The following is a 60,948-nucleotide window of genomic DNA, read 5'->3' on the forward strand; positions in this document are numbered from 1 at the left end:
GTATTATTTTGAGCGCAAAGCTATAATGATGATTAAAATGTTTGTTTTCATGAATTCTTTTCAATAAATCATATTTACACTGACTTTTGATTTAGCGGCCTCACCTGTTCCTCGGTAGTAAGTTTTCGTTTGGTTAATTAACATAAGTGTACATCTGGTTTTTTTCCGGTCATTTTATCCTTTCCGGTTTTTTGTGTATATATTTACTGGCCGGGATCCGGGACGCCCGGACTGGCCGGGATCCGGGACGCCCGGACTGGCCGGGATCGTACAAGATATAGAGGTAAAACTAATAAACTATATTTGTGTTGATTATTGTCGTAATGAAAGGACATTAAACGTTAAGTTTTTTTATTGTATGTAATGAACGTTAAATTAATTAAACTTATGATATAAATATATTTAGAGCCATTTATTAATAAACTTAAAATGGGGTAATCCCAATACTTATTATTATATGCCTAATTAATTGGAAAAATTAAAGACTATATTCTTGAATTGGTCAAATCCCGGGATCCCTTTATATTTTAATGTGATCCCAGCTTTTCTGAAAACTATATTCTTGAACTGGCCAATTCCTGGGATCTCTTTATATTTCAATACGATCCCGGCTTTTCTGAAAACTATATTCTTGAACTGGTCAATTCCCGGTATCCCTATATGTTTTAATAGGATCCCGGCTTATCTGAAAAACATCTTTGACTGGTCAATTTCCGGGATCCCTATATTTTTAATAGGATCCCGACTTTTCTGGCTGAATTGATTAACAACTTGTGTTTACTTTAGAACTTGTGTCTGTCACTCATTCCAATACTAAATAACATATTACAACTTAACTTCGTAAAAAGAGACATCTTTATGAATTCTACCTATCTAACATTTATTTGGTCAAGGTCAACAGGCCATACAGTAAATGTGCATAGGCATAGGGACTTCATTCTATTTGTTTACATGTATCTTCATATATACTCATATTCCTCTTTGTTAAACTGAGAGAACTGGCTTCCATAACTTTATGTCACTTTTATTTTGATGTTCGCTGAAGTCTCTTCAGCTAACAGAACTGTCATTTTTACATTTAAACGCACCCCTGGAAAAAAATTACGAAGCGAGTCGCTACTAACTTTTTTAAAAGCTAACCTTGTTAACAGTCTACGGTGTATGATCATTGAATATGAGTCTCAATCTATTTTTAGACTGGGAAAATCCAATTCAGCCAGTGAATATGATACTACACCCAGTAAATATGATTTTATAAAAAGTTCTGTTGACTACTGTTTGGACCAATGAGATTGCAGCTATATTAAGATCATATAATAATTAAGAAATAATATATCCCAAACAGTGATTTTATCGCTCAATAACATCACTGTTTGGAGTTCGGATGCGACGAATTATATCACGAGGGCGCACAGACGCTTGTGGTTTGGAGCTCAAAACGCCTTTAAAATCCAAATAAAATGCATATTTGTCAATCCCAGGACATGTACTGATCATATATATCAAAAAATCTTAATATATGCCGTTTTGAAAAAAAATCATATTTCAACAACTATAATAATACACAAGATAAAAATGTTCGCTTGAAAAAATCCGCACCCCTACCGTCATAATCACCATGTATTTTAATCCATTTCCAATATTTTCACATAATCCTTTGGTCCATCGACACAGAAGATATAATTCTTCACGATGATGGTCAATTTTAAACTTCAGCGGTAATATAAACAACGCAACAGCCGAAATAAACATCAATATTATCGCCGTTTTTTTCAACGACAAAATCTTTCGATAAATTCAATGGACCAGACGGCTATGAACGAAGCTATCCGATTATGTGGTTCCCAAACTTAAAAGCGCTGCGCATTTTGCACACGGCAAAGCTGGGGCCACATAATCGGATAGCTTCGTTCATAGCCGTCTGGTCCATTGAATTTATCGAAAGATTTTGTCGTTGAAAAAAAACGGCGATAATATTGATGTTTATTTCGGCTGTTGTGTTGTTTATATTACCGCTGAAGTTTAAAATTGACCATCATCGTGAAGAATTATATCTTCTGTGTCGATGGACCAAAGGATTATGTGAAAATATTGGAAATGGATTAAAATACATGGTGATTATGACGGTAGGGGTGCGGATTTTTTCCGGCGAACATTTTTATCTTGTGTATTATTATAGTTGTTGAAATATGATTTTTTTTCAAAACGGCATATATTAAGATTTTTTGATATATATGATCAGTACATGTCCTGGGATTGACAAATATGCATTTTATTTGGATTTTAAAGGCGTTTTGAGCTCCAAACCACAAGCGTCTGTGCGAGGGCGTAGCCCGAGTGATATAATGATGCGCATCCGAACGACAAACAGTGAAGTTATCAAGCGATAAAATCACCGATTTGGATATATTATTTCGATTCTAACACGATATCAACAAATAAATGCTGCTGTACCTGATATTAAGCAAAATTGCGCTTGATTTGCTTCCGTACTTATTTTCAGCCCGTCACATTTTTAGTGGTTACGTCACGTGTATAATGATTACGTCACATATCTAAATATAGAACGTCAAACAGTGACTTTATAGCATAATTACACACACTTTCGGTTCTTCTATGTTCAATAGGGAAAAATACGGGGATTTAGCTCAATACAGGATTGGAGCAGTACCTCTAGACGCTTGCAGAAATCATGATCACAAAATAGACAAATATCGTTTTTTTCGCCGATTTTTACATTTTTCCTTGATAATCGTACTTGATTCGGTGTGAAAAGATGAATTAGACCTGTTAAAGTTCATTCCGTTGGGTAAAAAGACAAGATTTTAGCATTTTATCATTCAAGCGCCTTGTCCGGTATATACCGGAATACGGTATTTAGTGTGGTGCTCCAATTCTTTTTTTAGTCACAGCCAAAATACGGGTCGTGTTAGAATATGCTATAAAGTCACTGTTTGACGTTCTATATTTAGATATGTGACGTAATCATTATACACATGCCGTAACAACTAAAAATTTGACGCGCTGAAAATAAGTACGGAAACGAATCAGGCGCGATTTCGCTTAATATCAGGTACAGCAGCATTTATTTGTTGATTTCGTGTTAGAATCGGTGATTTTATCGCTTGATAACATCACTGTTTGGAGTTCGGATGCGACGAATTACTACGCCGTCGTGATATAATGATGCGCATCCGAACTCCAAACAGTGATGTTATTGAGCGATAAAATCACTGTTTGGGATATATTATTTCTTAAATAAAACGTTTCATCTTAGATTTTCAATAGCAATTTTGAAGAGAGACATAATCAATATAAGTTCTTTGTATCTTGTTCTTTTTCTTGTCAGTATTGTTCATAAATCCACACTTTTTCCTCGGTTTTGAAAAGTGAGGTATTTTTTTCAGATATTCAAACATAAGTTTATTATAATAAGCATTATCATTAAATAGATCTAGATGTAAATGCTAAGCGATCAATATTTATAATGATAAACAACTACAAATAATTGAAAATAAATAATAAAAAATTAAACTGACCTGCATCTTGTCGGGTTTTGTTTGTTTGATTGTTTGTTTGTTTTGTCGCCTCGAGTTTTTCCTCTACTCCAGTAAATTTTGCTCCCACTTCTTTCGTGGCTTCACTTCAATAACATCTGTTCGCACTTGTTTCATTTACTCGTCCAATATATCAACAACGGCTTTATAGTCCTCCACCTTTTTACTTCTTCTTGCTGCCGTTTCTCTTCCTCCATATCTAAAGGGCAAACTTTGAAATCGGCAATTGCTTGCTGGATGTCCAGAGCTGGAGAACTTCGGCGAACAAGTATCTGAAAGGAATCCGATTGTACTAAGTAGCGTAGCAATTGTTTATTTATTTATTTATTTATCTATTCATTTTTTATTTATTTATTTATTTATTTTCAAAACCAGACAGTAAGTTTCTGTATTTGGTTTATTTTATAATGTGAGAAAGTTACTATACGAATACTCAGAGATCATTCAATAATAAGTATAAGGATAAAATAAAACAAATTAACGCATTGTTCATGTTTACTACCCTGGCATTGGCTGATTTACTTTATTATCATTTTTTCAGGTGCATCATCTTTATATTAATCACTTTCGATTCTGCTTCCTTGAACCAACAAGTACTGGTGTCATATAAAGACGCATTGTCGTGTCCTGATTAGGGCTTGAACCCATGATTCCTGGGTTGAGAGGCAAACACATTTACCACTAGGGCACCGCTCCCTTCATTTACTTTAAAGAAGGTATTGAACGAAGGTAGATTCAGTACCTAATTCATTGGACGATGCGATGTAGTTTGTTATTTTAAATGGTTATAACTCAGGACTGTAAAATTATACATAAGCAAATTTCATGTCATTACAAAGTCCCATTATTCTCACGAAATGCATGATTTTAAATCAGTTATCACGCAAAATCGTTTCTAAGCAAAAGAAAATGTAAACATATACTTTATTTGAAATATCGTCTTGGATAACTGTCGTTTCGATTGACAGTACATAACCCTCTTGGAAATATGAATTGAAGGGACTTACAGACAAATAAACAATGTGTTTTAAACCATTGTGCTTACCCGCTCAATGTCATTCCACCAAGTTTAAAAAATCATTAGGTTGTATTCCAGTTGTTAAAGGTAGATGACATATCTGAAATTATAATTAACATAACAAGTGTAATAGCGTATATCGTCTCTGTATTCGTATGTCTGATGAAGATATTCAAGTAAATGTTTGATTAGAAACATGTTTGACATTTTTAGTTCAATGCAAGTCATGGAAACGAGACCTATTAGTAAAATGATTGAGTTCCCTTACGTTTGACCTGAAAGTACGCCAGATAGTAATTCAATGAGCATAACACTAAAAATCATGCAAATGAATGTTGACGCACTTCCTAAATGCACTTCTTCTCGATTAAATAATATTATAATATGTGGTTATTAAGGCAATGCACTTTGTCCACATGAGATTCAATAAAAAGATTCTTGCTAATACCTTTAAAACATAACACTTGTATTCCAGAAATTATATGTCATTCTTCTGTCACATTGAAAGTTTTTGAAATAGTAATAACTTTTTTACGGCATACTTCATTTTGATATGCTTTTAACCGACATTTATCTGCCCCAACTGTTAAATCGGTTGAAATCGGTTTTGTGTTCCAATCAAATTTCTTATTCAATCCAAAACACTTCAAGCATCTTAGAAGACATATAAAACATACTCATAGTAACTGATTCCTCAATCTTCTTTTATTTTATTTTATTTTATTTTATTTTAGACAAAGACGTTATATGTACAGTCACTTAAATTTAAATCATGTTTTATCTTTATTTATGTAGGTCTTATCCTTCCAATGATGCAAATAATTGTATCTATAGATTAAGATTTTATAGGTTAAGAATCTATTGCTGTTCAGTCTAATTTTTGGTTTTTAAGGAAGATAATATGACTAGGGTTTTCACTGTAAAGAAATTATACCAAAAGTATTTTAGAACAAATATAGCAATAGTTTCTTATTTTAGCAATATGAATATACATATGGAATGAGAAGAGAGGTAACTCTGTAGGTTATATTGGGAATTCTTGCAGAGTTGCCTTCCATTAGCTTATTTTTATAGTCTCTTGTAATTCTGATTGGAATGGCCGTACATATATAACTGTTGTTTTGTGTTTTTTTTGTTTTGTTTTGGGTTTTACGTCACATCGACACAGTATAGGTCATATCGCGACGTTCCAGCTTTACTGATGGAGGAAGACCTCAGGTGCCCTTCCGTGCATTATTTCAGGGACGAACGGGCACCTGAGTAGAACCACCGACGTTCCGTAAGTTAGCTGGATAGCTTCCTCACATGAAAGAATCCAAAGTCCCTGTCGGGACTCGAACCCACAGCGGTGAGGGGCAAGTGGTTTGAAGTCAACGACCTTAACCACTTGGCCACGGACGCCCCCTGTTGTTTTGTAAATATATGTAATTGAATTGTTTTATCGTGCTATGTATTGATGAATATATGTTATGTATGGATGAATATATATATATACACCAAAAAACACCAAAAGTTCATATTTCACTCGTGGCCGCAGTCGGTGAAATATATTCCGATCTTTTCTGATCTATTTCGATTCATACATAAAGGGAACAAACGTATACCTTATGAAACATTTTCATAAAATTTATCAAGTTTATAAATGACAAAATTATGTTGCTTACAGAATCTTATAGTTGATTAACACAGTTCTAATGCATATTTATTGTCCATGCGGCATACACTCTGAAAGACATATACGAAAATATATCTTTTTAAAAGCGCCAGCTACATTATAGCAAAGGATATTTGAAAAAAAAAGAACATTATTAACGCCTTTAACACGGCAAAATCCATTTTAAAATACTTCACATAATATTTATTCAACCTAATTAATAACCATATTAAAATACCAGAAATTATCACAAATGTAATTGATTTAGTCGACGTCAAGGTATAAAAAGCATTGCTTATTGGATAAATGGTCACACATCGGGTCTTCTCGGAAGTGTGATATTACAATTTTCCTATCATCAACAAAACAACGCTGTAGAAGCAAAAGCACCAAAGATGTGGTTTATTGCTAAACGTCATTTTTTGATCGTGTTTCTTTTACTTTTAAACCCGCTTTGTTTCTTTCAAACCAAACTTGATGTTCATTATTGTGGTTTTGAACAAAGTTGTAAGCAAACTAATTTAGACGATAAATTAAAAAACAACTCCTGTTGTTTGCCGTGTGAATGCATGGACGTTTGCAAAGAAAAGGACACGTGTTGTCATGACAAAGAGGGGAGAGATGATACACGGAATGTCATTCGTCAAGAATGCATCCTTGCTTTATATTTACCAGGTGATACTTGGATTGATCGTGACTTTGGTGTTCTTTCATACTTTGTCAGGACCCGATGTCCGGTCACGTTTAAAGATAACTATATAAAAGATAAATGCGAAAATCGGAAACCTAAATCGTTGCAAGAACTTGTGTTTGTATCTTCGAAAGATGGAAAGGTGATATATAAAAATGAGTTTTGTGCACTTTGTCATCAAGAAAGCGATGTTGTAAGCTGGAAAATAATTGGTTTTAAAGTCAATAAATGCCTGAAGCTTGTTTCACAGGAGTATTTAAATGTTGATTCAGTTACAGAGTTCATCCTGAATAATTGTGCAGTTTCCTTTAAACGACCAAGTAATGTGGACCTACCAAATGTACTTTGTTTTAATGAAGAAGTTATCAGCAAATGTAATGAAACAGGGAAATGGGACGTTCATGACAGTAAAATAGAACGACTATGCTTAAATCCATCAGGTAAGCAAATCGACATTAATTGTTATTATGACGTATTGAGTATTTCAATTTCAAACACTATTTCAGTAAGCTAAATCAAATTTGTTTAGACTCACGAACTTGCTTGTCAAAATTGGTTTTTGCTCATTACTCATTTTTAGGGCTTAAAAATGCAAAATCTATAGTATTAGAACGCATGAATTTGCTAGTTAGCCTTGAATAATAAACAAATCATTATTACCGCTGTCGTTTAGTTACTATTTACAATATTTTCAATTTGTGGCAACTACATGTACAATGCACTGGGTATTTTAGTCACAACTACTCTTTGAAATTTTCATATGGCAACATTCAGACCAGTGGCGAAAGAATACCTCAGATCCTCTCTTAGCACTTGGATAGTAAGAAAAAGGGAACAGAAATATTTAAAAAATAATTATTGAAAATTGTCTCTCTTTCAAATATATTCTAGTGAAGCAATATAATTACATGTATATGAATTGTTGATATTTATTTACTTTTCCATCATTGAAATGGTGTGAATTTTTGTATGCATTTAAAACATGAGATAATTCAATGTTATCTCAAGTTTAATTTACTTTCTTAAATTGATACATTTTCTTCAGAATCAGTTTATTACATCGACTATTTCGTATACAAAAACCTGTATTGCTACCTATGTAATGCGGAAGTAAACTCTAGTACTACTCAAGCATGCGAGACAATTTATACAAGAGAAACATTTGGATCTTCATTTAGTATCACCAACATGATAAGATGGACACAACAACATTCAGATGTGGACGACGTGTGCAGAACCGACGAAATTTATGATTCGTTTTTCGTAAGAAATATTAGTAGAAGATGTATAGTATATTTTATATTCAGGAAAAAGATATCAATTTTAACGTAGAAAAAACGAAAGTGTGCGTTATTATGCATTCTAACACGGCCCGCATTTTTCACTATTGAATATAAAAGAACTGAAAGTGTGTGTTATTTAAGAAATAATATATCCCAAACAGTGATTTTGTCGCTCAATAACATGTTAGAATATGCAATAAAGTCACAGTTGGCGTTCTTTATTTAGATATGTGACATATCATTATACATGTGACATATCCACAAAAAATGCGACGCACTCAAAATAAGTACGGAAACAAGTCAGGCCCAATTTATCTAAATATCAGGTATGGCAGCATTTATTTGTCAATGTCATGTTAAAATCGAAATATCATATCCAAATCGGTGATTTTATTGCTTGATAAAGTCACTGTATGTCGTTCGGATGCGCATCATTATATAACTCACGTGATGTGATATGATTCCTCGCACCCGAACTCAAAACAATGATTTTATTGAGCGACAGTTTGGGATGTATAATTTCTTAAACAAATCATGGTGCGAGTTCAAATGCGTACGAATATAATCACGAAGGTCGACAAGCCTGATAAACCGTGTGTATCCCACCGCACTGTAGGGTCCGACCCCAAAGTGCATTAAACTTCGCATTGCACTTTGGGGTCAATCGCACTTTGGGGTAAAAATCGAGAAAGTGACGCCAAAATGTGTTGATATGCATGCTACATATCAACGCACTTTGGGTTCCAGAGGTCTAAAGTTGTCATCTGAGTTCTGCTTGAATACTGAGTACTGACTTATTTCAGATCTGCGACATTGAAATATGTGAGGTGGAGTTCAAAATGGCGGTCGATACTTTGTTTGATGCTTAAGTGATAAAAGTTTCATTTATCTAACCAAATAAAATATCTAAAAATTGTGTTCATATAACAAAGTTTTCCAGTTTTCATTTACTTGATAACTTTTGGTGCCATATTGAGCCCCATTTTAAATATGATGGGGATGAAATAAAATGCAGTTCACATGTTTTTCCAAAGAACAATAAATATACTCTATTGCAATGTTCTGGTGAAATATCAAGTTTTTCAATCGGACTAAAAATAACTTAAACTTAAGGGTTTTCTTGTAAGCTGGGTAACAACCGTTCACCAGAGGATTTTTAATGGGAAATCTTACATACTTCTTTAGAAAGAGCAAACATGAATTTTATAATGTTAAAATAATGGTATCAGAGAATTGTGAGTTGCTTGTTACCTGAATAAAGTAGCGATAAATGTGAAATTATTTGTCATAAAAGTAGTCAAAAACTGTCGTATTTGACTTCCATATAAAATACTTATTCACTACAGCTGTACTTATCCTTGCCAAAAAAGCAACAGATGAAAAAGATGGTTCAGGTAATTGGCCCATGTGTATTTTTTGGATGTTATAGAAAAACATCAAAATAAAAAGCTTGAAAGAAAAACAAATAAAAGCATAATGAGCTTTTAAATCGTTATTTTTAACCCTCGGGAGGATCGATACCTCACAATCCCCTCTATACCCCAGTGAGAATTTTACATTATTCTGAATCCGCTCTTTATTTGCGACTACTTAAATTGTTTTGTTTTTTTAGTATTGCCTGTACGGACTTCTACTTAAAGCCGCATCTACACTAGTCAAGATTCTTGATATCATATTTAGCTAAATAAACGGCTCTTTCAACATAATTATTATCAGGTACATTTTTTACTAAAATGTCTTACTAAGATTCCTAGAATTTATACCTTTGTCTATGCTAAGTCTATCATATTTCTATAAAATGTGTAAATAAATGCAATAAGCTAAAACAATGGAGTTAATAAAGGTATACGTTCTTTTAAAATAAATGGAAAATTTGAAAAAAAAATATTTTGAGCTTGATAATTGATACAAATTCTTTATTTGATGAAAGTTATTTACTTACTGACCAAGATCATTTTATTCCCTATTGATTCTTGTATAATTCAGGGCAAATGTTTTGCGTCTATTTAATACCTTGAATTTTGTTTACCATTGGATTTGACTACAATATATTATTTAATACATAATGAAAATTATTTTTTTATGACCTAAAAGTGCGGTCGCTTGTCTGATGTAAAAAAAGCACATGTACCTGTTTAATGCACTTTGGGGTCGAAATTGGACCCCAAAGTGCATAACGCACTCTGGGGTCGGACCCCAAAGTGCGTTTGACCCTAAAGTGCGTTTGACCCCAAAGTGCGGTGTTACACCGTGCATTATTATACAGATACTATCTTCGTTCTAAGATGCAAATTGTCTTGAAGAAAATTGATAAAAAATATGTTGAATTACATTTAGCGTAAAAGTAATTTTCCTTACGTTGTTTGGTTTACTGACGCCATATTTGACGTTCCATGGCTTGTTAGCATTATTTTATTCGCTGTGCTTATATCGTGTAAATAATGCACTTGTTTGTCCTATCTGTTTGACAGAGGAAAAGTGTTAAACGTGTTAGACTGGCTGATTTTTTATATAAAATAATGATAAAATGTTCTGATTAAATCTGGGAAGGTAATGTCTTGCACTAGCACTTGTTTGCAATTTTCAGTTTATGATAAAAATGATAAATTTGAAAAAAAGTTTGAATAATTAAGAGCAAATTTAATGTTAAATGTACTGACGTTTTGTTTCAATCAACAGCACATAAACAAGCTTTGCATAAAATTTCACATGTTATTCAGTTGAAAATAACAAATTGGTATTTAATTTTATTTTTACAGGGCCGTTGTAAAACTTTATATTGTCCAATTCATTCTGTATCCGTCAATGGCCAGTGTATACCATTTATAGAAGCAGACCAAAGCTATCGATTGGTATTAAGATTGGTACCACAGGAAATTCTCATCAAGTCAGAATCTCTTATTAGAGCATTGAGATACCAGCTTCCAATAGTTCAACGCCAGCTTGGATTTGGAGACTGTGAATTATGTAATGGAGAACTTTACACAGAGGAAAACAACAATACATATCAGTTACAGGAAATAAATATACAACTGGTTTTAAGCGAGACAAAGAAATGCACAACTAAAAGTATTTGGTCAAAATTTACTTTTATAGAACGAAATGAAACAACTGTAATCATGACTTTAAATGAAAGGAAGACTCTCTTTAACGCTTTCTGTGTCTATAATGAGTTATTACCAAAGATAGAAATCAAGTTTACATTTGGTAAATCCTTTCTTAACAAATGCAGAACAATGAAGTTAGAACCTCTTTTGTATTGTCCTAAGGTTCGGCTGACGATGGCGGAGTACAAAAACGTTCTGGAGAATCATTCTAACACCAGGAATCTGTTGTTTAAACAAAATACGGATGGCGAAAACGGGACTGTATTTGTCTGCATACAGAGCTACATATTGGAACTTCGCTCGGCAGTTGTTCAGTCATCAGTTTCATTGTATCATACAATAGTTTTAACAATTTTACTACACCAGATAAAATAAAGAAATAACATGTCAATTTTCCCCTAAAGACATTTATAAAATGTGAGCAATGTCTATTCGCAAAATTGTTGAGTTTGTTAGGTGTGTAATGCTTAAGATAACCTCAATGTTGTAGCTATTAAGTTAAGTTACTTTAATGCTACACTTTTTTAATGTTTTCTTTAATTAGAATCCACATATCTAGAGGAAATGAATATTTGATTATCATTTTCTTTTGTATACTTTTATGTATGTATGCCCACTTTTTGTTTTGAGGGGTTCGTTATTAAATGCCATGCAACGTTCAGTCATTTTTCAAAGATGTAGCATTTTGTGAGACGTCAAAGGGCCTCTGTTATATTCAACGTAAAACAACTAATTAGTGAAAACTTAACTATTGCTAGACATAGTACCGTTACAATATATTTGGAGTCAAGAATATTTCTACTTTGTTTGTTTTGTTTTTGTTTTGTTTTTTTTACGCCTATTCAACAGTCATTCACGGCGGTCGATCCAACCAACAGGATTTCCTAAGCGACTAGCCATGAATCACTAAATTACTAATTTCCCTGAAAGTAACCGACTAACTCCACATTGGATCGAATAATCATAAAAACTTGTCAGATTTGGCAGACGCGCTTTCAGGTATATAGATCGTTTCTAACAAACAACAACAAACAAAAAACAACAAAAGAAAAAAAATTAGTTATATGCGGTCGTTGCCAATCATGTCTTTGGTATAAGGAAAATGATTATATGACATTATCTTGATTGTTTAGTACAATGACTTACATTATGTTAAACGTCTCGTTACATAGCTGTTGAACTATATGGTAACATATATTTATTACACTTTATTCATTTAGCACCATCTTGACTGTTTGAGATTCAAGTTATACTCTGCTTGACCCGTGTAGTGTGAGAGGAGTGGAGGAGACACAGAGGCTGTCAACGTACACACATATCTAGAGCGTTGATTTGGTATGGTAAACAGCTCTAGTTGGAGTGCAATGTGGAAATGACGCAGAATTTCAAAATGAATGAAAACGAGTCTTAGGCCTATTTATAAAGGATAAAAAGTGATTTACAATTCTAAAGGATCATACGGAGCCCCTAAGGTGACATTCTCGACACTTTTACCCCGGCATTTAATTTGTTTTTACGAAATATTAATTCGTAATTACGAAATATCAATTCGTTTTTACGAAATATTAATTCGTTTTTACGAAATATTATTTCGTAATTACGAAATATTAATTCGTAAAAACGAAATGTTATTTCGTAATTACGAAATGTTATTTCGTAATTACGAAATATTATTTCGTTATTACGAAATATTAATTCGTAAAAACGAAATGTTATTTCGTAATTACGAAATATTAATTCGTTTTTACGAAATCTTATTTAAGGTCATTTTGAGCTTGATAATGAACCTATTAATCTCACAAATGGGTCATTTACATGCCTTGATCAACTTTGCGATTATAAGCCGAATGGTTCTCAAGTTATTATATTTAAGTGAACAGGGTTTTTGAGTGAGAAGTCATTCTCTATCCAAAATGGTCCTTTTTCCCCATTGTCAAATACATGTTCCTATCAGCAATGTTTTAATGTTTGAGGCAATCTTTTACGACATGTATCTTTAAAACAGAAACATGCTATATTATTCCGTTCTTTTATCATATACATAAGTAAAACTAATGGGACGAGGAGGGGGTTGGTCCAGATTTCACTAATCTAATCAATTTAAAATGAATATTTCCTCACAATTTAGTATTAGAAATGTCCGTGTTTGGATTTGAAGCACAGGACCCCAATTTTAAGTAAATTTTCCTAGCGCGTGTCTATCACGGCTGCGGCTCAACGCTATTGACATGCGGAATATTTTAATTTATGTACAATAGTGTAAAGTTAAAAAAAAAATTGGGGAGAACAAAAATCACTATTTATATTGCATATACATGCCATATATTAAGTCAGGAACTTAGTTTTGAGGCCTTATTTATAAATATTACCAAAACTCTTTGAAACGCTAGAAAAAATTTAATTCGTTTTTACGAAATATTATTTCGTATTTACGAAATAACATTTCGTTTTTACGAATTAATATTTCGTAATTACGAAATAATATTTCGTAAAAACGAATTAATATTTCGTAATAACGAATTAATATTTCGTAATTACGAAATAATATTTCGTAATTACGAATTAATATTTCGTAAAAACGAATTAATATTTCGTAAAAACGAATTACTATTTCGTAATTACGAATTATTATTTCGTAAAAACGAATTAAATTCCGGGGAAAAAAGTGTGGAAAATGTCACCTTAGGGGATCCGTAGGATCACATGGTGCGAACGCTGTGCGTCTTTTAATTGCATTTCATAAGGTGTTTAATAAAACGCGTTATCAGGTGTCATTTGACTCATTTATTTTATAGACCAATTAAAACAATTCTTTTAAAAAATGAAAACAAATGTTTGTCACGTAGCGTAAAACAGTGAAATGCTCAGGTGTGTTTTTAGTTACATTATTAATTATATAATCACGTGACAAATATGGCGGACGTGTTTTTTTGAGTTCCCGGTATATCGTTGAAAAAGTTGAATTTTCGTATGTTTTTGAGAGATTTGATGAACTAATTTTATACAGCTGCAAATATTAATTATTCTGTAAGCTTTTCTGTCAGTTAACCAACTTTTGGATGTACAAGTTTGGATGTTATAGACGTTTTTCATATTTGATGATGTTTCTGTAGACGATTCCATTTTAAATGGGTGGTAAGAAAGGACATAAGAAGCGTACGAAATCTGAGTCTTCACCAAATTATTTAAGCATTCAGCCAGATAAACGATCTACGATGGCAGACCAGACATCACCAAGTCTACTCTCATCCCAGGGCACATTTTTATCTCAGATACCTCAGTACCAAGGTCCGAACTACCCTCCCCCACAACCCCAGCATTACATGAACTCTCCGGCTTTTGCTACACCCCCTCAACAAACCTCTATGAACTTCAATCAAACTATAATGGAGAAGCTCGAGGCAATAGATTTACGGTTAAGAAAACTAGATTCTATTGAAAACCAGATCACAACTATGTCGCAAAAATTAACTTTAATGGACAATAGAGTTTCCACACTTGAAAGCAAATTACACGAATCGTCACGCAAAATCAATGATATAGAGACATGCAGAAATTATGATGCGCAAATTTGTGATGAAATAAGTCAGAAACAAGCCAAAATAGATTCAAGCCTCCACGACCAACAGCGTACCAACTCCAATCTTTCGCGCGAATTTGATGAATTAAAATCCGAAAATAGCAGATTGTCCGATGAGCTTGTGGATCTTCAGTCTCGCTCAATGATAGACAATCTAATGTTCTACAACTTTAAAGAGTTGTCGTCCCCTGAAGAGCGCAAGAATGAAAAATGTTTAGAGTTAATTTATGACTTTTGTGAAAACAAATTAGGCATGCCTGATTTTCGACATAATGTAAAAATAGACCGTGCACACCGTGTAGGCAGTTTCTCCTCCACAAAGACCAGACCTATTGTCGCCAAATTTAACTTTTTTCAAGATAAACTTTCTGTTAAACAGACCGCTTATTCCAAGCAAGAGGAAACTGGCATTAAAGTGGGCGACCAATATCCTAAGATAATACAAGAACGCAGAAGGAAACTCATTCCGCATCTTGTAAGTGCAAAGGAGCAGAATAAGAACGCTGTCCTAGCTTACGATAAACTTTTTATAAATGGCCAGCGCTTCATTCCACCATCAAACTAGGATAATGCCGAGAAGCAGCAAAATATTAAAATGTTATCCTGGAACGTTCAAGGTATTATAAATAAGTTATCTGATAGTGACTTCCTGAATTTAGTTAATGAATATGACGTGCTCTTGTTTACTGAAACCTGGCATTCTAGAATAACTAATATTCAAATAGATGGATATCATCACTTTTCATGTCCTAGACCTAAATCTAATAAAAAGGCTCAACGCTCTAGTGGCGGTATTATTATCTATTACAAAGATAAGTATATAAACAAAATTGAGCTTGTTTGTTTGAATATGAAAGGCATAGTATGGATTAAATTAAAGAAAGAATATTTTGGGACCGAAAATGACCAGTATTTATGTACTTGTTACATTCCGCCAAATGAATCTAATGTGTACAAAAGTGCTTCCTCTGAATTATATCAATTTGACTTTTTCGAGCAATTAAACGCTGATATCATCAAGTATAAATATCTGGGTGACACATATTTGACAGGTGACCTGAATGCCAGGACAGGTCAAAGATTGGATTATGTTGAGAACATTAACCTCGACCGTTACATTGATATGCCGAATGACGATGGATCTATACGAGCAATACCTGCACGCTTTTCTCGTGATAACACTGTGAACGCCTTCGGAAATAAACTGTTAACCTTATGCAAAGAAAATGACCTTTTACTTTGTAACGGTCGCCTTGAACGAGGAGATTTTACTTGCTACAATGCCAGTCGGAATGTGAAAGGGGCTAGTGTTGTCGATTATTTGATAACTGACTATAGAAATTTTGCAAGTTTTTCAAATATGAATATATTGGAATTGACAGAATTTTCTGATCATTGCCCACTTGTTTTTTTCATTAGATTGTGAGCATATGATATTTTATCACACTGATTTATTAACTTATGATAAAATTGTGTGGACTGATACTGATCCAGATTTATTTCAATCTTTGTTGAACGATAAAAAATTATTATTGGATGAATTGTCGGTTAAATTAGCTTCGGATGAAATTGATATTGATATGTGTATAAATAACTTTACAGATATTGTATATGATATATCTTTTAAAATGAATGGTAAAACTTTTCACACTAAAAAGTATAAAAAAAGCAATTAAAAAAGTGCCATGGTTCGACAATAGTTGTAAACAGGCAAAAGCATCTTTCTTGAATAATAAAAGAATTTTCCATAATAATCCTTCTGAAGCAAATAGAGCTAACTTTTTGAATAGTAGGCGTGTATTTTGTAATGTAAAAAAGAAAGCAAAACGTAACTTTAATTACAAGGAAAAAGTTAAATTGTCTTCCATGAGTAAACATAGTCCAAGGAAATTTTGGAAGTATATAAATAAATTTAGAAATAAGGGTTCAACAAATGTATCTGATGTTAATATTTCTGATTTTGTAGACCATTTTAAGAATATCTCCACCAATCAGCAGCCTTATTATTCTCAGGAAGATGAGCATAATAGTAGACCCGAACAGCTGTTTATTGATAAATTAGATTGCGCATTTACTGTAGAGGAAGTCTCTAAAACAATACGTTCTATGCAGAGACACAAGAGTGCTGATTATAGTAAAATTGTAGCAGATTTTTTATTGATGCAAACACGTTTATAGCTCCATACCATGTTGTATTTTTTAACAAAATATTTGATACTGGAATTTATCCAAGTGCCTGGTCTAAAGGTATTATTGTTCCGATACACAAAAAAGGGGATATCTCTAATCCTTCCAATTATCGAGGAATCACCCTTGTCAATGTACTTGCTAAAATATTTTCACTTATTCTTCGAAATAGATTAAACATATGGTGTGAAGAGCAAAAAATGTTTAATGATTCTCAATTCGGTTTTAGAGACAATAGGTCTACAACAGATTGTGTATTTTTACTCCATTCCATTATTCAAAATATAGTCAATTGTAAATTGAAACTATATTGCGCATTCATCGACTACGAGAAAGCTTTCGATACTATTGTTAGAGGTGCGTTATGGTTAAAGCTTTTGAAACTTGGTATAAGTTGTAAAATGTTAACTATGTTACAGTCGATATATGCATCTGTTACCTCTTGTGTAAAATTGTCATCTTCGATGCCTCTCTCTGATTTTTTTCGACGTTACCCTTGGATTAAAACAAGGGGAACCACTCTCGCCAATTTTATTTATCCTTTTTGTAAATGATATATGTGACAACATTGATTATAACTCTCTTACTGACAATGATCTTAACCAGTTATCTATGTATATGTTGCTATTTGCTGATGACATAGCGCTCTTCACCACTGACCCGCACAGCTTACAAGCCCAGTTAGATGCAGTCTATAGTTATTCCATGAAATGGGGTTTGAAAAATAAATGTCAATAAATCAAAAATATGTATATTTGAAAAACGTAAACAAAGACATCATTTTCAATGGTTTATAAATGGTGAAATGCTTGAAGTTGTTGACCATTTTTTGCTATTTAGGTGTAAATTTTACATACACTGGTAATATGAAAACTGCTGCTATTACGCTGTCTGAACAAGCTTTGAAAGCATACAATTGTTTGTTAGGGTTATTTCAGTAGAGTAAATTTAGATATAAAAACTAAAATGTCACTTTTTGATTCTATGGTGCTACCAATTTTGTTATATAATGCAGAGGTTTGGGGTATTTATGATTGTAAAGAAATAGACAAAATTCATGTTAAATTTTGCAAGTATATACTTGGTGTACGTCAGCAAACACCGAATGTTGCTGTGTTTGGTGAGTTAGGAAGATTTCCTCTTTCTGTTATTTCTAAAGAAAGAACTCTTAAATTCTGGTTAAAAATTATGAAAAACCAGGACTCACCAATGTAAAACATGTTTGTAGACCAGTGTAATCGAAATGTTGATTGTAATTGGGCAAGCAGTATAAAACGCTTGTTAGACAGCTTAGGTTGTAGTGATATTTGACTTAACTTTAACTTAAATTTTAATTATATGCCAATGTTAAAGCAGCGTCTGCGAGACCAATATTTACAGAACTGGAATACTTCTATACAAAATATGCCCAAGCTTGATTATTACAGAAAATTTAAAACTTCTTTTTGTTATGAAAAATATCTTGATGTTTTAACAAATAATGTGTTAAGAAAAGATTTTGCTTGTTTCAGACTAGGCTCACATAACTTAGAAATAGAAACTGGAAGATTTTTTAACATTGATAGAAACGATCGCAAATGTAAACTATGTATATATAACTCTATTGAATCAGAATACAACTTCCTTTTATGTTGTCCAATTTATACTGTTATAAGAACCAAATATTTAGGAAACATTTCATGGCCTACTATACAAAAATTTTCGACTATATTGTCCACTAATAACAAAAAGCTTATTCTTAAATGTGCTCACTATGTTCATAATGCATTTAAGTTGAGGCAACAGTCTCTTGAAGTTGTAACTGCTTCTTAATTAGTTTCATTCTTGTACTATTCTTGTTATATATTGTATGATATAATGTTTGTAACTATTTAACTTTTGGCCATATTTGTCATGATACTCTGTTAATGGCCAAAGGTAATGTTTATTTGCCGATTTGCCAATAAAATGAAATGAAATTAAGTATGTCATATGTTGCTGTTGAGAAATGTTAATTTAATGTTCACAAAATATATGTCAACATTAAACACTTAGAAAATCGTAATTGCAATTATCTAATTTTTTTATTTTTTTTTTCATTTCCAAAAAAAAAAAAAAATAGCGAATACAATATCTAACAATATAAATGGGTTGAATGTTAGGTAATAATTATAAATTGTATTCGTAATAGCTCAAAGATTTATCTTTTACGTGTTCATAAAGACAAAACTACGTAGAAAGTAATCAATTATGACATAAATATCAAGTATCAAGAAAGCACTCAAATGTTCAATATTTTTGCACCACATATTACGCATGTTAACATGTAAATAAAGGTTAAACAGGTATTTCTATGCTCTAATGGAAAAGACAATTTGAAATTTGATGTCAATCCCTTCTGTAACAAAAAGAATAAGAGCAAAAATATGTAAAGTTTTGAAGGAAAAATTTTAAGTCCAAAGAGGAATTAATTCTTCAGTTAAAGGCTCTAGAGTATTGAACCTTGACATGCATGATGGGAGTAGGGACAAAGAACAATTACTTTAAGTATAGATTATACTGCTTAAGATAATACTTAAACAAGTCTAACGATTTTCAAATAAATACCAAGTTCAAAAATTAAACGGAGATAATTCTGGAAATACGTGAGCTTGCGTTATAAATCTTAAAATAAATGATAAATTTATTGATAACAAATACATATTTAAAGTTTGAATTAAATCTCTGAAGAAATAAATAAGTTACAGAAAAAATAAGGAAACTTTTCAGGCAAGATCATTCTCAAAATATATGCGCTGGAGTAATGAACCTTACAATTTTATTACTCTACGGATGTGAATGACCCCCCCCCCCCCCCCAACGAATAAAAAAGGAGGCTGTCTCCAATTCTCATATAATTAAGTTAATTACTTAATTTTCAAAAATGTTTCGGTTGCAAGGCAGGCAATACCCAATTCATCCGGATGAATGCTGCAATGCAAGAATTGATAGGGCAAAGTATTCTACCAATGGTCAACAAAAAAGAACTGACCTTGTTCGTGATATAACTAGTGATTTATTGAGGAAGAGGATGAAGGGAAATACCTTTTTGGTAAAACAGCGGTTCAAAGAAATTTTAACTATTTTTAGCATAACGTTAACAACTTTTCCATTATATTGGCTATAAATGTCTTTTGTTGAAATATGTGTATAACTTAAAGAAAAAAAAACATTATAATTGTTTGAAATTTATTTGGAACCAAATTAATAATATATATTTGTTGGCAATATGGTTTTACACTATTTATGCATTTATACATTTATTCGTTTTGCATTTTTATTATATTACATGTATAATGTATTCCGTATGAAGTAAATTAAGCCGGGATAAATTATCGTTTCTTTTGCCTTGCCCCGAGAGTGTAACAAAATTGATTAATCAAACTTAGTTTTTATTTGTTTGGGTCGTCAGACCAAACAAATAAGGGTAGCGAAATTTCAGACCCTGGTGTTCTTATTTGCAAATGCCGAAAGTAGTCCAAACTCCTAGAAGCGGTTACTTCCCTTCATATGTACATTAACGCCGAAAAAAATAAGGGGAGTTCACTGCGTAAAGATTGTCAATGACAGGCGCATTAATATTCGTAACGAAAAAATAGTTTACGATTTGTCGAAGATTTCTAATATTGTGTTATTCATATAGATATAATGCTATTATTCAGCTCCATGATTATTTACTTCAGTGTTAAACAATGTTAAACAACAGGTTTACAGTGAACATTTTTTTTGGAAATTAATTAACAAGTGATACAAACCCTAATTTTGAATAACATGGTATTCTTCAGGCTGTTATCTTATAACTACCCATAGTCGAGGGGTTTACACGCTCGCTTTGGAAGCGAGAGGTCTGGAGTTCAAATCCCAGTTCAGGCAACTCATGTTTTTTGTTGTTTTTTTTTTGTTTGTTTTAGTTTTTTTTTAAATTGTTTAATCCAAATAAACATTGAATTGAATATCAGTGTTGCAATAAGTCTTATAGCCAATTTACTATTGTTATAACACTGGTATATAGCATTGGTGAAACAATACAAACAAATTGGTTTATAATCTCACAACCTTCACCTTTCTGCGTTCTGAGACCCAAACAAATTCAGCGCCTTCTGTGCTTTGATTAGTTTTGTTATTACCTACACACAGTATCCATAAGCTACATCAACAGTATGCTATAAGTACGTAATGTTTTTATTAGAATTACGAACACGAAAGCGACACGCCATTTTGAACAGGGTGTGTGGGATATATTGAAATATAACAAATAACAACCAGTTGCTACATGTTATTAGATATATATGTTTATGCATGTACTGCTTCATAACAATGAAACTCACATTTGACAAGATATTGTACAAATGAATCAGTTTGATTTCAAAAATTAAAAGTTAAACACATGATTATCTTCAAATATTTGAGCATTTACGTGATTTACCGACAATCAAAATTTTTTTGAGCCCGATCGTGTGATACTACACACAAGGAAACACTTTTTAAAAAGATATGATCTAAAGCAATGGTCCAATGTGTGTTTGTTTGTTTTGGTTTTGCGGCACACGATATTAACAAACTCTTCAAAGCAAGATCTGGGGTCAAAACCACAACTCATTTAGACTACGGAATCCTATCACTGTGGCAAGTTTTTACATGGTTTATGGGTTTGTTTTTATTATGACATAATTCATTATTTATTTGCATCTGTTTGGCTAAGTATCTTGACATGTACACGAAATCCAGTTATATATCAAGTTTTTTACAAATTCTTTTGGTCGGGATTCGTTCAGTCTTTCTATGGGATAAGTGATGCATAAATATTCTGAAACAAAACAAAATTTAAAATAAAGAACTTATTTTTTTACCTTTTTCCAGTTGATGAATCACCTCAAATAATCTTTTGTTTGAGAAGCTATATAATCACAACTCAGAATATCAAATTTGTCCAAGAGACCAGTTGGCAAATTTGATTTAATTGAAAATATTTATTCATCGTTTTTTTGTATTTAGAAAGTCACAACGCTGTCTCTGATACAATTCAATTAAGAAAACATTTTTACTTCGACAAAAAAGGCAAAAAATTAAATAAAAAAAATTAAAATATATAAAAATATGTCACCATCTGTGATACGAAATAAAAATTCTCTTGTTATATTTAATGTTTTTGTTGTTCTTGTTCTTTGTGTGTGTGTTTTTTTTTTCTTTTCGTTTTTTTTTCTGTTTTTTTTTCTTTTTGTCGTTTTATTTATTTTTTTTCTATTTAATTTTTTTAATTAATATGTTACACTGCAAGACAATGATTACGGATTATTTGCAAATCTACTCAGATTTTTTTCGATTGTATTGGTTTTGAGACAAAAATAATCAGAAATCGGAATAGTTAATTGAATGTTTTTTGAGAGGCCTACTTTGGAAGGAATAGCTGCCAGCTGTAACTATTTAATCTTATGTTGAATACTAGTTGATTTATCAATTTATTTATTATTCATCTATTTATATATTTGGAGAACGCAGCCCAACTTATCATTTATAATTAAGTCATATGTCCAGAAGTTTGCAAATTGCACGGTAATAATAACCAATGAAACTGCACTAAAACAGTGTAGCAATACCACGTGACATTGACGTCATTTTCGGCATCATTTCCAAGACAAATATTGCACGATTCGGAAAAGAAAATAGCCCTAAATATTTTATTTCTGTGCCAATTTCTAGTCTACGGGGAAAAATATAAGCTTTCCACAGAATATTGGATCTTTGTCAGTTTATAAGCCGTTTTATCAAACACTTTGCATAACCTTAGAAGTTGCTTGTATTAGAGCGGGCTTCAGTTGCAAGCTATTTCGTTTTCTGGCGTAACCTGGTCTACGCCATGATTAAAGTCAGCTTTACATCAACCGGGAGTACGGAAGGCAAAACTCTACCTAAATATGTTCATATTTTTATTATGAATGACATAAATCTTAGATTATTCTTCAGTTGTCAATTCTGGCACCAGTTCCAAGTCGAAAAAAAGGACTACAGTTTAAAGCAGATTTTAAAATATGTTGCAAATGCTAGGCAACATGCCTACCGTTCTCTTTCTACAATTTAGTTTTTCATTGTTGATCTTTCACAGAGCGATTGTGAAATACTAATTTGTTCCTAAATGTAATAACACTTACTTGTATCGCAATAGTGCACGTCAAATCACGTAGATTTAGTCCTGTCGAAAAAAAAATATTTTGGTTTCGTTTTGAAGATGTTTAAAGTATCGCTCATCTTATCTTATCCTATGTAGTAAAATGTGTTTTATTCTATTTCACAATGGCGAAATTGATAAGAAACATATGTGCCCTCATGGAGAGAAAGAGTTAAATTAAAGAAAACAACTTTTGTATGCTACGGAAAAGGTTACACTTTAACGCGAGTGTTGTAAAGCTTAAGGTAATTTTTTCAGTCTATTTTTTGTAACGGAGTAACTGACAAACACTGACACTCGTGAATGTGACGAATAGGTTCTTCTGTGCTCAAAAGAGGCTTTTACTAGGTAAATATTTTTTCTGGAATTGCCGTATAATAAATTTCTATAGAGTTTAATAAACGAAATCACAATTTAAGTACTATGCACATGTATAGGTATTGAAATCATGAATCTAATTGTCACGCGCATTAGCATGACGTTCACATTTTATGCTTATTAAACTATAAGCACTTTCATCATCATTCAGATTTTTTTTCTTTCTTTTCCTTTAATTGATATGTTACACTACAAGACAATGATTACGGATTATTTGCAAATCTACTCAGATTGTTTTTGGATTGTCAAAACTAATCAGAAGTCGGAATAGTTAATTGGATGTTTTTTGTGAGGCCTTCTTTGGAAAGAATAGTTGCCAGCTGTAACTATTTAATCTTATGTTGGATACTAGTTGATTTATCAATTCATTTATTATTCATTTATTTATATATTTGGAGAATGTAGCCCAACTTATCATTTATGGTTAAGTCATATGTCCAGATGTTTGCAAATTGCACGGTTAACGATTAAAAGTGTACAAACATGACATGTTCAAACCTTACATTCCTGGCATCTAGGCTGGATACTGATTATGAATAAAACCTGGACGTGGATTATACAGATTTTGACTAAGTAAATTAATTTTAACAATATTAAAGTGACATTATGCTCTTATTTTCATAGTCAAGTTGAGCTAAATTGACTTTATATTTCAAATCATTGACTGTTTAAATGGTGTTTGACCAACAGTTGATTTTGGAAAATGTTTATTATAAAATTTAAAATCTTCCTTAAATATTAAAAGACTGCCCCACTCTTTTTATAAATGGAACGTTACAGGTAAATTCTAAATGATATTTACAGAAACTTCGTTTGAATCCGAGGCTTATTTATTGTTTATGTGAAGTAAATTATTAAATCAAAAGGAATTATGTCAAAATGAAAATTTAATTTGACTCTCTCCTGTTCACTCACTATATACCTTTAGATGGGCATAATGTCACTTTAAATATTGTTTTTAATTTGTGTTAGTAACTTATGTCTCAGAAATGAATAATTCCATCCTTGTTCAGAAGGAGCAAATTTTAGATTTTTATTGTTTAAATAATGGTTTAAGAGCATGTTTGTTGCATATTACCTGAAGTAAGTAGCGTCGAATGTGAAATTATTTGTCATAAAAGTAGCAAAATGTAAAAGTAGTATTTTGTCTTCCATGCACTAACACTATATCTGTAATAACAGAAGTAGAGTGTGATTCAGGTTATAGGCTAATGATTAACTTTTTGGAAACTATAAACAGAACAAAAATATTAAAGCGTTTAAGAAAACAAATTACTCTGAAGAGAAGTGGGCAAGTTTGTTTTATGATGTTTTCTTTTCATTTTATAACATTTTATTGGTATTTACATACACGCAATTTCAAAAAGTAGTATAATGCGGTTGCTTTCCTATGTATCTTGGTACATGATTTACAACAATGTGGATTTTGGTAGTGATTTTGGAAGTGAGACCCTAATATGAGTCTGATGCGATCCTCTTCGTCAGAGTTTATTTATACGAGCTTCTGTCAACACGAGCTTCTATCAACACGAGCTTCTGTCTTGTTCATGTTGACATCGAGAAAATGGACTAGCACTACTCGATATGGTTTCCGGTAAAGCAACTTATAAGTACATGTACTATATGTTATGTGTGCATTCAAACAAACAAAAAGTTTCTAAGAAATGCTGCTTACCAAAATGAACAAAAATTCCGCCGGAAAGCAAATCTAGATACATGTTTTTTCTACTTGCTCACAACTAAATAAAATTTCAACAAGGGAAGTAACTTGGGTGATGCTAAAAGAGATATTCTTTCTAATTTGAAACACTCTTTTGATGTTCACATAAATCATTATCGGAAGGAAAGTTTAGATAAGTTAATTACCAATTAAATATTAATATTATACATGTAATTAATGTAACTCTTGGTCTGAATGCACAAAAAGCTACTTTAGTTCTCTCCCCTGATACTATGAAAGCTTTAATTTCAGACAAAATACCATCATGTGTATTTTATTTCTTATATAAAAGTCGCAAAATAATCAGACGAGTACAAACTGCTCAAAATTGTTGTTTCTTTTCTGTTGGTCATTTATGTCACAAAAAAATGCACGACAGGACATGAAAAGGTCGTCATCTATCTACTTAACTCTTCAACGCACGTGAAACTACATGTAACCAAAACAAAAACAGAACATATACAGCAATGCTATATTCAATTCCGGATTTATTTGATTTTTGATAAAATGTCATAAAATTCAACAAGTAGTAACAATAACACATTCAAATATGTACATATAAAACAATATTATAAATATAAATTTGCATTGTTTATGAAGCATCAAGTAAGATTTGTAGGCATATATATATTCTCTAAAAGGAAAAAAAAATGTTATTTTGCAGACGACATTTCAATAACTGGATATATCGTTTGCTGATTTTCGTAGTAAAATGCATTTCCCTATTGAGAATAATAGGTTAACAATGTTCTAAAACGTAATTAAATATATATGGTTGATAAAAGAGAGGCAATACATTCTAAAATATTCTGATGACCAAGTCGTTTGCAAAAATGTCTTCTAAGGTAATCCCTTTTGAGATAATACGTTTACAATGTTCTAAAACATAGTTAATAAAACAGAGGCATTACATTCTAAAATATTCTGATGAACAAGTCGTCTGCAAAAAATGACTTCTGCTTAATTAAATAGCTATAGCAGTAGACAAATAGCTAAATAGTAATGCACAGGGACGCTTGTATTTGAATAACTAATATTGACAAAGACAAAAAAGACAAAGTATACGAAGCAATTAAGCATTAAGCAGTAGAAACAGTTTAGCAAATGTGGTCATAACTCACATGTCTAAAATGACAACAATGTCTAGAATAAATACAAAAGAATAATAAAACCAGATAAATGGAAACGAATAAAAATGTTAAAACCCAAACACAGAATAATGTTAAAACAACTACGTAACTTTCTTTTAAAACATTTAAATATATCTGGTTTATATAGAAAAATGAGATTCTTGGTGTGAATAGAATCATAGAGCATAAGACAACCATGGCATTTGTTGTAATAATGTGTAAAAACCGCGAAGACTTTCCATATTAGATTTTTTTTTTAAAAACTGAACGTACATTTGGTCAAAAAAACTTTAAAAATGTTAACACTTGAACACTTCTACACAAATTGTTTTGTCTATGTATTACTGAAAGTCGCAAATCTAGAAGAATTTTTCGTAGTCATTAATTCTTTAGAACGATGATAACATGAATGGGTAAATGAACGATTTAATGCATCATTTATCAAGTAAATGCTTACTATAAGGATATACTATTTAGTTTTTAGTATTATACATGGCCTAGGATGTAGAAAAAGGCAAAGCTATTTGTATCAACTTTCCTAAAACAAATAGTTTAACATTCAATTAAACAGTAGAGTAAAATATATCTTACTCAAAGCGCGATAAAATGACATGAAAGTCTGTTACATGCTGAACATGAATTCTAAAAGGCAGCACATTGTACAAATAAAAAACGATAAAAAAAATATTACACTTCGTATTTATAACAACTATCACTATGTAACAACAGTTATCACCCTGCATGCACGTGAGCCTCGCTTCCATCTACATATTCTAGCGTCAGAATAGTACACAGCACTTTTCTAATTGCAGCGCTGATTTCCATAAGATTCGTTTCTTTCACATGTTTCGTTAGTTCAGAATAAATTTTGTTCACGCGCTGTTTGCAGGAATGTAAACAGATGCCAAAGTGGCTTGACTACCCTGTGACGGCATATTTCCGGGTGCTAATTGCGCACGACTTTCTGAGGGAGGTAACTCTCCACCTCTTTTGCTTTTGCACCACTTGTTTAACTTTTGAAAAAGAACGACAAGATTTCCAGTGTCACCTTGAGGGCCAAACATACCCATTAATGTCACGAACATACCCATTGAAAAGAACAAAGAAAAGCCTATCGTTGAAAACATAAAAATTCCAAACTGCAAAAAGAACGATAACTGTGCAATAAACATAAAGCAAGACGCACCCAGCGTCGTGATTGCGCCAAAGAATACAGAAACTGCCATTTCGTCGAGCATATCACGTACACGTGAAAATCGGTCTTTATGAAGAGACAGTGTATATCCTTCGGCAAGATGGACGACGTAATCAACTGTGAGGCCTACCACCATGCACATATTTAGAGACTCCAATACCTGAAAAAATGGAAATTATGCCCATTTTTCTTTTGTGTTTATTATTGCCAAGGACCAAAATCACAACACCGCGAATAATGTCTGTTAAAATATCAACGTATTCAACGGTACAGTATATCCAACTTTGGCAATATGATTTTTATGTATACATAATAAATAGCGAAATTGTGAAATAAGCCGAAAGTCGCTCTTATGTTATAAGTCTAGTGATTATCAAATTATGGTTTTGAAACGATTACGTGCACAAGCCGTTTTATTGAACAATAAGTAGCAGAAAAACATTAATATAAGCAGAGTTGATAATTTGAAATTTTATATTTGAGCCGCGTCACGACAAAACCAACATAGTGCATTTGCGACCAGCATGGATCAAGACCAGCCTGCGCATCTGCGCAGTCTGATCAGGATCCATGATGTTCGCTATCAGTTTCTATACTTGTAATAGTGTTGGTAAGCGAACAGCATGGATCCTGACCAGACTGCGCTGATGCGCAGGCTGGTCTGGATCCATGCTGGTCGCAAATGCACTATGTTGGTTTTGTCGTGACGCGGCTCATTTATCTTTATTATTCAAAACCTATTATGATAGCATCATTAAATATCTACAATATGATTATCGTAACCAAAGAAACTTACACCTAGTTTCCATCCTCCAAGGGGAATAACTCCGATTACACAAACTGTACTGCAACACATGGTAAACGTTGCTAGGCAGCCAGTGATTATGTTCCTTGTTGCTATGATAAGTATAGGTAACGCTAGCGATACACCAATAATGATACCATAAACGGCGTTCTTTGCAAGCATCTGAAATATTTCAATTTGCAATAATGAGCCAGATAAGATTTTATAATTAATGATAGTTTCCCGTTACTTTCCAGAGGATTTAGCAGCGTAAATAGATAATTGTCTTTTACAAAAGGAATATCCTATTCGGACCTGAATGTCATTAATTTGATGAGGCCCAGATTTCTTAAATACAAATTACTAATTATCTTTATTGGCATTAGAACTGTTTAAGTTGGTTTAAAGATTATATGTAAAGGAAATGAACAACAAGAAGGTAATAAATTCCTGCATTTATCAAATCAACATAAGCTACAAGTTATATAAAATATTACAAACAAGAGCTGTCCATAAGACAGCGCTTGACTATTCTCAGTACTTGACAGTTAGAAATGGGCGATAACTCTGTAAAAATATAACCCAGATTTATGGGACCTGTGTCCATCATGTGAGATTTATCACAGAGAACAAATATGGTATGTTTCAACTCATTCCATTCTGCTGTTTTGGAAATACCAACTTGAACTAATAAATTTAACCAAAGTGTACGCCGACGTCGGGGTTAGTACAATAGTTTTCACTTTTATTTGAAAAGCCAAGTTTAAAAGCAACCAAAACAAGAACAAAAATGTTATAATCAACAGCCATAATAATGATAACATGTCCATTAAATAAACTTTGTTATAAATTTAATACAAATGCGCATGCACTGTTACCTCTGATACTATGAGCCAGTGCCAAATCATCCTGGTTGTCTGGAAACCATTCTTCATGCCGTTTGGCATTTTGGTCATCTGCAAGGTTAATAAAGTAAAAACCACATTAAGACATAAATGTAACTTACTCTGTAATCCTCCCTCCATCATACAAGAACTCGAAATGTATCATACAGCTCACCTTGTTATTTTCCAAATCTTAACAATATTTCACATCGTTTTTGACAAAGTCCCTTTATCAGCTAACCGTGTTAGTTACAAAATCTTTCCTGTATCACACCTCGTTATTATATTTATCAGCTTACCTAGTTATGAACGAAATATTTCCATTAGCTCACCGTGTTCTTAACGATATACCTCCTTATTAACGATAACTTTCGTTCAGCTTAGTTATTAACGAAATATTTCCATGAGCTCAACTTGTATTAACAATCTCTTTCAAAGAGCCTACCTCATTATTAACGAAAACTTTCTTTTAGCTAACCTAATAAATAACGAAATCTTTCCAGTAGACCACTCCGTTATTTACAATAACTATCAAATATTCTTATTAGCGAAAGCTTTTAGCTAACCTAATTAATAACGAAATCTTTCCATTAGACCATCTTGTTATTAACGATATATTTCAAATAACTCACCTCGTTATTAACGAAATCTTCCCATCGGTTCATTATTGGTAGTCCCTCTGCATAACCAAGTGGCAGTTTTATCGTCGTGTTAATTTGTATTGCAATGTATCTTAGATCGTTTCCATACTTTCGCGCTAAAATAACGAAGACATCTCAATTATATATAATTCACCAGTACACACTAAATATAAATAAAATGTTTTTTTATTGTTGCTTTAAAAGGCTTTGTAAAATATTCAATTTGCACCGGTCTAAACTAAATAACAACACAGAATACGATATTTTCTGAAGTTTAATGAAGTTTAAAGGGGGCAACCTTCTCGAAATTGAGAGTATCGCACTTAATGCTAGGAACACCGTCTGAAAGTACTGCAGGAGACCTTATTACCAGAGTAATACTGTATTTAAAAGCTAAATATATTGATTTATTGACTTTTTTAAAAAACAAAATCCTAAAGTTTAGCAGTCAGTGATAAGGAATTTGTCAGACGAGTGCCAACCAGTCTCTATATTGGTAGCATAGATTGTTCCATATAAGAACGTTAAAGCAGCATAATCATATAACATAACAAAGCATATTCAAAGAAGTGTATGTTATTTATTATGTAGATATTATATATGGTATGAAGCATTGAATTCAATGTACTCGGATGTGAAACTTTATTATCGCATGGTTTGGAACTTTTTCTTTGTTCTTACTTAAACCCATTATATTCGGTACTATTTCAATGAGGATTTGAAAACTTTATAGACATTTAACAATACAGTTTGTTTCGTTGATTCATATAGTAAAGAACTTAACTTATATATAACAGTTTATTTTTTTTATTTTTTTTAAGGGGGGGGGGGGGGGCACCTTGTATATAATTCAGTGTAGTTTTACAGGGGTATCACACATTCCCGGTAGCAAAAAAACAACAACAAAAACAACATAGATTTATCAGCTGATATTGTTTTTGTTTTTTTTGTTTTTTTTTGTAGGGTTCACATTTAAAACGAAAGCGAAATGGCACAAGACAGTGAAAACACTAGACATAGTATTTTCTAAATTTCTTTTGCTGATTTCTGTTATGAAAAATAAGAAATTGCGATAAAACAGTTATAATATTAGAAACTCGTTAGCTACGGGGATATACACTGGCTTGGGCGACATGTCGCAATGTGTCTGCAAAATAAAATCGTCTCGGCCTGAATATTACATTAAATTATGTTTAAAACAGCTATCAGGGCCATTATTCAAGTAAGAACATCATCAGCGTCGGAATAATTGTCATTTGGTGAAGTTAATACGGTAATCAATTATTGATTTCAGGCGATTATTTGGTTCATTTAACTTGATTTAAGCCATGTCTCTTGCATGGCTTAATTATCAAAGGATTTTTATATGAAAGAAATTGATGATTACGCAGAAACTATCTCATTTACTTTTCTTATATGAAAACAATCAAGCATGTTTTGAAACGTACACATGATGACAAATTATGAAAGCATTGAATGATGTATATACATTTGAGCCGCGTCATGACAAAACCAACATAATGGGTTTGCGACCAGCTTGGATCCAGACCAGCCTGCGCATCCGCGCAGTCTGATCAGGATCCATGCTGTTCGCTATCAGTTTCTTTACTTGTTATAGTGTCTGTAAGCGAACAGCATGGATCCTGATCAGACTGCGCGGATTCGTAGGCTGGTCTGGATCCATGCTGGTCGCAAACGTATTACGTTGGTTTTGTCGTGACGCGGCTCATTTGGTTATGTAACAAGATATACGCAAGAACACATCACTTTTACAGCAAGAATTAAACTATCCCACCCGCATAAAAAGATATGCTCATGTTTGTTTACAATTAAAAAGAAGAAAAGAAGAAACGCCCGTGTGGGCACATAAACTTTTTATTTAAACTTTCATAATTCAAGGTTATCTTACAAAATCAGATTGAACTGTTGACCCTTTGCAAAATGAGATTGCTATTTTTATATTTTGATTAATTTTGCATTAATAGCTACCATTGATCACATACATGTGGCGCTAGCGCGTCTATACAAAAATCAACAACAAAAAACTTCAAAAACAATTTTTAACACATGAAGGAGTGGGCATTAGATATTTTAGTCATCAAACTGATGAGCGTTGGTATCACAGCGTGTTTTTTCCTGCTTGTTATATTAATATATTTACTATTTAGATTAAAAAAAGCCCCTCTTGTTCACATATATACATTCGATGATAAAAAGTATAAAAACAATTGATGTAGCTTCAAAACAGGCTTGATAGATATATATGAGCCGAGTCACGACAAAACCATCATAGTGCGTTTGCGACCAGCATGGATCCAGACCAGCCTGCGAATCCGCGCAGTCTGATCAGGATTCATGCTGTTCGCATACCAACTCTATTACAAGTAGAGAAAGTGATAGAGAACAGCATGGATCCTGATCAGACTGCGCGGGTGCGCAGGCTGGTTGGGATCCATGCTGGTCGCAAACGCATTACGTTGGTTTAGTCACGGCGCGGCTCAATTATATGTCTTAACAGTTCGTATAACCATTCAGCTTGATTATCATAATATATTAATTTATGAAAATGACATCAGCAAAATATTAATGAACATTCAAAATACGTTTCGATCTACTTGCATGTAATATAATATTATGTGATTATTAGTTAACTATAGAGTAAACGATGAGATTATCATATAATGGATATACAGTATATACTTGCACAAATTTACAGGACTGCTCGAGTCCAAATTCTGATAATAAAGAACACAAAGCTCCAATAAAATTAAAGCATCTGAGGTTTACTAAATTAAGATGTTCATTATATAAACATGGTCATTATAAGAAAATTTTGTCAATACATACATGAGTCTGTTTTTAGAGCGGTTGAGAAATCTCCCGTCGATTCACCAATCAGTTCATCAAAAAGGTAGAAATCTTCAGTGTAATTATAACTGTATTTGTTTGATAACCAATACGAAATTGGAACCTGTAAGAAAAAAGAAAAGAAATTAAACAAGAGTGGACAGTAGGACGGTGCGTTCGACTAATCTCAGTGCTTGATAGTAAAACAGAGTCTGGGTAATGTAGATATTAAAAACAAAAATAGAATTTTGTTAAGCTCTCTTCATTCAAAATCCATGCCACAGTGATGGGTCTTGGAAAGTATCCTTGAATTGTAATTTTGAGAAAAAAGAAGATGAATCAGTTCCAGTGAATACGATATTTACTCTTTAGCTTGATGTTGCAAACAAAATTTAAACAAAATAGTTTCTACGTTCAAAAAGACTCATAATTCAGTCAAAGTCCATGGCAGAGTTATTGGCCATGGATAGTGACCTGTAATTATGATCCCGCAGACAATGTATATTATATTAAATGAATATCTTCAGTTGTTTGGAAGATTGATGTTGCAGACAATACTAGCTTGAACCAAGAATTTTCAAAGTTCAAAAGGAACTTTTTTCCAAATCAGCCAATACAACATTTAATATTTACCGATACTGGTATATGGTAAATATAAATAGCCTGGGTTACCGAGGATGTGTGAAAATAGAACAGAATAAATTTGTATTTTTTTCAGTTTTAAAAGCGTATCATTGCCTCCCATTATGCTTCACAATAACTTTCAAGCAGTTCAAACCATTTACATAACGACACGAGTTCCCACAACCTTTTTACACTACCGTGCATTATCATGGAAACAATCTAAGTGGGTATAAGGGTATTTTCAACATAGACACCACCTGTCATTTACTACACACTAAGAAAAAGAACAAGCTGTACCGAAATAAAACTGTTTTGTCACAAGATGTCGGTATTTCATTAAAAGGTTTAAAAATCTACAGATTTAATTGTGAAGAAAATCATATATACTAGTAATTATAATATTATGTACAGTGATTTTTGCTAACTATCTGTTAATTTTAGCTTAATTATTATCATTATTAAAATACAAAAAAAAAGAACATTTGGATTGTTATGTCTAGGATTTCGAAAAATTCTGCAATAGATATGCTGTTTATCTAGATTGCATCAACGATTTTCAACAAACAGCCCGTTGCGATGTCCTTGATATTAAACTTGGGTTTATGTGCACTTTTAACTGCATGGGATTTACATATTGCATATCGTCTCTTACACTTAACAAATCTATTAGTAAACAAGCTAACAAAATGTAATGCAAAAAACAACCATTTCTCCATTTATGCACTGATATCACTGGTATCTAAGTTTGATACAAGTTACATTTATGCACTGATTTTAAATGATATCAAAGTTGTTGTTTTGATATCTAATTGTTCCTGAATTAAATCACATTACTATACAGCAAGATTGATGCCGTTCATATATTTATAAAAATAACAAAATTCTCTTAGAATAGGGGGAGGCGCCAAGGGCTGCAATTGCTGTGCATAACAAACATATTTACAGGTCCAAAACGTGTTTGTTTGTTTTTCTTCTCCATTAAAAATGTTTAATTGTCCGACATTTTTAATATGTACATTAAAACTTGGACAAACATATTTTGTCCGATATTTTAATGTCTATATAAAATATGGATAACTATATTTTTGTCCGATATTCTGTAAAGTAAACTTGTCCTACATTTAAAGTATGTTAAAAGTTCTTTTGCCCTTAAAATGCTGAACAATGTAAAACGTAGTTTTTAAGTTTATACTGTCTTACTTATGGGAACTGTTTTACTTATGGGTCACATGGTAGGTCGGGTATCATATCCCGTTATTATCGGAGCGTAACGCTTCAAGTCAGCTTTTAACAGTTAAAAAGAGCTTTGTAATAGAAGTAGGGATATTATGAATGAATTTGGAAATATCATTTGATTGAAATTATGATAACTTAATATTAAGTCGGAAGCTTTGAAATAATTAAAACCATTTGAAAACATATTGAATAAGAACCTATTTGATACAACTTTGGTTTTTGTCAAATGAAATTGAGCCGCATCACGACAAAATCAACATAATGGGTTTGCGACCAGCATGGATCCAGACCAGTCTGATCAGGATCAATGCTGTTCGCTATCAGTTTCTCTACTTGTTATACGGTTTGTAAGCGAACAGCATGGATCCTGATCAGACTGCGCGGATGCGCAGGCTGGTCTGGATCCATGCTGGTCGCAAACCCATTGTATTGGTTTTGTCGTGACACGACTCAATTAGTGTTAAAATGGGCCCAAAACAGCAAATTGAAAATGTTGAAGGCGTCTGTTGATAAACGTAGGTATCGTCTCGTCAACGCCCCCTGTCACAGGTTGAGTAAAGTTCAATATTTAAATTGAGGCAATTTACAATATTTTTGCATCCCCGGATAAATATGTGTTCATGTTTCGGATATGACCTTGCACTTTTGTAAACGGTTTGAAATGTTTGAAGGTTATTGGAAGCATGGCTGAAGGGAATAATCGGCTTTAAAACTGAAAAATACAAATTTATTCTATTCTATTGTCATTTATCCGACATTATTATCATGTCATTTACCGAATTTGATTCATGACAATCATAAAGAATATCATAAAGAATGTTTTTTAGTCCAAAACGAAAAAAATGGGATTGATGAAGACGGAATAAAACGTCATATGGAATTTATACCACGTTTTACATCTTTACCCCATAGGGAAAAGTCTTCTGACACTGTTAGAACATAATTTTTAATGTTTGGAATTAATTTGCTATTTATGAACATATTAATTGTGAATGTACATTGTGTATATATTACCTCTTTCTTAAAAGGTGCAAGTCATTGAAGAGGAAGTGGGTGGATGTATAAATGATTTACCTCGAGGTGATGATCGTAGTCCGATGTAAAACCGGAAGTGTCGTAATAAGTAGTTCTCGCATTCATGAAGGCCAGTGTCTTCGTATAGTCGTATGTGAGGTCCCAGTCTGTCCCAGTACTCGCTGTCTCCTCCTGAAATCAATCAACGCTTACATTGAATTAATTCAAATGGATCTTCAAATATAAATGAACCGAGTCACGACAAATCCAACATAATGGGTTTGCGACCAGCATGGATCCAGACCAGCTTGCGCATCCGCGCAGTCTGGTCAGGATCCATGCTGTTCGCTTACAAACCCTTAACAAGTAGAGAAACTGATAGCAAACAGCATGGATCCTAATCAGACAGTCTGGTCTGGATCCATGCTGGTTGCAAGCCCATTATGTTGGTTTTGTCATGACGCGGCTCAAATCATGTTCTGTCACCCCATTAGAATTTAATTCTTCTTAATTCTTATTTTAGAAATCGCGTCTTCTCGAATTATCCTTTCATGCCAATATTTGTTGCGCTATTGGAGGGCGAAAGTGGGGGGGGGGGAGAAAAAATACTTACCATGTTTGACTTTGGTATTACGCAAAGTTTTAATTTGCATAGGTTTAGCAGAACTAATTTGATTAATACAAAAATTAAGAACACCAAATGTTTAAAGTAGCACTAAGTACTGGTGCAAAAAGGGTACGTATAATCTCGTAACATCCCTATACTCATAAACTATACAGCAAACCTTAAATAAAAGAAGGGAAGCACATTAACCTACAAACAGCAGCCATGAATTATTTAATAAGAAATATGATCCTGTATAATATTAACCGCCATAATATTATGTAGGGCATGTAGGAAAGGGATAAAAGCTTTCTACCTAATAGTACACAGTTTGCTATATCATCAGACGAACCATCAATATTAAAAAGTACAATGTTAAAAATATATCTGAATAAAATTGACAAGATCTATTCTAAAATACAAAGTGCTCAAGTTCTAAATCTGCCAGTAAACACGCATTCTCAATATCATTTACAGAATAGATAAAAACGCTTTCCACGCAGCATATTCGTCTTATTATGTGCTATATGTTTTATCTAAATCATCTGATCCATTAAATATGTTCCGTTTTAATTAAATCAGAACAAAAAAGTGGTCAACTGTCATGATTTGAAAAAATATTTATCGCACAATAGTAAAAAATGAAACGTACGTGACTGTCTCTATAAGAAAAATGAACTTTAAATCTTTTAATGTTTCAATTGGTCTTTTATAAAACAATTGTTTGGTGTTTTTTGTATCTCACGATGTCTTAGCGTGAATTTAACAGTGGAACATACTGAAAACTGTTATAAAAATGTAAACAAAATTGTTGTTTCTTCCTTTCCACTGATACATGCCTTTTGGAGTGTGCGTTTTTAAACAGTGAAGAAAATATTTTTTAAAAAATAAGATCTTTCAAAGTTTGAAGTTTTCTGGCAGATAATTGGCCATATTGGCCAAAATAAAGTATTATAAAAGTAGTATATAAAGATGCCGTAATTGATGGATGATTTTCTGAGAAAATTAAAACGTAATTTTTGCAGCGAAACGTACGTTACTGATGCTACAAGAACTGATGAAAATGTAAAGAGGCAGACTTGTGTCAAGCAGTTAAAGCTTCCCTCAATAAGAAGTTATGTGTTGAGAAATTGTTATAATTGCTCAAGACTGTGTCCAGATCTGCATTGAAAAGTGGTCAGAAATGTACGTTACCGAAACGAACGTTACCGCAATTTAAAGAATATTCACTACACTTAAAATATGATACCTTAGGTAAGAAAATTTATATGGGGAGAAGAGTTTTGTAACATCAAAGCCTAAATAAATATTGCATTGTGTCACTGTGGATATAATTTAAGGCAAATTCATGTTTGATATACGATATCACAATATATATTAGAAAACATTTTATGTATATAAACATATATCTACTGAAAACATTCTTACGGATTTTGAGATGTGATAGCATGTTTTTTCGCAATGTAAACAAAAGGTAGTAGTGGAAAGTATATTTCTGCTTAAAAGTACCATGAAATGTACGTTACTGTTGGTAACGTACATTTCAAAACTAGTATTAGTAATTTCAATGAAGAGTATCTCCTGAATTCTTAAAAGTTACATCATGAATATGTTTTACATGTAATTACAAGTAAGAGTAGGATGATTAGAAACGAAAACAAATTAAATATAACTGTATTTGCACCAGTTGCATATGAATTTTATTCAGGTATTTTTTTCTATCTACAAAAGTTAGGACTAGTACAATATGTGGTTGTTTAAGTTGAACAGTTGTGATGATATTGAACATTTTTAATCTTTTCTCTAGCATCTGCACACTCAAATGTGCATTGTGTATGAACTATAAAGGTCTACAAAACAATGATTTCTCAGTTACATTAACATCAACAACAAGTAACGTACACTTCAATTGTAGTAACGTACATTTCAGAGACCGAAATGAAGGGCTGAGATTCAAAAAGGCTACAGGTAGAGAACAAGAGCTGAAAGATACCGAAAGTTAACATTGGAAAGAGCGTTATTGTAGAATTACGTTTTGCAGAATCCGAAATATTTGACTAACAAAGCGAGAAATGAAAGAAACAATGTTTTATAAAATAAAAGCAAACAATGTTTCATATAAGCAATGTTTCGTATAAAGTAAATGATTATTTTCCAAAATTTACCTTATTTTGTACAGAACACTGGAATATATTGTAAAACAACAAAATAATCAAGTTAATGTGTCACACTTTTAAAGCATTTATTTTTACATGCATTTCACAAATGTGATTTTGGTAATCATAATGTCTTAAAACATGCGGATTTCTAATGAAAGATATTAACAGGACTTTCGACGAATCATCTTCAAATGTATGTTACTTGCAAAGTTGCACATAAAATTGAAGTTTGCGATAGTAAAACATGTTTTTTTTTTGTTTTGTTTTTTTTTTTCATGAAAATGCAACAAATTTTATCAATTACACCATAATGGGGCTCTAAACATTTTTGGACATTGCTGTAAAATTATCCTCATAACAATGAATAACGTAGCATACAAGGATGATCACAATTTTTTTTAATGATTTTATAAAGTAAAAATGTTTTGTTTTTTTTAAATTTAAAAAAAGGAAATATTTTTATTTTTATATTTTTATGTACAACTCCCGTGCCAGAAAACTGAAATGTACGTTACCAATGAAAATGTACGTTACCAATGAGAGTTTACAATAGTATTTAATAAAGTCTTTAAGAAAGTCTTCAAAAATGCTAAAATTGATATTTTAAAGCATTTTATCACACACGTATGTTGTTATAAATGGTTAAATTTGTTTACATGTACTTTTTACCTTATATGAAGAGAATCATCAATTAAAATACATCTTATTTCTGTATGCATATACAATATCTAATTCTGACCAAGCGTTGATGATTTTTGTAGTTAATTGTTCAAATGTGTAGAAAGGAATAAATACCAAACAGAAATATTTAAGTTTTCCTATTCCTGTCAGATTTTCTGAATGAATTCAGAAGTTGATATTTTTTTGTATTAAACTGAAATGTACGTTACAAAATTATTACATTACTTTTAAGGCATTTGGGGTGAAAAAACAACTGATACATGCATGAATAACTTTACAACAAGGAGTTTATATGTATCATGAATAATCAATAGCATTCTAATGTCGAACTGCTTTTCATTGATAAATCTGTTAAGAACTTCGAAGTATGCATTGAGATAGTAATATGTGTATCACTCATCTGTAAAATTTGTTATTGTTTTAACATTCCAAAAACCTGAATAAATTGGTATAATTTAACAAAAAATGTATTTATTTCCATCCTACATCTTTTGAGAATGGAATTGTGAAAACAAAATTACTGACTAGTTCAACAGTAACATGATTATGAGCTGCTAATTTAAGGGACACTCAAAGTAACGTACATTTCTGTGCCTGTTTTTATATGAATGACCTGCTCAATTTGATATGGAACTGAGAGAACATGGTTCGTATCTTGTTTGCAAGAATTCAAATTTATGTCCGGGAGATATTCTTTTTCCATATTCAAACATTATTTTTATGATCTCTGAACATCATTTTTTTCACTTTCCGTGATTTAATATTTGTAAATGGTATTGAGAATGTGTGTAAACAGTAATGTTGTAACAATAAACATTTTCTCAATCTGACGAAGGTTCAGTCTTTCACGTAGATCTGATGATCACCGTATTTTGTTTCGTCAACTGTATACGCATTTCCCGAAAAAAGCTTTTTTAGCCATGTAATGAATCCGGTTTTTACAGGAAGTATCCGTTATCCAAATTGTAGATTTTTGTTAACAAATTGATTTTTAACAAAATTATTTTGAAATAATAGAGTCATTTTTTAATGGACATGATTGTTGTGCCAGTTTACTTGACGGCTATATGGTAATGACATGATTGTTCTCGAAATCGTGAAAATTACCAACTCCCAGGGACCAGGCTTCAAATTGAAAACGCATCGCTGATAATTGGCTGTGTGAAAGGCCACCAGAAAAGACTTCGGTTAGATCTAAAAGCGGAACGTTATTTAAAGCTGATTTTAATTCAGATTGCATTTTTCTTGACATCAAAGGTCAAAGTTATTTAAAGTTCAAGGTTAAGTTCTGAATGTAGGCTATGTCATACTATGAAGATAACAGTTTAAAGTAGAATATAACATTAAATCGACTATGAGTCTATGAGCAGACATTACACCAGGATAACAATAACACCCGGCAAAAGTTACCTCGGTTCCAAACAGACTTTAACTTCGATCACTTGAAAACTTTAAGACCCGCGCTCCGGGGACAGTCAGGTGAGAAAATCCATGTTGGACTTACACCCATTATTTTAGGACCTAAATAAAACCACATCATTGACCAAGCAGTGTTGGAAAACGGAAAACAGAGGACGAAACGGCCTTTAACGCTATATCCCTCCACTGCCACGGAAATCGTGGCCAGGATTTCTCTTGACTGGTGCAAATATGGCTAGCCTATGATTTAAAGAAAACTGTTAAAACGTAAATAAAATCACAAACATGACCCTATAATTCTTCTTACATAAAAAAATTAACACAAAATAACTTCAGGCGGTCAATGTTCATTTAAATAGATTGGCAAGGATTAACAGTATTTAAGATTAATATTCAAGGACTGATACATTCTGTGTAGAGTTTAATCAGGTTAGTGAGCATACAGATGACCACATATAGGGTAAGACTGTGTCCGGAGATTCCGTCCGCTTTAAAGTGCAATTTCAACCCCATCAGCAACAGCACATCAAGCACATATCTTTTTATTTCTATTTCATAGAAATATTGATTTTTTTCATTTATTTTATTTTCATTTGTATTTTTATGTTATTTCATTTTTTTTAAGTGGGGACTCTTGGGGAGGTTAAAAGTCCTCTTTTGGTATAAAATGAATAAGTTGGTATTGTAGGGACTGGTGATTTCTAAAAAAAAAATCTTACAAAATAAAAAAAATAACTGAAAAGACTGGACAGAGTTCTATGCATGTGGTTTGGCGTAACCATGGTAACACAGATTTCACTTTCTCTGTAATATTCATATAATTATAAACAAAAACATAAAAAGAGAAAAACAGCACCTTTAAGAATGTATCCAGGTTCTGAATGTAACAGTTGATCTGATAGTCTCCTGTAATAGTGTCTGACCGAACACGATACTGCCTGGCTTGGTCAGGGGTCCAGTTGAACATAGTGTTGCACATATTCTGTAACAAGAAAATTGTGTTAATTAATATACTAAGTCTGTCTTTACTTTGATCTAAAATATATTTATTTTTGTATGTATACTTTATGATCTCAACGTGTCTGTTACAGTGAGTTCGTGCAATTAATGTATCTATAATCCGAGGCCGAGGAGGGTTGGTTGTAGTCATATACCAGTTATGTTCAACCAAGGGTCTATTACACAACTCGGTCTATATAACTCCCAGGGGGAGGGTGTCGGATTTTTCATTTATTGTAAGACATTTATGTATTTCATAACCGCATTACGCGCATATGTCACCACCTAATATCAGGCAAGTGTCTCTGCTTGGTTGTAAACCCTTTTCAAAATTAAGGTATATACTTTGAAGTTCTGTCTTAACAAGTAAACATATTACATACACATAATGTAGATCTTAATAAACCTACTTTTACTGATACATATAATATAAGTAGCGTCATTCTATTCAAACTATAACATTAAAGGGATATGCAATTTGAGCTACCTTTATATATATATTTATAGTTATTTATTTTAGGCGTGGCATGATAGTTACGCTTTCATTAATTCATTTAAATCAGAAATGCAGAAACGCGATACATGTAAACTTAATGGTCACACTATATGATCGAGGACTGTTGATCTGTAATAATGTAATTCGTTTTTCTCAATAAACAATGTCGTCTGCTTTATACATTTGAGCACGTATTGGTAACTATAAATACATAAGAAAGGGAGGAACGAACGAACATGAGACGGAACGTACGAAGAAAATAACGGAAGAATAAAGTAAAGAAAGAAAGAAAAAAAGAAAGAAAGAAAGTAAGAAAGAAAAAAGAAAGAAAAAGAAAGAAAGAAAGAAAGAAAGAAAGAAAGAAAGAAAGAAAGAAAGAAAGAAAGAAAGAAAGAGGAACGAATTAATATTGAGTTTCAAACATTTTTTTTAACTTTTACATACATAAAAAATATTAGACAAGAAAATGGTGAGAAGAATCATAATAACATAGGTTGTGGGTAAAATTACAAATCTTTCATTTCTGAATTATTTTTGAATGGATGTAAATGTACATAATATACCTGTACGGCTGTTTGTGCCTCCGGTGTACTTGGATCGAATGTAGAGTCCCAATCCTTTTTCCCCCGGCACTTTGGCGTTGAAAAATGGCAGTCACTCATGTCGTTCGGGTGCATGCCCCAAACAATGTATAAAATCAAAGTTCTGTCGGCGTTACTGAGTACAAAAGAGCTTGATGCATGCTTTTCTGCTTGGCTGTATACATGGCTGTCCTTGAGAACTTTCAACTGCAAGATATATCTTCAAATTACTAAAACATATCTTCTAGAGTGCAACATAAAACCTTCCGTCGAAAAGGAAAATATCTGTGTTTCATGATGTTGTAATAACAGATTTAGAACATGAAAAATGTTTATCACCTGAAGAAAATTGAGTTGGATGTGAAATAATTTTTGATAAAGATTGCACAAGGAAATCAAAGTAGTTTTTTGACTTTCATACAAAAAACTAAACAAGAGCCGGTTGAACCGAGTGATGCTCCCCCAATAGGGTTTGGACACATAAAAGAATACCTCTTGTAGTGTCAGAGTAATGTCCTGCACAAAGTTGAAAATGTACAAAGGGCAATAACTACAAAATAAAGCAAGGCAAAGTTATGGTTATTTTGCAATGCACATCTATCCAATTAGATCTATCTAGTTAAAAAGTGTCAAATTCATATCTATCATACTTTAAGAACTATGTCCTGGACAATCCTCAAAACGTAGAAATTAACAAAGGGTTATAACTTCAAAATTAGGCAAGGCAGAGTTAAGGTTCTTTTGCACTGTACTTTTATTTAATGAGGTCAATCAACCAACAAAGTTTCATTTTGATATCTCTAATGGTTTTAGAGTTATGCCCAGGGCAAAGTTCAAAGTGTAAAAATGAACAAAGGGCAATAAATCCAAAATTAGGCTAGACATAGTTATGGTTCTTTTGCACTACACTTTTCTTCAACGAGCTCTATCTCCCTAAAATGTTGCATGTTGACACCTCTTGTTGTTTCAAAGTTATGTCTCGGATAATAAAAACGGATGAACAGACAGACGGACGGACAAAGCGGCGAATATGCTCACCCTTCGGGAAGCGTAATTACTATAACAATACTATTTGAAAATGCAAAAGAAGCAACAGATGGTTCAGCTTTACGGTCAATTAGTAACATTAGAAACATTTAAAGGACAACAAATTATAAAAGCTTTTGAAAAAATAACAATGATTGCATTTCTGATGCTTACTGGGCCTTTAAAGTCTGAAATGTCTTGACATTTCTTGTTATTTATTTATTTGTTTCATCTGTTTAAGTAGGTAGATGGAATTTAAAATATCCACCTTTTTCTTAAACCAGCTTTACTCATGCTTCGAAATTTTCTAAAAAAATTGATTACATATATTGCTAACATATGAATGTATAGCAACTATACATGTGATCAGATATTCGTGCCATAAAATTCTGTTTTAAAAATATTAATGATGTTAATTTCAATATGAATTATCTCAAATATATGGGATTTTATTAGGTACAGAGTTTATCTTAATAATAATGATGTCAACTTCAAAAAGATCACGTTACATTATTTCAATGCCAGGATTCAAAAAGAGGATATAGAAAATAGCAATAATATATATGAACCTAATCAAGGAGAAAAAATATGTTTAATCAAATGGGCAAATGTTCAAATAACATATAATATGCGATTTAAAAAACTTGACCTGGAATGCTGACTTGTTTACTTGACATAAAGTGTTACAGTACTAAGGTCAAATTAGGTGGTTATAAAGTAAGAAAAGTTGTGTTTGCAAACGATAACAATAGAGCAGAAGAATCCGCTAATCAAAATAATAATTTATTTTAGAAAATAAACAACAACCCCAATTCATATCAACAATCAACCTACACGCCAAGTTTAATTGGCAGATGTACTTTAATACCGTAGTATAGTTTATCTTATTTATTTGTCGTTTAAAGGTACATTCGACATCAAAATACATGTTTCACTCTTTAGAAATGCAAAAATGATTTTAATAACATTTGAATCACAGTTTTACAGCATGTTAAAACTGCTTATCACTTGGCAAAAGAAGCCCTGAATGTGACACATTTTGTCTCAAAAAAGTAGCAAAATGTACACAAAATAGTATTTTAACTTCCATACAAAGTACTAAATCACCATAAAAGTACTTATTGCCATAAAAGCAACACAAAGAAAAGAAGGTTCAGGTATTTGTCCGATAAGAATATTTTTGGAAACTATAAAAAGACACCAAAAATAAAACAAGAGCTGTCGGTAGGACAGCACGCTCGACTATTCTAAGTGCTTGATAGTAAAAGAAACTTGATAATGTTAAATTTTTTAAGTTCACAAAACGGCTATTTTTTTTTAAAATTCATGTTATAGGCCTTAGAGAGAGTCTAATTATACAGTATTGGCTTGACTATTCATAAGGTAATGTCACAAAGGTGTTTTTTGAGTATAATAATACTAATTACCTATGAATACATAAATTTGACAGAAAAGGTACAAATGCTTGTTATTAAGATGTTTTATCAAGTAAATCACTGCTTTATTATTATTAATGCATAAAATTGTCCCAAAAAAGGCACAAACCCTTCAGTTGTTATTGAGATAACAGCTTACAACCAAAACTTTACCAAAAAGGGGAGAAAAATCAGCCTAAATGCAAGATAGAATTATGGATCTTTGTCACTGACCTACAATTATGACCCTAAATGCATATGTGAAGTTTTAAATAAATATCTTTAATAGTTATTGAGATATGTAAAAGTTGCATGTAAACATTAACCAATAAACTAAGTAGAAAAGGGGATACGAATCAGCCTTAATGCAAGATAGAGTTATGGAACTTGGTCAGTGACTTACAATTAAATTCTAAATGCATATGTGAAGTTTTAAATAAATATCTTTAATACTTATTGAGGTATGTAAAACTTGAATGTAAACATTAACCAACAGACTAAGTAGGAAAGGGGAGATGAATCAGCCCTGATGCAAGATAGAGTTATGGAACTTGGTCAGTGACATACAATTATGACCCTCCAATTATGACCGTAAGTGCATGTGTAAAGTTTCAAGTAAATATCTTTGAAGACCTTTAACCTTTAACCAAAATTTCTAAGTTTCAAAGGGGCAAATAATTCTGCAAATATTGCAGGCAGAGTTATGCAATTTTGCAAACTGATGTACATTGTTACTATAAAAAAGTGTTTTAAATTTAAATTGAATATCTCAAGCAATAATTGAGATATTTGACTTTACAAAAAAACTTTAAATAAAATTTCTCAGTTCCAAAGGGGCATAATTCTGTCAATATTGTAGGCAGAGTTATCCAACTTGTCTATGTGATGTACCTTGTTACTATAAATAAGTATTGTAAGTTTCAATTGAATATCTCAAGCAATAATTGAGATATTTGACTTTACAAGAAACTTTAACCAAAATTTCTAAGTTAAAAAGGGGCATAATTCTGTCAATATTGTAGGCAGAGTTATCCAACTTGTCAATCTAATGTACCTTGTTACTATAAATAAGTATTGTAAGTTTGAATTGAATATCTCAAGTAATAATTGAGATATTTGACTTTACAAAAACCTTTAACCAACGCAGACGCCGACGCGGACGCTGACGCCGACGCCGGGGCGACTACAAAACCTCTCATATTCTTCGAATAGTCGAGCTAAAAATGCTTTTAAAAAATAAGAATAGAAGCATTTTTGGGGATATAATGGGCCTTTAGGTAAATATTACGTTCCTTCTGCAAGAATGTTATTACAAAATGTTGATCATTTTGCTGCACACATGATAAATAACGATATTTTGAGAACATTAATGTTATTTAAAATGTAGCTTGTGAATATGTACCCAAAAAAAAAGCTCGCAAATTTTGTAATATCATTCCCATAAACACTGATTAAATACAGGTAAAGTAATGGGACACCTCAAAGCACAGGTATGACGAGACATTAAAAAAATAACCTTAAGTACATTTGCACTTGTATTTATCACGTTGAAAAAAACATTAACACCTACCCCTTCGTCATCTGGTTCCAATCTTGAGGCCTGCACCGTGAAAAAGATAAGAACGGTTGCCATGACAGCGAGGATACCAAATCTCATAATCTTGTGTGTCACAAACTTTGAATATTTATCCCTGAAGAAACGTACCATGATGGATTTTTCTTTCCGCTTTTTTGGAACAGTTTTTCTTTCATCACCATCTGTTTTGTCAGTTGCATCTTTATTCGTGATAGGAACATTTTTAGACTCGTCAACTTCAAAAGCGTTATTCACAAAGCCATTCTCGGCCTTTTCAAAACTTTCGGTATTATTAATGCTGATCTGCGTAGTAAACGAGTTTCTATTTTCTTTAATGCTAACTTGTACATTTCCATTAGCGATACTAGGGCTTTCACTTGACTGAATGCCATTGGATGTTTTACTATTTAAAACAGTACCATTTTTGTCACTAAATTTTGAATTCAAAACGGTATCTTTCCGTCTTTTGTTCGAATATGAATCGTTACTTTCCGTTGTGCAGCATGTGCAATTTTCACGATATAATCTCTTGCAAAACACAAAACATGGCCATTTAAACTTCTCAAACTTTGTGTGATACATTATCACAACTGTTGGAAAGTACAAGATTACGGAAAGGTAGTTGACCATGATTACGAGGCCAGAAAATACACCAAACGATCTCGTGGCTAGAAGTGGTGATATAGCACTCGCAAAGAACGCAACTGACGTTGTAATAGACGTAAATAACATGCTGAATACTGACTTTCTATAAGAGTCGGACAATCTGTGGGCAAGACTTGGGTATGCTTCATATGCTGTATTTCTCCAAACGTCATAAAATACGAAAATATCGTCTGCTCCAATCCCCAGTACAATGAACAAAGTCAGCACGTGAAAAAATCCAATGTAGTGAAAGTCGAGGACAATTCTATAAATGAGATTCGTTATTACAAAACACGACAAAATGCTAAAGATCGCAAAGCCTGTGATCCAGAGAGATCGGGTATGGATCAGTATTAAACAAAATATGAAGCATATGCTTCCAAATGCACAGAATACATCTTTCATTGCCTGGTCAAAGACGTCTTCCAACCAAATCATGTCGGATCTGTAACTAAAATCAAACTCGTCATAGTTCTCGCGAACATACACGAGAGTTGGTTTCATATGTTTGACAGAAAATGACCTCATCAATTTTTCATAATCTTCGTCGTCTGCGTAACCCTGAAGGGGATAGCCCATAGGTACAATCGATCTAGTAATTGAAGAATAAGCTTTTGTTGATGTGATCTCATGAGATTTTCCGAGAAAAAACAGGAAGTTTGCTCTGGTTGCATTGTTTGTATATGCTTCGTATAAAACCGCCACTATATTGTCGAAATTTGGATCATCAAACACCGCGTTAACGCTGGAAAATGTTCCGTCAAAATACCGTATTACAGAAATTGGCTTCTGACATCCGGTAAGACTTGAATTAAGCTGACAGTATTTGTTCTGGTATTCGCTTACTGAGGTGAGTGAATCTTCCACGTTTTGTATTTTCTGTAATCGTTCTTTAGTGAAAATATTTCCGTTGTCAGCATCGTAGTAAAGGTCAAAATTAGCCCGAATGTATGATTTAACACGGTATCCAGTTATCGGTGTCCGGTCATAATATGTGTCAAATTCATTTCTGTATGTCCAGGCAAGATCCCTTGGTCTCCACGGCTGATCGTTGATCTCAAGCGGTAGATTTTCAAAGTCTACCGGAAGTAGGTCATACCCAGAACCCACTAGTATAATTGATATCAGAATCATCAAGATATGGCCCCCTAATGTCACCACTGAAATATTGAAGAAGAAAAGGAGATAGAATAAGAGCTGTCACTCAAGGGACGAATGCCCACGAAAAGGTTTCTTAAGCATGCAGGTATTATAAAAAGAAAAGAGAGTGAAAGTAACTAATTGCTGAATATTGTTCTTTGTATTATTGTACCTGTAATCTCTAATTGTGATAGCATGAACATTCAAAATATAAGTGTGACCTTGACCTTTGAAGAAGAGACGTGGTTCCTGAACGCGACAAAATGTTGTTATAAAATAGACATTTGTGCCAAATTATTACAAAATCCCTCAATGCATGACAAAGTAAAAGTCTGGACTTGATTGTTGTGTAAGTGGGGACAGATAGACATGAGCCTTAGCCGCGACACATTGTCTTCATGTGGTAGACATTTGTGCCAAGTTATTTTAAAATCCTTCCATGCATGACAAAGTTAAAGTCCGGACATGAATGTATATCTTCAATCTCTTCTCGAGAGAATGAGTACCTTCAAACTATAAGTGTGACCTTGACTTTGTAGGGACATGGGCCTTTGTCGCGACACATCGTCTTGATGTGGTAGACATTAATGCCTAGTTATTTTAAAATCATTCGATGCATGACAAAATTACAGCCCGGACACGAATGTGTGTAACTATAAACTCTAATTGTGATTAAGTGAACTTCAGAATGGTAGTGTGACCTTGACCTTTGAGGTAGGGACGTGATTATTGGACGCGACACATCGTCCTTGATGTTGTTGACATTTATGCCAAGTTTTTTAAAATACTTCCATGCATGGCAAAGTTACTGCCCGGACACGATTATGTGCACCTGCGATACTGTGAAACTTCAAAATGATAGTGTGACTAGGTACGTGATTCTTGGACGCGACACATCGTCTTTATGTGGTTGACATTTATGCCCAGTTATTTTAAAATCATTCAATGTATGACAAAGTTACAGTCCGGACACGAATGAGTGTACCTATTTGCTCTAATTGCGATAATGTGAAACTTCAAAATGATAGTGTGACCTTGACCTTTGTGGTTCTTGGACGCGACACATCGTCTTGATGTGGTAGACATTTGTGCCTAGTTATTACAAAATCCCTCAATGTATGACAAAGTTACAGTCCGGAGACGAACTAAGTGGGGACGCACAGACGGACAGTCGGACGGACGGACAGACAGTGCGATTATATTATGCCTCCCTTCGGGGGCATAAGAATATCTACCCTGTATTTATTTTAATGTGAAATATTTAATAATTCAAAACATATGTTAACCTATATATTTCCATAAAGAACATTATAAAGCTGCTATGGAACTTATCAGCTTGGGGTTTTTGTATAGACGTATTTCTTTTTTCTGATTTTATTTTAAATTTTCTTAACTCACGCAACAGTAAAATATAACATAGGATAAACCATGTCTCAAATTGTGCTGTCAATTGATTATATGCCAAACAACTGCGTAGAAGATGTGGAGGATTGTTTTTTATTTTTAGGGGAATATTTGTAGAGGTGAATATTTTTGTTATAGGGGAGCATTTGTTTAAGCAAATATAGAATGTGTCATTTTAAAAACATAGAATCTTTCAATATATTTTCAAAACCACAAAATCAAAATATAAAAAAATTACTTTTAAGTTAGATAAATTCAATATTTACTCAAAAAGAAACGTATCTTCTTATGGGTATCGAATGCATCATTAAGAGTGCGTAATGCACATACGCCAAATGCTACTTCCGTTTCTATGGAAATGTCGTATTGTAAAAATGGTTTATAGAACGTTACTTTAGAACTGGAACCGAATTTCTGTATTTAACTAAGACTCAAACCAGTGGGATATTATTGATATCTCACTAATATTATTCTAAAACACATTTACACGTGATTTTAGCAATCAGGTAAGATAGAAGTGGAATTTATACTACATGTATAAACTAGAAATGTGTCCATAGGACACGGGTGCCCCCACCGTGCCACTGTTCTGTCAATCTTATGACTCTAGGTCAAATATTTTTTGAAAACTAAAAATCTTTTACTAAGTAAAGGGCAGGAACTTTACAAATACAATGTACTGAATAAATCCACAAGCAAACCCCAAGTTGAAAATTGCAAATGTATACTACTGTAAGTCAGGGGCAATAACTCTAACAAAAGAGAAAAAAATCCACATGCACAGTCCCAGGTTAATAGCTTCACAGTGATGTGAATCATTATTCCTGTAATTAAGTGATGTTGATCATTATTCCTGTAAAGTTGGTCGATTCTAACTCACGCACTCAAGCACTCAAGGAACAATAAACAACATAATTTTAACAGTTTTTACTTAGTCAAGGGAAATAACTATACAAATACTGGATAAATCCACAAGCAAAACCCCAGGTGCAAAACTAAATATGCTGAGCAACCTTCCCATAAGGTTTAATGACTCTATGTCAAATCCTTTTTAAGTTACATGCGACACAAGTTGAAAATTGCAAACATTTTCTAAGTCAAGGGCAATAACTCTTAAAGTACTAAATAAATCCAGACGAAAATACCCAGGTGCACAACTTAACATGCTGATCAATATTCCTGTAAAGTTTCATGACTCTATGTCAAATCCTTTTTGAGTTACATGCGACACAAGCTGAAAATGCAAAATTTTACCAAGTCTAGGGCAATTACTCTAAAAATACTAAAATATCCAGACGAAAATACCCAGGTGCACAACTACACATACTGATCAACATTTCTGTAAAGTTTCATGACTCTAGGGCAAATACCTTTTGAGTTACATGCGACACAAGTTGAAAATTGCAAAATTTTACCAAGTCAAGGGCAATTTCTCTAAAAATACTAAACATATCCAGACGTAAATACCCAGGTGCACAACTACACATACTGATCAACATTTCTGTAAAGTTTCATGACTCTAGGTCAAATACTTTTTGAGTTACATGCGACACAAGTTGAAAATTGCAAAATTTTACTAAGTCAAGGGCAATATCTCTAAAAATTACAAAAAATAGCCAGACAAAAAATACCTAGGTGCACAGCGTCACATGCTGATCAACATTCCTGTAAAGTTTCATGACTCTATGTCAAATACTTTTTGAGTTACGTGCGACACAAAAGGGAACGGACGGACGGACGGACGGACAAGGGTAAATCTTAATGCCCGCCACTAAAGTGGGGGCACAAAAATAAGAATGAATCAATATAATAAACAATGTACAGATCTTGTAAATAAAACTATAATGAATGTTAGTTTATGTAAGCATGGGTATTTAATTCCTCATACGGGCAACGACCTAGGTCTGGTTTTAGATTAATTGTAATCTATGTTAATCAAGTTTCAAAAAATGTGCATGTAACAAATAAAATTTAAAGCCGGAGAAGATATATCGGAAAACATTATATAGAAAACATATATTTCGTGGCGGGCGACTGCAAGGTCATAAATCATGTCAAATTTTATAAGTGCATAAGACCTAAACTATGAAATAACATAGAAAATCTGGGGGCTTTTTGTTTGATTTTCTTCTTCTGTAAACTAGGAAAGATAAAAAAAAAGCTTAATTAAAGCGGGAAAAACAAATAGCACTCTTCATGCCGTTAGTATTTATACGACATGTGTGAATTCTTATTATTTTGTTATTAACTGAAATTATATAAGTTTTAGCATTCTCAAACAATTTTCAGGGCTTTTTTAGGGGGGAGGGGGGCATGTTATATTTATTGCTTTGGATGCTGATATATTTATATGTTGTTTTTTTTTCAAAAGAGAGCTTTTCCATCACGACCATCCATTATAATATAAAAGAAATCGTCACCTCAGGACTGGCGATGATAGTTTAATGATTTTCGTTTTTTTTTTAAGTTTAAAAAAATAAATCATTTCCACATGATTATATTGAATTTGTATGAAGTAATCAACATATAAACTGCTATAGATTCACTGAAACTGTCTACTCAAAGTTTAAGGGATTTCAATTTCTTTGTTTAAACTATATGTTGCATTATTAACAGAATATCAAACTCTTTTGGTCGTCTAGTCATACAAGGAAGAAAAATCAAACTTCAATGGGTTAAAAGATTAAGGATAAAAGTTGAAAAGTAATCAAAGACCGTCAGGGTAATCATTTTATTTGTTAAAAATATATCTTTAACAAAATCGGTGCATGCAGTTAGAGCTGTGCAACGTTACCATCAAGGTTTGAAGGGCTGCACAATAATAGAAATAATAACTTACAGAAAGATTGTAGCGGCCATCTTGTAACAATCTTACAGTAGAATAAAGGCTCTCTCTCCCTCCTATCCTTCAACCTCTGCAACGCCTGCGCATGGTCGGCGCTCATTGGCTCCTCATCTGCACTGGTATCTCGTGCGTCCATTCGCTCAGGTCTCACTTTATTATGTGGTAAGTCCGTGTTTACAAACCTGTTGCCGTGATCAATATCACCAACAATATACACGCTGGAATAACCATTTGATTCTTCGTGCTCACCTTTCCCCATTGTCTACCAATACGCGTAGTTTTCCCTCACACCTAAAATGACGTCAAACATTTATTTCTATCTATTCTGCCAAGAATTATTCCGTGTAGGAATGACAATCGATTGCTAAAATTATTCCGTTTTCACAGACTTTCTTTCAATATAATCCAATATACGTTAACTATATATAGTATAACGAATCTGTTAAATAAATATGTATGTAGAATGCTTTCAAACAATGTGGATATTTGAACTATCCTTAAACAATCTCAGTGTACGTGTACTGTAAACCATGCTTTTTGAACCGTTTGATAAATGACCCGTTTCAAATACATTCGCCAGTATTTGGTGTAATAGTATGCTATTTATTATAGTTTCATAACAGTTCGATATATGTTTAACTGTTGTATAAACATTTACCGTTTTATACAATACTCGCAACACACACCTTTATTTCTGCACATTTAAATCGATTTTTAGGTCCGATTTATGTGTTAATCCATTATTTAATCATGCACATTAAAACTTATTTCATATCTACAAGTTATTTTGTTTCGTAGATCTATATCATTTTGTTCAAATTATGTTGCCTAGGGCGTATTGTTGTACTGCAGTTAAACGTGTTCCGAACGCGGATTTTAAATCTACCCGGATGTAGCTAGTCGACAAATATAACTACATTCAGATAAGATCTACTGAATAAACAAATGAAATGCGGCGTAAAACAAAGTTGCTAATACCCTTTTTACCCCTTATCTCTTATTTACGGTGTCCTGTTAGGGCCATCGCGACAATTTTCATAATCGTGATAAAAAAAACTGATTTGAAAATAATAAATGAATAAAAAAAAAAAAAAAAAAAAAAAAAAAAAAACACGACGAATTTTACAGATTTCATGTGGAAACAAATGTTATTAGTATCATTGGAAACGTTGAATTCGATAGAAACAAAATGGAAATATGTTTACGACCAATTTGACAGCGGAAAAAGATGACTTCAATACACGGAAAAAGAATAAATAATGCGATGGATATGACACGGAAAACTATGTATTCAATGACGCTTAGGAAGTAATTGTAAATTATAATTAAGAGACTTTCCTTACAGTTATCTGAAAAAAAGTTCGTTTATGAAGGGTGTTATAGACAACATTCTCCATTTGGCACAACATCTGTGGTAATGTCAGTCGTTATGCCCTCAACACGCCACTTTCATAAAATCACGTCATCATTTCAAAAGAATTATTTTAAACTATTCAAGCTCAATGGCGAACCTTATATTAATCACTTTCGAGTCCGCTTCCCGGAACCAACCATTAAGCTACAGTCTCACTTACATTCCGGCAGAGCCCCGGTAGCCGTCCGGGGTGATCCGGGAACGACCGGGGTACGACCGGGAACAACCGGGGTACATCCGTAACTCTGCCAGCAACGTCCTGGATGATCCGGGATGATCCGGGAACATCTGGCATTCGACCCTGGATGGAATAAAATATTTAATATCACCGGGGCTCTGCCGGGATGATCCGGGAAGGTATAGCTTTGCCGGCTTCATCCTTAGCTCTGTCGGGAACGACCGGGGTTATACTGGGAAAGTACCGTAGCTCTGCCGGCACAAACCGGGGATGATCCGGGGTATGATATAGCCGGTAGAGCTACGGTAGAGCCCCGGTATATGCCGGCAGAGCCCCAGTAACTACAGGCAGAGCCCCGGAGGATAAAGGTAGAGCTACGGTTGATCCTGGTAGAGCCCCGGCAAAGCCCGGATCATTTCAAAAGAATAAGGACAATTTGCGATGATTGAACTTCTTTGTATTAAAAGCCTTCCCATTTCCCTTCTATCCAGTATGGCATAGTTTGTTTTTTTCTTTCAGAAAATCATCATAAATAACTATTCTGGAACAATAGATATTATATTAAATAAAAATTATGTGTCAATGTTATCATTTTCGGGCGTTTTCAATCCACCGGGGTTCTACCGGGGCTCTGCCTGGATCGTCCTGGGCTCTTCCGGGGCCCTGCCTGGATCGACCGGGGCTCTGCCTGGGTCAACCGGGGCTCTTCCGGTGTCATCCGGGAACGACCGGGGAAGCACCGGCATGAACCGTAGCTTCACCTGGGCTCTGCCTGGATGATCCGGAGCGCATCCTGGGTGGTTAGTAGGAAACTACCGTAGTGCTGCCGGGATAAGTGTGACCGCAACAATAATTTCATCCCGGATCGTCCTGGATCATCCCGGTAACTTACCGGGATGGTCCTGGGCTCTGCCGGGAGTAAGTGAGACCGAGGCTTTACTGGTGTGATATGAAGAAACATGGTCGTGACCCGAGTAGGGCTCGAACCCATGATCTCTTTGAGGGAAGACACCTTCCTGTTACACATTTTTTCATGGTTTAATTTCATAAATATGGTGCTCAAATTAAGATTTGTCAATATTGTAAGTTCCAATAAGCATTATTTATAAAGATATTACCGATTTTAATATTTCATGTAAATAAAGGGAGATAATTAGAAATTTATTTTCTATAAATTCTAAGTCAAATTTTCCGATAAGAAATGAAAGCATATAATTTATTGATTAAATATAATGTGTTTAAATATTTGCAGTACACATTTTACATATTCTTCGATGTTTGAAAATTGTTTTACTTCATAATTATATACATATATATTTTTTTTTTGCAAGTGTGGTATACAGACAGTAACAATATCAATCACAAAACATACAGCATCTTTAACCACTAGGCCACCGTCGCCTTTTAAAAGTATGAAAGAATACAAAAGAAACCAATGTAAATCTTAACAAAAACATTTCTTGCTGAGGGTGACTTGGACTTCCGATGCAGTAATTTCGGAAGAAAAAAAATCTAAAATCTTGTCTAAACAGAAAATTTTAATGACTAATTTTATGACGGTTATGTTCGCGGTTGGTTTCAATTTGCATGTGATTTCAGTATTGCATAACAATGCTCAGTGTGTACGATTATCGTTTAATAGTTACCCATGGGATAATAAAAGGGAGGAAAAACTTTGACACTTTTGTGTGAAAAGTTCAACACACGGCTTACTCTGTAATTGGGCAGAAAAATAATCATTGTATATAGTGTTCATGACCGCTATTTTATGTTGCATAATTTCATATGTAAGAAATTAATTAATAGGTATTTAGTTCATTGATAAAAAAAAGTCAGAGAGAAATTTGATCAAGCAGGTGTTCAAGAAATTTGCATGTTTGTAATAATATGATCGGTTCGTCTCTATGCATTAAATGCATCCAGTATAATAATTCTCACAGTATAGTTAAAACGCAAAACAATATTAAAAAGGTTGAAGGCATAATTAACATCTGATCACATGAAAAGATACACTTTTCAGTGAAATCAGCAAAAATTTATCCAAAAAAAATATATATATATTTAGGGACTATAATGGGTTTATTTGCTAAAATATAACTGAATGGTTGTTGTAATTTGTATGTATTTGTATCTAAATACAATTTGAAATTGTTGTCGTAAACATGAGCGATTTTCATTTATTTTCTGACTTCATATTATCTCTTTTGTAAAATGGATTTAACTTTGAATACTAGCATGTACTCGATGGATATAATATTAGTTATTATATTGTGGTTATATAAACGGCTATTTGTAAATATAACCCGAGCCGCTAGGCGAGGGTTATATTTACAAAAAGCCGTTTAAATAGGGCCATATAACCTGTCAACATTCTTTTTAACTAATAAGGTAAACTTCACGATTATCCAACGAAAAGCGACGTTACAAACGTGCAGTGGTGTATTAACAACTATATAATTATAGTGCGTGCGTCCGTACGTCATTTTAACTGATCATATAATTATTTGTTTTGTGGTTATTATTGTAGCTATCAATTCAACGCAGAAAATATTTGCGAAATTTTTCACGCGTTCAATTTTACAAACAACAAATGAATAAATTAACGAACGAACGAACGAGTGAACGAACGAACAGACAAACACATCCTTATTTCGGTGATGTATCTAACACATATACTCGTATACTTTACAGTCTATCAGTAACCTTCATTCTATGAAGATATAGAATGTAATGATACCATTGCGATTTTGAAGTTAAATACATTGTATGCACAAAATCTAGATGCTTTCTCAGCTTTTATATTAATTTACATACTGCAGTAACAAAATCCAAAGTGATGTTACAAGCAAAGTTGATAAAAATGTCATTTGCATATCATTAAATTTATAAGCACACACGAGGTATTTAAGAGAAATCACCGAAACATGCAATATGTATTTTTACTATGCTGTTTATGTAAATTACCATACTGAAGCACTTTGTTCAAAACGGAACTCATTTTAGCATTATTGAGGCGTATATCTTATCATTTGACAGATGAAATGAAACATTTATTTCATAATGGCGAATTTTCATTATTGTTCTTCTGTTTGGAGCAAAGTTTGAATACAATTGGTAACATACAAATAAGAGCTGCAAGGGTTATATTAAACCAAACATCACAAACAAGAAATCAAGCTATACTGAAAGAACTTGGATGGATGTCGTAATTTTCATACTGGAATTCTTATTTATAAAGCTTGTAATAACCTAGCGCCATCTTATTTATCTGAAATTTTTACCTTTTCCTGCAATGAAATTCACAACTTAGATCAGCATCACATAATGACATAGTTATACCTAAACACCTCACAAACTATGGTAAAATACTTTTTGTTACAATGGTGCAAAGATTTGGAATAGAATACCATCTAATATCCGTTCTTCTAATTCTCTGACATCTTTTAAAAATAAGTATAAAAACATATCTTGCAGATCAAATAATTATCTTCATGTCATTATGTTATAATAATTATTATGCATGCATATTTGTTTAAGTATTTGTAAATGAAAATTGTATAAATGATATTTAGTATCTAAAAGGAGCGTTTGTCAAAAAGGTTATAGGGCAAAATCTTAATGGAATAGTTAAATGTTGTTATTGTTTTATGATGTTTTGTGTTATGTTTCTTTATATTGTTTAGAATGCTACAATTAAAAATTAAGACGTGTTATTTATTTTTAACGATGGTATACCTTCATGGATTACTGTCTCTGAATAAAGATATTATTATTATTATCATCATCATCATCATAAAAAGTATAAAGATCCCTTTGAAATGTCATTCGTTAGATATTATTGGGGCAAAACCTTATGTACTACTGAGGACACTCATTACATTTCATTATGATGTGCAGAAGATGGTATCGACTATTTTGAGTGCTGGATAGTAGAGGAGGCTGGATAAACCAAGAAAATATTGGGAGATTATTCAGTCATAACCAATGCCAGAGTTATGAATCTTGGATAGGGACCTCCAACTACAATCCCAGACATGAAGTAACCTTCTTCGCAAAGGACCATAAAAAAGTCAAAATCAATGTCAAAGTTTTTAACCCTGCATGGAAAGTGACCTCCAATTAAGAAATCAATGACACGAAAGAGTTTCAAGCTCACAAAGGGCGATAAATTAGTAAAAGTCCATCAGAATTATAGGCCTATGGAAGTGACCTCTAATTGTTATCCGAAGGTCATTGCTAAGTTTCAAGTGAATATCTTCAGTATTTTTGAAAATTAGTTTTGCGTTCAAGATTTTTTAAAGATTACAAAAGGCTATAAATCCGTCAAAATCAAAAGACGTGTGTGAAGTTACAAGAAATTGTCTTAAGTGCATGTTGTATAGAGTTGCTCGAAAAAGTTTAGTCAAATGTTACACCGACATCCACGCCCGGATGAGTAGGATAGCCCAACTATTCTCCGAATAATCGAGCTAAAAACGTTTTTAGAAAACAAAAGTCAACTTCTTGCAGCAGACGTCTTTTCAGTTATTTTCCCCCATCCAGTCCCAATGGCCTTGTCATGTTATCTGATACAGATACACGCGTAAATTAATGTGTAAATAAACAATTAAAGGTGCGCTTTCCTTTGGAAACGAGGATTTAAAATATTTACAGACCAAAATGAAAAAAAGTTTTACTTACCTACAAAACATCATACACAGGTTTATCCTCAATAAATCATATATAGTAAATAACAGTTTCACTACAGTTCACCGGGATTTAGTAATAGTCGAAAAGCGGACCAAGTAGCAAAACTATTATGTAAAATGATACGGACAAGAAGTTTTTAAAGATTACCTTGAATAGATAACACAGATAAAAGAAATGAAAGGAAAAAGTCAAGGTATGGTTAAGTCGTTAATCTATCGGAAGTATATATTTCTTAAGGAAAGGGGCGTCTAAGTAATTAAGATACATCAAACAAAGGCGTGCATTCAGTACGAATTTAGACGAAATTTTATCTTTTAATCATAAATTTCCTAAAATATGTAGTCAAAATTGTGGGAAATGACTAACGCATGGTTTCAAAAAAGGAATCTTGCGGGGAAAATGCAATAAGCATTTTTGTCAAAATCTGCCTTATTGCATTAAATGGTTTTAATCTCAAATCAATTATTGTTTCAGAAGTTTAACTTTTCAGTTCAGGCATGTATAGTGTCAATCTACTGCCATTAGTCTACAGCAAGACTGCTCTTGACTACTTCTATACAGTATTCAACTGGTCGATTATTTTTTTAGATTTACATGTACCACTGCAAACGTTTCCAACAACACTTCATCCTTAAATGTGCGATGGAAGTAATGACACTTTCACCTGGAACGTAATGTAAGCTATCATAGCTTCAACAAAGTAATAACGGAGACACGTGCATGTTGTGCTTATGTATTTATCAATTCTCATATATGAAGGCCGTTGACCAATATCTCAGAATGTTCTATTGTGCTAACCATATCATTAGTGAAAATTTAACAGAATATTGAATTATATTAACCAACTTGTTTATCAGAAATTTGACCGTCATTATATGCGGACAAAAGTTTCAGTTCATTTGGAGGGTAAGCATGGAGTTGTCTCCGTAGTTTTTTTTTTTCTTAATTAATAATTTCGTTTCGTTTCCCTAACAACAGAATGACAATGACCTCATACATATCTAGATATTTAATACATTTGCTTCCGTAGATGTGTATATACACGTACATGTAAATTAACCAGTCTTTATAGGGAAGAAAGAGAATATCCATTGAAAGGGAAAAAAGAGAATTTCCATTCATCCACCCCACTACTATTGATTAGATCATGCTGCATCTAAAATCTTAATATATTCCATATAATCCAAATTTCATAGCTCTGAGCATTGAAATTTCAGAGAAGAAAATATTTAGGGCATTTTACTTTACAAGTCCATGTAAACAAAGTGACCCCAGGCCGGGGCCATTTTTTGATTCCAGGGATATGACTTGTATCACTTATGTGGAGATCCACCATGCGATGCTACATGCAAACTATATAAGCTCTTGCACTATACAAGTCTATATATAAACTAAGTACTCTTTGGGACTACCTGCTAAATACTTAATCTATATGCATTGCAGTCTCGGAGGTCTCCGAGATATTATTACTATACAAGTCTATATAAATTAAGTGACCCCTAGGGCTGGACCAATTATGACCCCAGAGCCATGATTTATATATCTTTTGTAGATGTTCACTTGGCAATGCTACATGCAAAATATCTAAGCTCTTGGCACTGCAGTTTTATAAAAGAGGACTGAACTATTTTTTTTTCTAAATAAGCCTTTCTTTTATAAATTTAGTGACCCCTAGGGTGAGGCCATTTTTGACCCTAGGGGCATGAATACCAACTTTAACCCCAGGGCCATGACTTATTAACTTTTGTAGAAGACCACAAGGTGATGCTACATGCCAAATATCTAAGCCCCCAACATTGTAGTTTCTGAGAAAGGGATTTCTAAAGATTTCACTTTTATTCTATGTTTAGCTCCTGCTACTAACGCAACAGACTGGAACCATTTAAAAAATTTTTTTTGGAGCCCCCTAAGGACTTTGGTCAAAATCCCAACCCTGGTTAAAGATGTTGTTTAAAGATAAAAT

General features: G+C 32.9%; 1 protein-coding gene across 3 annotated transcripts; it reads right to left on the reverse strand.

Moving 5' to 3' along the window:
- Positions 1-25,830: 25,830 nt before the first annotated feature.
- LOC132718766 (uncharacterized) lies at positions 25,831-59,117 on the reverse strand. 3 transcript variants are annotated; one of them, XM_060702502.1, is made up of 11 exons: positions 58,977-59,117; positions 52,699-52,995; positions 46,665-48,475; positions 42,636-42,860; positions 41,434-41,559; positions 35,775-35,906; positions 32,841-32,964; positions 29,985-30,109; positions 29,347-29,424; positions 28,481-28,651; positions 25,831-27,844 (listed from the first exon to the last, which is right to left on the reverse strand). In XM_060702502.1, the coding sequence occupies exons 2-11, from the start codon at positions 52,961-52,963 to the stop codon at positions 27,362-27,364; spliced, it is 3,540 nt and encodes a 1,179-aa protein (XP_060558485.1). In that variant the 5' UTR covers positions 52,964-52,995; positions 58,977-59,117; the 3' UTR covers positions 25,831-27,361. The 3 variants fall into 3 exon arrangements, with proteins under 3 accessions (XP_060558485.1, XP_060558491.1, XP_060558476.1); XM_060702508.1 differs by lacking the exon at positions 58,977-59,117 and adding an exon at positions 53,391-53,554; XM_060702493.1 differs by lacking the exon at positions 58,977-59,117 and having other exon boundaries at positions 52,699-53,335.
- Positions 59,118-60,948: the final 1,831 nt, after the last annotated feature.

This window comes from Ruditapes philippinarum, unplaced genomic scaffold (genome assembly GCF_026571515.1).
Source record: "Ruditapes philippinarum isolate M1 unplaced genomic scaffold, ASM2657151v2 ctg3754_1_1_1_1, whole genome shotgun sequence".
Classification (NCBI taxonomy): Eukaryota; Metazoa; Mollusca; class Bivalvia; order Venerida; family Veneridae; genus Ruditapes; species Ruditapes philippinarum.

What these genes read in the sequence shown, in the direction of transcription:
- LOC132718766 (XM_060702502.1), bottom strand. Translation starts at nt 52,963, where the DNA reads ATGGGGAAAGGTGAGCACGAAGAATCAAATGGTTATTCCAGCGTGTAT. An exon ending in TGGAACCAGATGACGAAGGG is followed by an intron (nt 42,861 to 46,664) that starts GTAGGTGTTAAT and finishes TATATCTTGCAG; the next exon opens with TTGAAAGTTCTCAAGGACAG. An exon ending in AGGCACAAACAGCCGTACAG is followed by an intron (nt 41,560 to 42,635) that starts GTATATTATGTA and finishes TTCTTGTTACAG; the next exon opens with AATATGTGCAACACTATGTT.